Source organism: Elephantulus edwardii, unplaced genomic scaffold (assembly GCF_000299155.1).
Source record: "Elephantulus edwardii isolate Elephantulus edwardi_28Jun2011 unplaced genomic scaffold, EleEdw1.0 scaffold00095, whole genome shotgun sequence".
Classification (NCBI taxonomy): domain Eukaryota; kingdom Metazoa; phylum Chordata; class Mammalia; order Macroscelidea; family Macroscelididae; genus Elephantulus; species Elephantulus edwardii.
Genome location: NW_006399845.1, coordinates 8,323,056 through 8,391,694, shown reverse-complemented (window position 1 = coordinate 8,391,694; position 68,639 = coordinate 8,323,056). Strand labels below are relative to the sequence as shown.

The following is a 68,639-nucleotide window of genomic DNA, read 5'->3' as shown; positions in this document are numbered from 1 at the left end:
AACAACAACAATTATTTTTAAGTTACTAATTGCTGCCAGTGTGCTCTTCGGAGGCAAGGATGGTGAAATTTCATTTTGCATACTTTAAGAATGTTGTCAGGAAAGAACAGTCTTTGGAGAAGGACATTATGCTTGGCAAAGTGGAGGGTTAGCGCGGGACAGGAAGACTTGTGATGAGATGGACTGACACAGTGTAGCAGTGAGGTCAAGTATGTTGGTGATGGTGAGGTTGGCTCAGGATGTTGTTGTTGTTATGTGCCGTCAAATCACTTGCGACACATAGTGACCCTAAGTTCAGCATCTCTGAACCCTGCTCTATCCTGAACCAACCTCATGGTCTCTGACACACCTACCCCCATCACCCTGGTCACTGAGTTAATCCATCTCATCTAGGGTCTTCCTCTCTTGGACTCCACTTCCACCCTCTCCAAAGACTAGAGCCTCCTTGCAACCTGCCCAAAGTATGCCAGACAGAGCTTTAGAATAGAGAATAGAGTTTCTATGAGTCAGAGATGACTCAATGGTACATAATGTCAAACAACTTTTAGCAGAATGTCATTCTCTCTGAGAAAATATATTACAGACATATTTACTAGGCATTTCTAATTGCCAGAGCAGTCTTATGGGTAAGGGTAGCTGGAATGGAGAACTTAAGTGTAATACAGACCTTTACTTTAAGACTTCAGTAACCTTATCATCAGGAACCTGAAATACATTTCAGGTGCTTTGTAACACTTGAGAATAAAAGATAAATTTAGGGGCTTCAACAAAATTAGGAACACACATATATGTCCTGGCAGACAGACAATGCATATCTCTGGGATATGTAATTTGTTTACTGTAGAGAAGCAAGTGAAGTGGTAGAATACCCAAAACTGTGGATAGTCCTTAGTCATCCTTTGAACGTAGAATAAAGCTCATCCTGTATATACCTCAACTCTCAGCCAAACAGTCAACCAGCCTCCAAGGTGGGCAGCACTGCCAGTGAGGCTCACATTCCTTAAAATAGCCAACTATGTAAGTTCAAAAGAGCAGTAGATGCCCAGAAGTAAAGCTCAGAGGGCAAGAAGGGGTAGGATAGAAGGATTAATGGAAATGAGAATTACAGGGTGGAAATGGGGAAAGTGTGATTACATTGTGGGTATTGAAATTAATGTTATGTTATAGAACAAAATGTGTACGAATGAGTGAGTGAAGTATCAATCTGTTTTGCAAACTTTTACTCAAATCTATTAGCATTAGAGGCATCTAGTTTGTTACATTCCAGGTCACAGGAGCTAGAGTCACAAAGAACAAAACAGCCAATGAGGAAACTAGAACAAGAACAAAAGGCAGATGGATCACACAGTTCATGAGTTCTCCTTCCTTTATCTTAAGAATCTGTTGGTGGGAAAAAAGAAACTGTTGGATTAGTTAGGCAAAATACACCACTTTTCCTTAGTGGAAAACCTTTAAGAATATTGGAATAGAAGAGAAAGTCCTCAGAATGATTCAGGGTATATATGAAAAGACAACAATTAAACTTAATGGATAAAAATTGAGAACTTTCATCTTGAAATTGAGAACAAGACAAAGGTGCTTGCTCTCCCCACTTTTACTCAATATTATTTTAGAAATCTTAGGAAGTAGAAATAGTATGATTACCTGTGAATATTGTAATTAATAATATAAAACAAAATTTGTATGAGTGAGTGAATGGAAACCAATTAGCTTTGTAGGTTTTCATTCAAATCACAATAAATAAATGAGACACTAATAAGCTAAGGTGCACCTAATCCAGGCCATGGTCTTTGCAGTTACTTGCTATGCATCAGCGTGCTGGACAATGACTAAGGAAGACAGAAGAAGAATTGATGTCTTTTGTGGTGCTGGAGAAGAGTTTTGAACATACCATGGACCACCAAGAAAGCAAATTGATCTGTCTTGGAGAGGGTGAAACCAAGTTTCTCCTTGGAGGCTAGGATTTTGAAGCTCTGTCTCACATGCATAACTTGGGAGCATAACCAGGAGGGACCAATCCTTGGAGAAGGCCATCATGCTCAGAAACTGGGGGGACAGCATAGGAGAGGAAGACCCTGGGTGAGATGGATTGCTGTAGTAACTGTAATGGAGGTAGGTGTGTTGGAGTCAGTGAGACTGGCTTAGGATAGGGCAGGCTTCAGAGCTGTTGTACGTACATAGGATCAGTATTAGTCACAGGCAACTCAACAGCACATTACAACAAAAACAATAAACTTATTATTTTGAGAATATTAGAGCAATAACCTTTTGTTATTAACATATCTAGGAATTAAAAAATGCTTTGATAATTCTTTAGATAAAAAGGACAGGATAAAAGGGTCTATGTCTGCACTATCTAGTAGAAGTGATGGAGCTGTGGAAATTAACACAGAGAAAGAATTCTGAGGTGAAGGAAAAGAATGTGGCCAGGATTCTGCTCCAAATCATACATGTCCACTGAGTAAAAAGAAAAGACCCTAAATAACGTGAGAAAAGGAAACTAATGAAATGAAAATAAGTTTGAGAGAAGGTTTTGAAACTAATTAGAAAGAGTGTTGAAAAGGTGCTAGAATTGTGAAAATGTCTAATTTATAAGTAAAGGCTTTGAGAATGGTTGCCTGTTCATTTGAACTAAGTAACTGCACAATAAAAGTCAAGTTGTACAACATCAAGGGGAAATACTGACAAGAGGAACCTCTTTGCAGAGACTGCAAAGCATAGCGCAAAATGAGACTGAGGGTGGTACATTTTATTCATATAAAAAATTGAACTTTTCTCTCTCACCCATCCGTCCAAGATGCTGAAGGGAAAGAAGGCCAAGGGGAAGAAGGTGGCCCTGGTGCCCACCATGGTCAAGAAGCAGGAGGCTAAGAAGGTGGTGAATCCTTTGTTCGAGAAGAGACCCAAAAACTTTGGCATTGGGCAGGACATCCAACCCAGAAGGGACCTTACCTGCTTCATCAAATGGCCCAGCTACATCCAGCTGCAGCGGTAGAGGGCAATCCTCTACAAACAACTCAAGGTGCCACCAGCCATTAACCAGTTAACCTAGGCCTTGGACTGCCAGACGGCTATTCAGCTGCTGAAGCTGGCCCACAAGTACCGACCAGAGACCAAGAAGGAGATGAAGCAGAGGCTGCTGGCCTGGGCTGAGAGGAAGGCTGCTGGCAAAGGAGACACCCCCACCAAGAGACCCCCTGTCCTCGGTGCAGGGGTGAATATGATCACCACCCTGGTAGAGAACAAGAAGGCCCAGCTGGTGGTGATCGCACACTATGTGGGTCCCATATAGCTGGTGGTCTTCCTGCTGGCCTTGTGTTGGAAGATGGGCATTCCCTACTGCATCATCAAGGGCAAGGCCAGGCTGGGCTGCCTTGTCCACCAGAAGATCTGCACCACTGTTGTCTTCACACAGGTGAACCCGGAATATAAAGGCACTCTTGCGAAGCTGGTAGAAGCTATCAGAACCAATTACAATGACAGACATGATGAGATTCGCCGTCACTGGGGAGGCAACGTCCTGGGGCCCAAGTCAGTGGCCCGTACCACCAAGCTGGAGAAGGCCAAAGGCCAAAGAACTCGCCACCAAACAGGGCTGATACACACACTGATTCTTCTGTACATAAGAATAAACTTATTCCACTGTGAAAATAAATGAATGAACTTTTGCCTTAAGCCTCAGACACTTTATATATTGGCCAGGCTTTGCTCATTACCAAATGGTAAATGAAGCTGACCTATTAGAAAATCAGTCATCATATCTATTTCAACATATATCTCTTTTTAGATCAGTCAGTCTTTAACTATATACAATTAATTATGCAGGGAGCTCTGTTGGCCTTGTTGATAAGGAGTTGAGCCAACCCAAAAGTAGGCAATTTGAATCTCCCAGCTGCTCCAAGAGAGAAAGGGGAATATTCTCCCATGTGAAAATTAGCCAGAAGGTCAGCTATGGGTCAGTTTCTGATAATGAAAAAGTGAAAAATTAATTGTGCAAGTAATAACATTATTAAATCAGAATCAAAAGGAGAAATCTAAAATTCTACTAACTTTAGCAAATCCATCTTTTTTTGGTTGGAACACTCCCATTCTTTGTCATTTGTGCATGTATAATTTTTACGTTTAGTTGTAACAAAAGTGTAAGTTTTTTCTAGATCCACAATGAGCAGTTTAATTGTGTTGTAGCCATCCTAATTGTAAGTTTCTAATAGTTTCTAATAGCTGAATATTATGTCATTAGTAGCTCTTCCACACATAATTATTCCTTGGGACATTCAATTTGTTTGCCATTGTTACATATGTCTCGTGCCTTTACTTGGGATTATTTTTTTCTGATAAGTCTCAGGAATTGCTGTTATTGCATAGTCAAAGGTTATGGCTATTTTTAATGGTTTTTATTCATCCTTAAAAAATTTTATAAAAGTTAATTTTCCATTTTGCTTTCTAGAGAAGTTTATAGCCTTACGAAATGAGTACCTGCAAGCAGATGAGGCCAATAAAAGACTTCTGGAACAAAGGTTTGGTAAGAGGGTGATTCAGAAGATGCTGGAGGAGATGGAAAGTAAGGATTGGCTAGAAAAGAACTCCAAGAGCTGTCCGTGTTGTGGGACTCCCATAGAGGCAAGTATTTCAGCGTACACCAGAGAACACACACCAGCAGGCTTGTTAGGATTGCCTCAAGAAGTCAGTTACTCAGTTTTATTATTTAGGAAGAATAAGACACCCTTTGGTATCTATTAGCCCTTCTTACTTAAAAAATGCAGATCTCTTACTCTATATGATTATTGATCGTAAATATCTCTAAACTTCCTTTTCAAAATGCTTTTAAATGGAGGGTAGTTCTCACATCATTAAAAGATAAGTAAATGAAAAACAGCCAAAGTCACTGCTGTGAGGCCAGTTCTGACTTGTGGTGATGCTGAGCCTGGAATAGAACTGCTCATTGAGTTTTCAGTGTCTGGGTTGCAGACAGGCCTTCTGAGGTGCCCTGATGGATGCAAACCGCCTCCCTTCCATTTAGCGGCTAAATGCATCACTATCTGCCCTACTCGCGCAATTCTTCTTCCTTGTTATCTTCACATGAAAATAGAATGAGTTTTTTAGGAGGTCATAACAGAGCTACAGTCAGTTTTTAAGTTTTTTTTTGGGGGGGGAAAGGACCTATCCTGAATTTTCCTTTTCTTAGAACTATTTATAGTGAGATGTAGGACAGCGTTTAGCAATTACTTGCTCAGGAAATGAAGACATTTTCCCCATTAATCTGAGCCAAAATGATTAAGTAAATCTTAATATATTTTAAAATTAAATGTATTTTGCCTTTGACTCTACTTTTCTTTCTTTTTTTTTATTTTATTTTACTTTTCTAATCAACTATGCCTGAACTGAACCTAATGGTGATTCCCCACTCAGTTTATGGAGGAAATTGGCATTATGCTGTACTGCTTCTGGCAAAAAAAAAAAAAAAATTACACATTTAAAATCCAAGCATTTCAATATTAGTTACTACATATTCCACATATAATATACACATAGACACATGGCTTGTATCTACTGTTTATCAGGACATTTTGCTAAATGTCTAGTTGTAGGAACACCTGCTAAATATTTTCCTTGTTTTTTCCATGACAGTACAACTAGTTTGAAGAGTTAACCGGTATATCTCAAAACTGCAAGGAGACTTAAAATGTACTGAATCTTACTGGCAGTTGTGTTTCCTTATTTTTACAATCTTGACATTTCTTTTTCTATCCTTTTCACCAGAAATTAGATGGGTGTAACAAGATGACTTGTACTGGCTGTATGCAGTATTTCTGCTGGATTTGCATGGGTTCCCTTTCTAGAGCAAACCCTTACAAGCATTTCACCGATCCTGCTTCTCCCTGTTTTAATCGGTATGTATACACAGAATTCACCAGATATGACAGCAGTTTTGCAAATCCAGTGTTTTACTTATGTATTTGAATTTTCTGGTATGGCTTCTCATATATATGAATCTCTTTTATTTTCTCAAAAATGAGTTTTGTAAAGGGAATATATACTGTTTGGAGAGGTTGAAAGGATAGTGTTGTGAATAGGAAGGAGGACCTCTTCTACCTGAATTACCGATGACAGCTTGCTGTATTTGTTTGTGTTTAACTTTTATGTCAGACTGTTCAAAGCGAAGTTGGAGATGTGCTGACATTTTAAATACTTCTTAAATACTTCTAACATGTATGTCCTAAGATAAGAAGATTGAGACTGGAGGACACTGTGGGAAACTGGGCTGGGAGGATGACTTCTGTCTAAAGTGTAGAGCTTGAGACCTTTCACCGAAAATCTTCAGGACAAGATTTTGTAATTTGCTTTTCTTCTCTGTAAAATGGAGCTGATCATCTTGTAACACAGTATATAACCATGTTGAAATTTTTGGCCTGGGCTGCCCTCCACTTTGGAGTCAGCCCAGCCGACCCTCGTCAGTTAACTTTCTTAGCCTGAAAAAGAAAAAAGAAAAAAAAGAAAATTTTTACATAGCATAATACTTGGGAAAAATGGAATAATAATGTCATATTATCATCTAATAAACAGTAGCTGTGTAAAACATCTCACTTATTCAAAAAATGTCTTTTTAGTGAACTAGGATTTTTGTTTGTGTGTTCCTCTTTTTATAATGGATTTCTTTTTAGGCATGTTGTTGTTATGTGCCGTCGAGTCGCCTGCGACTCATAGCGACCCTATGTACAACAGCCCTAAACTCCGCTCTGTCCTGTGCCAATCGCACTGTCTCTGACACTCCCATCCCAATTATCCCAGTCACTGAATCAATCCACCTCATAGAGGGCCTTCCTCTCCTGCGCCGTCCCTCCACCCTCCCAAGCATGATGTCCCTCTCCAAGGACCGGTCTCTTCTCACTACATGTCCGAAGTAAGTTAGACGGAGCCTCAGAATCCTTGCCTCCAAGGAGCCACCCGGTTTAACCCTCTCTAGGACAAATCTATTTGTTTTCCTAGCAGTCCATGGTATTCTCAGTACTCTTCTCCAGCACCACAGCTCAAAGGCATCAGTTCTCCTTCTATCCTCCTTGGTCATTGTCCAACTCTCTGATGCATAACAGGTGATTGCGAAGACCATGGCCTGTATCAGATGCACCTTAGTCTCCAGAGAGACACCACTGCTCTTCAGCACTTTGGAGAGGTCCCTAACAGCAGACTTTCCCATGGCAATGCGCCTTTTAATTTCCTGGCTGCTGGTGCCAGGACTGTTGACTATGGAGCCAAGCAAACTAAAGCTGTGTACAATCTCAATCTCTTCACCATCCATCCTGGTGCTGCCAATTGGTCCAGTGGTGAGAATCTTTGTCTTCTTGACATTGAGCCTCAATCCATATTGCAGGCTGCAGTCCTTGACACTCTGCAGCAGGTGCTTCAGGTCCTCCTCAGTTTCAGCAAGCAGGGTTGTGTCATCCGCATAACGCAGATTGTTGATAAATCGTCCACCAATCCTGACCCCACATTTCTCCTCATAGAGCCCAGCCTCCCAGATAATCTGTTCTGCATATAGGTTGAAGAGGTATGGAGATAGGATGCATCCCTGGCGTACGCCCTTCCCAATTTTGAACCATGCAGTGTTCCCTTGCTCTGTTCTGACGACTGCCTCCTGGTCCAAGTATAAGTTTCGCATTAGAACGATCAAGTGTTCAGGGATTCCCATTCTTCTCAGAGTCAGCCATAGCTAACTTAAATATTAAACTTGAACATACTATGCAATTCCTTAACTTCCTTGGGAAATGTATTTTAAGAATGTATGACATGACACCAATCAAGTGTCTGGGATTCCCATTCTTCTCAGAGTCAGCCACAGTTTGTTGTCATCCACACAGTTAAATGCCTTTGTATAGTCAATAAAACACATAGACATTCCTCTGGTACTCTCTGCTTTCAGCCAAGATCCATCTGACATTAGCTATAATATCTCTAGTGCTACGGCCTCTTCTAAACCCAGCCTGGACTTCAGGCAGTTCTCTTTTGATGTGCTGTTCCAGTCATTTTTGGATAATCTTCAGCAGAATCTGGTTTGCATGTGAGATCAATGATACTGTTGGATTATTTCCACATTCTGTCAGATCACCTTTCTTTGGAATGGGAACAAATACAGATCTCTTCCAGTCAGTCCTCCAGATTTCTTGGCACAACTTGGTGAGCACATCCAGAGCAGTGTCTGTTGAAATATGTCAATCAGTATGCCATCAACTCCCGAGGCCTTGTTTTTTGCCAATTCTTTCAGAGCAGCTTGAACTTCTTCCTTCATCATCACAGGCTCTTGTTCAGACGTTGTTTCATGAAATTCTGTGTCCACCAATTCCTTTTGGTACAGTGACTCTGTATACTCTTCCCATCTTCTTTTAATGCTTCCTGGATCATTTAATACTCTGCCCAACGCATCTTTAAGTATAGCAACTCGAGGTTTGAATTTGTTCTTCAGTTCTTTCAGCTTAAGGAATGCTAAGCGAGTTCAGCCCTTTTCATTTTCTGACTCCAGCTCCTTGCACATTTCATTGTAATATTTTACTTGCATAGTAAAAATTTTATTTTATATTGGTTTGCTTACAAAGTTCATATACATGTGTTTCACACTTTCATTCCCATTCATTATGTTTTATAAAATTAGTCACCATTGAACTATGCGCCCATTACCCTGCACCCGCCAGATCTTTCCCATTTCCTTTACCCACCCCTCCTTCTGTCTGTCAAATTGAGCAACCTAATGATTCCCCCCTGCCCATCCTCCCCGTTCTGCTCCCACCTTGGATCCTCATACACATTTTACTAGTGATCATTCTATTTCTACAATAATGATATTATGCAATTAATGTCCTTAGAAGACTGAGTTCATTCATTCAGTATCATGCTTTCCAGTCTCTCTCAAGTTATGTAGTATGTTTAGAAATTATTGCTCCTGAGTGCTGTGTGGTATTCCATCATGTGAATGTACTACAGTCTCTCAATCCATTCGGTTGTGATTGGACATTTGGGCTGTTTCCATGTTCTTGTGATGGTGAATAATGCTGCTATGAACATTGGTGTACAAGGATCCATTTGTGCCTCAGTTCTCATTTTCTCAGAGTATATTCCAAGCAGTGGAATAGCTGGGTCATATGGAATTTCTGTGTTCAGCTTTTTGAAGAAATGTCAAACTGCCTTCCAGAGTGGTTGTACCGTTTTACAGTCCCACCAACAATGTGTAAGAATTCCAATCTCTCCATAGCCTCTCTAGCATTTATTTTGACTCACAAAGTTTTAAGACCTAGGTTGCTACTTACCAAAGTAGGATGTAAAACATTGTGGTGAACCAGGATCTAATCAAGGTTCAATCACTATATTTTGTTATATATTATTAGTTGTTTTACACATAGAACAGATTTATTATCCTGTGACTGAATTATGCCTGGTTCAGACTGTGGTCTTTCAATCACTGCTATGCTGTAGAGAGGTGGACAGTGAATAAGTATGACAGAAGAAGAACTGATGCTTTTGTACTGTGGTGTTGGAGAAGAGTGCAGAATATCCCAGGAACTGCCAAAAGAACAAACAAATATGTCATGGAGAAGGTGCAACCAGAGTACTCCTTGGAGGCAAGAATGATGAGGCTTCACCTCACATACTTTGGGCATGTTGCTAGGAGGGGCCATTCTTTGGAGAGGGACATGATGCTTGGAAAGGTGGAGGGTTGGCGAAGGAGAGGAAGACTCTCAACCAGGTGGATTGACATGGTGACTGCTACAGTGGGCTCTTGTGTGTGAGGAACTCGGAGGATGGCACAGGTTAGTACAAGGTTCAGATATTTTTTTCGTAGGGTCATTATGAGTTGTACTCATCTCAATGGCACCTAACAATAACAACAACAGTAGTATGCATCTGATATTTGGACAGTGAATAAAGATGGCAGAGGTATTGATGCCTTTGAGTTGTGGTGTTGGAGAAGAGTACTGAATATCCCATGGACAAAAGAACAAACAAATATGTCTTAAAGAAAGTGCAGTCATAGTGCTCCTTGGAGACAAAGATGATAAAGCTTCGCCTCATATTCTTTGGGCATGTTGCTAGGAGAGGCTGTTCATGGAGAAGGACATTATACTTGGAAAGGTGGAGAGGCAGTGACAGAGAGGAAGACCCTCAACCAGGTGTATTGACACAGAGACTGCTGAAATGGGCTCAAGTATGTCAGGAATGTTGAAGGTGGTACAGGATAGGACAGGGTTCAGATCTGTTGTTTTTAGGGTTACTATAAATTGTACTTAATCTACTTGATGACACCTAAAACCAGCATGACTTAGTTCAAGCATCCTTGCTCTTTATCACTTTAAGGAAATCTTACACAATGAAAAAGAAAGAAAAAATAAAAAATCTTGCACAGCAGATTTGCCCAATGAAATAAGCCATCCATGAGTGTTGATTGTGGAACCATGTAAAACTTCAATCTTTTCTCCATTTAGGATGCTGCCTATTAGTACAGTTGTGAGGATTTTTAAGGTATAATCTATACTGAAAGATAGTCTTTCCTCTTCTGTAGGAAGTGCTCCAAACCCTCTTCACTTTCAGCAAGGAACATTGTATAAAGCAGGCTATTGATCAGTCTTCCTCCAGTCTTGATACCACATTCATCCTAAGACCCTTCCCTTTTCCTTCACTCTCCCCCCATTCTTCTTCATGTAGTCTGAGTTCTCAGATTGATTTGCTCAGTATACCCATTGAACACATGTTGAAAGGATAAAGCCTTAAGACACACTTATTGTTTATTTAAACTATACAATATCCCCTTGTCTATCTAAATGATTACTTCTTGGTTCATGTACAGGTTTCTTCTGAGCACAATTAAGTATACTGGAATTCTCATTCAAGTGGTTTTTTGGTTTTTTTTTTGTTTTTTTTTTTTAATGATTCTCACAGTCTAAACCCTTTACATAGTCAGTAACTCATAAGTAACATCTTTCTGGTATTTTCTAACCCAAGATTCATCTGATGTCAACAGTAATATCCCTACTTCCATAATCTCTTCTGAATCCAGCTTGAGCTTCTGGCTGCTGCCTAACTATGTATTGTTCCTGGTGGTTTTGAATAATATTTAGAAGAATTTTATTTTCAGGTGATCTATTATTGATATTGTTTGATATAGCACATTCTGTTGAATTACTCTCTTAAATTAGGAACAAAATAGAACTCTTCTGGGCATTTTCCCAAGTCTTCCAAATTTTTTGGCTTAGATAAGTGAAACATATACAGGGCTGCATCTGTTGGCTGAAACATCTCAGTTGGTTTTCTGTCAATTCCTGGGGCCTGTCTTTTTGTCAGTGAGTTCAGTGCAGCTTAGACTACTTCATTACCATTGACTCTTGGATATATGGTACTTCTTAAAATGGCATGGTGTCAAACAACTCTTTTTGGTACAGTAATTCTGTGTATTCCTTCCATCTTTTGATATTTTCGTGTCATTCTAGATTTAACATGGAATTCTTTACTGTTGCAACTTGAGACTGAATTTGTTCATCAGATCTTTCAGCTTACAAAATGCTGAGTTTATTCTTCTCTTTTGCTTTTTTAACTCGAGATTTTGCACATTTCCTTGTAATATTTTGCTTTGTCTTCTTGAGCTGCCTTTTGAAATTTTCTGTTCAGTTCTCGTCGTCATCATTGTCCAACTTTCAAATGCATAGGATGTGATGTAAAAGAGTATGGCTCGAATCAGGTGCACCTTAGTTTTTAAATTGACATAATTGCTCTTTAACACTTTAGAGAAATCCTTTACAGCAGATTTTCCCAATGTAACATGTCTTTTGGCTTTCTTGACTGCCATTACTATGGCTCTTAATTGCCATTAGGGCACACTATATGCCATTAGCAAAGCTAGTTGTTGTGGTGGTTAGAGGCCTTAGAGTTAAGTATGATTTCACAGCAACCCTGTGAACAATAGATGTGAACCCAGCCCTATTCTGTGTCGTCCTCATTGTCTCTGATCCACTTTAACCCATTGCCACAGACACTGTGATAGTCCATCTTGATATCAGTGTGCCTCTCTTTTACTGATCCTCCACCTTTCCAGAAAATATTAAAAGACAAATTGCATTGGGGAAGTCTGCTGTCAGCGACCTCTCCAAAGTACTGAAGAGTAATGATGGCAGTCTGGAGATTCAGGTGCGCCTGATACATTTCATGATCTTTGCAATCGCTTGCTATGCATCAGAGAGCTAGACAATGACTAAGGGTGATAGAAGGAGAATTGATGCCTTTGAGCTGTGGTGCTGGAGAAGAGTATTGAATATACCATGGACTGCTAAGGGAATAAACAGGTTTGACTTGGAGAGGGTTAAACCAGGCTGCTCCTTTGGAGGCAAGGATTCTGAAGCTTCGTCTGGCATACTTTGGTCATGTTGCAAGGAGGGACCAATCCTTGGAGAGGGACGTCATGATTGGGAGGGTGGAGGGATGGCACAGGAGAGGAAGATGCTTGATGAGATGGATTGATTCAGTGACTGGGTTAATAGGGGTAGGTGTATCAGAGACAAAAGAGTGGCACAGGATAGAGCAGGGTTTAAGGGCTGTTGTACATAGGGTTGCTATGAGTCACAGGCTACTCAACAGCACTTAACAACAACCATCTTTTCAAGCATGATGTCTGTCTTTTAGCAACATGCCCAAAATATGTGAAATGAAGTTTCATAATCTCTTCCTCTAAGGAGCATTCTGTTTTCACTTTATCCAGGACATGTCTGTTTGTTCTTTTGGCAGTCCATGATCTCCAGACTGCCCATACCAAAGATGTGGATTTTGAATCCAAGTAAGATGATATCCCTGACATTTCAATATTTTCTCCATCTGTCATGATGTTGCCTGTGCCCTGTGGTGACTATTTTTTTTTTTCTCGATGTTAAGGTGTAATCCATACTGAAGGTTGCAGTCCTTGATCTACTTCAGCAGGTACCTCTCAAGTCCTCCTTGCTTTTATCAAGCAGTTTTAACATCAGTATAATTCAGATTGTTAATGAATCTTCGGCCAATCCTCATGCCACATTCTTCTTCATAAAATCTAGCTTCTCTAATTGTTTGCCTAGCATACAGGATGAATAGATAAGGAAAAAGGATACAACTCAGACATATACCTTTCTTAAATTTAAACCATGCTGTGTTCCCTTGCCCTGTTTGGACAGTAGCGTCTTGGTCTAGCTACAGATTTCGTATAAGCAAAATTAAGTGCTCCGAAATTCCTATTCTCAATATTAGCTGTACTTTGTTATGATCCACATAGTCAAATGTCTTACATAGTCAGTAAAACACAGACATTCTGGTATTCTCTGCTTTGAGCCAGGATCAGTCCGACATTAGCAGAGAGAGCCATGGTGCCATGATCTTTTCTGAACCCACTTGAACTTCCGACAATTCTCTGTCAATACAGTGTTCTAACCATTTTTGGATCATTTTCACCAATATTTTGTTTGCATGTGATATTAATGATATTGTTTGATAATTTCTACATTATGTTGAATCACCTTTCTTGGGAATGGGAACAAATATGGATCTCTTCCAGTCAGTTGGCCAGCTAGCTGTTTTCCAAATCGTAGCACAGCTTGGTGAACACATCTAGAGCTGCATATGTTAGTTGAAACATGTCAGGTGGTATCCCACCAATTCCTGTAGCCTTCCTCCCCCCACCCCCAATGCTTTTAGTGCAGCTTATACTTCTTCCCTCATCACTAGTGGCTCTTTATCATATACTACTTACTGAAATATTTCTTTGTCAACCAATTCTTTGGTACAGTGACTCTTTGTATTCCCTTCATCATCTTTTGGTGCTTCCCAGATCATTCAAGATTTTTCCCATAGCATTTCTCAGTATTATAATTTCACACTTGAATTTATTTTCCAGTTCCTTCAAATTGAGAGATTACAAGCTGAGAAATTCAGTTCTTTCAACTTGAGAAATTTAAAAAGTTCTTTCCTTTTTGTTTTCCAACTCTAGCATTTTTGCATATTACTTTATAATACTTTGCTGTCCTTGAGAGAGTGAAACTAGGCTGCCTTTTGGAGGCAAGGATTTTGAAACTTTGTCTGACGTACTTTGGACATGTTGCAAGGAGGGACCAGTCCTTGGAGAAGGAAGTCATGCTTAGGAGGATTGAGGGACAGTGCAGGAGAGGAAGACTCAGTGATATGAGGTAATGGGGGTAGGTGTGTCAGAGACAATAAGATTGGCACAGGCTAGAACAGGGTTTAGAGCTATTATACACAGGCTCACTATGAGTCACAGGTGACTGAATGGCACATAACAACAACAGCATGTCTTCTTAGGGAGAGGCAAATCAAAACCAAAATAAGATAACATCTCACCCCTGTAGTGGCAGCTCATTAGGTTCAACAAGTCAGCAAATAAAAAATGCTCTTGAGAGAGTGGGGAGTTTAAAATTCTCATACACTCTTGGAATGGAGTGTAAAATCAGTATGGAAATCAGTTTGTTGCTTCCTTAGAAAGTGGCAAATACATCCAGTAATCTCACTAGTAGGTATATATCCACAAACAGTAAGAGCTACCACACAGACAGATATTTGCATGTCCATATTCAATACATTAGGTACACAGTTGGAATCTACCAGCTGCTCTGTGGGAGAAAGGTGGGCAATCTCCTCCCATGCACCTTACTGCCTCTGAAAACCCACTGGAGGATCAGCTTTGTGTCAGTTCCAACTCTACAGTACACAACAACAAATGCCAATATTCATTACAGCATAATTTATAATAGCAAAGAGATGGAAATAATCTGAGTATCCTTCATTGGCTAAAGAAACTAATATATTCATACAGTAGAGCACTATGCAACACTCAGAAATAATATAGAATTACAGAAACACTGTACAATATGGGTGAATCGGGAGGAAAATACCAGTCAGTCACAAAAGGACAATTGTAGTATATTACCAGAGGGAGAGAGTACAAATTCATTGTTGCATTAAGGGAATGGCAATATACAATAACAGGTTAATAATCATTGTCATTAATTTATTACATTAATCAATTGTAATGTTGAAATATGAATGGATAATTGAATGAAAAACCAAATGATTTGTGAACTTTCAACCATATAAAAGATTTATTTTAAAAATACACCCTTTTTTTCCCTGCTTCCAGATTGTTCTATGCTATGGAGGTTGATGGAGACATGTGGGAAGATGAAGACTAGTTAACTCCTCCTGCACAAGATACGGAAATAGAGTGGTTTCCCTAATCTTTTTGACTTCACAAAGTTACTTTGCAGGACACTTAGGATACTATTCATTTACTCTGTGTAGCATACATGGAAGAACCAGGTTTATATTTTCATTTGACACTACTGATTAAGGCACATCCATGTATTTCTCAGTGTAACATAAATGGAGAAAAGTATAAGCCAAAGGTTTAGAAAATGAAAACTAGAGAATATTAAGTATTATAATATATCCCAAGACTGCAGAGTTAAAAATTAAATATTTATTTTCCTCTCCCAGCTTTAGGTAAGGAGAGGGGCCACGAGTATACCCTACATACCCTTTTATTGCTGAAGGATCCGTCTCAGGCACTCCTGTTGGAGCCCCCTCTTCACTATTTCTTACATCTAGGATAGGGAGGAGCCTTATTAAAATGATGCTGAAAGTTGTTGTAACCTCTTACAGGCCTACCTTGTTTCCTCCATATTACTCATCTCACATTCCTTCCAACCTAAATTGCTCTGATTGTGTTCTCCTTGGAGGGTTATAGCTGATTGGCTGACCCAGTGTCATTTTGATCTGCTTTACAGGATAGAAAAGTATGTAGATAGGTTAAAAAAATATGTTTTAAAAACACAACAATGTGAGTCACCTAATATTAATCAGTGCTGGATAGTCCACTGGTTTTGAGGCAAATCTTTTCAACTTTCCTGCACAACCGGGCCTGGATTCAGAACGACTTGTCTTTGTTTACATTCTGTCTTTTCCCTCCACCCACCATCAGTTGGTAAGGCCAATTTTAATATTATCCTCAACATCTCGTGTTTTTGTTTTCCTCTGCTGGAATAGAGGACAGTCTACTATAGTCCCAGGTGAAGGAGCTCAAGTTCCCTGTCCACACCACTGGAGTCCAGGATTCTCTTTTTAAAGGTGTTCTTTACTGAGCTTTGGGGATTTAGCATCCTAGCCTTGACCCCTCTACTTCCCCAAATGCAGTGTTTTGAGTGGCATCATTTTTGGCTGATATCAAGACTTTTGTTGCCTTTTAGAAATACTATCTTTCCTGTGGCTTGGTAGCAAATAAAATTCTTTTTTGAAAAGAGGACAAGAAGTCAGCTGCAGTTTGTAAACATGTTCCCCCCCCCACACACACACACACACACACACCTTGCCATTGACAATTGAAGAAATATTCTTAACTATTTTGGGGGTATGCTCTAGTCCAAAGAATTAACAGGGGACATATTTGTGGATTTCAGTGATGGTGCTTAATCTTAAAAAAACTCTAGGGACCCCATAGAAGGACTGTTCTGTAGGGTTTCCAGTGTTGTGATCTTTATGTAAGCAGACTGTTCCACAGTTCTTTCACAGAGAAACTAGTGGTTATGGACCACCAACCTTTAGTTAACCACTGAATGCTTAACCACTGGACTACTAGAGTTCTTCAATCTTGGGATAATTAAAGGAAACTTTTATTTATACCAGAATGATGCTAGCTAGTTCTGTTGTCATAGCAACTGATAACATTTAGAAACTCCATGTGGTGTATAGCAGATATTCTTAAGGTGAGAATACAAAAGTCTGGGAACAGACCCCTTCTCATCCTGGGCTTATGGCTGAACTTGATTTTAAGCCCTGTGTTTTATATATACCAGATTTTCATAGACTTCTATTTAGCATATTTTTATATTAGAACTAAAGTTGCTTTAAGAATAACTTGAAGATAATAAATGGAAAAGATTAATTATCCAGTAAAAAAAACCTGAGAACATTTCAGGCTGTGATTGAACAGGAATCCCAGTTCTGACTTTTCAGTATTCATCCTGAGAAGCTCTAGTTCATTGATTGCTTAATACTCACTAGAGTTAATTTTATTTTACTTGAAGCTTTTTGCATATCTTGTTGTAAAAGATAAGAAGCTTTCACAATGCATTTTTTAACATAACTCAGTTTTATTTTTCCACAATGCATTTTTATGAGAGAAATGGGAAGATCCCCCAGCCCCCATTTTTCACTCAATAGTCGTAGGTGATTAGTCTCAAGGCCTTGTCTGTATGAGGGTTTCTTCCTTCAGTACGACATTTTCACTGGCTCATTGTAACAAAGTAAGGCATGTAAGGTTTTCCTTTTATGACATGAATTATTAGTTAATTTTAGGATGATTTTTTTTTCTTTAATAATAGAATTTTTTCTGAATAAAAGATGGAGGTGACCTTCTGAATGCCTTATTAAGTAAATGGGTCTGTGCAAGGCTGCTATGTTAGGACATTATATGAAAGGATAGAGAGTTTTGTTCTTAGATTAGATTCATGAAGGCCATTTCCACAGCTGGCCTGACCTGCTGTTTGCCCTAAGTTGACCTCATGCGTCCTTTTGCTGAGAATAGTGAAGAACATCCCTTTGCAGATTGGTAATTTATCTTGCTCGGAACAGTTATTTGAAGGGCCCATGTGTCTTGATCCTACTATTAAAAGTGTGGGTCTAGAGCCAATACTTGGAAATAATATCCTAAATAATATTTTTAAGTCAGAATAGAGGTTTTATGACTTCTAAAATTTGTGATTGAACAAACTCTTTAGGGCCTGACTTTATTAGTTGAGCTACATCTTGTCTCTTACATTTTCCAAAATAAACTTTATTTTAGACTCCTTTTAGATTTATAGGAAAATTTGAAGATAGTACAGAGAATTTCTATATACTCCACACTGTTTCTTCCATTGTTAAGGTTTTATATTAGTATTGTTTTGTCACAATAATAAGACACATTAACCAGGAAGCTCTGGTGGCCTAGTAGTAAGGAGCTGCACTGCTAACCTGTAGGCGTGCAGTTTGAATCTAGCAGGTGCTCTGTGGGAGAAAGATGGGCAATCTCCTCCATGTGATTTATTGCCTCTGAAAACCTGCTCAGGGGTCAGCTCTGAGTCAGTTCTGACTCTGTGGTACATAACAGCAAACAGCAGCAGCATTAACTAGAATCCCTTAGCTGTAGAGCTGGAAGACTTGCCTGTTCCAGAAGGAGCCCATCCAGGATGCTGTACAGCATTTAGATGTTGTGTCTCCTTGGGCTCCTCGTGGCTTTGACAGCTGTTCCATGCATTTTCATTGTTGATTGTTATATAAACATCATTATATCCTGATGCACCTGGATTGGCCAGGAGCTAATAACTTAATCTTAGGATCAACAAATTGATGATGCTTGTTTTGATTGGGGTCTTTTTGTAGCTGTAAGCCGTTTCTTTCTCAGGATATTTGACTGGCTATGTGCATGCTGTCCTAGACTGTGTACCTGTTGTGGTCATTTTTTTCTGCAAAGCTGTGTGAGGAAGTCACTAAGTAATTGACAAGCTGATCTGTCTGTTCTGTGTCAGCTGGATCCGTGAGATTCTGCGCTGGTGCGGGAGCCCTAACCTCCTATCTCTGCTAAACACTGAACTGTGAGCAAGGCAGCATCAGGTGCATGACTCCTTCCTTTCAAAGAGGTGAAGGGAAAGTGGACTTTAAAGAAAAGGCTCAGCAGCCATGTTTCCAAGCCTGTGCCATTGTCAGCAAGATCGTTTTTCTATAGTAGGTCTAGTTTACATCTGAAGTCTTTTAATATGCTTACTATTCATTTTTCTGTCAAGAAATGGAGAGTTGAAAGAGAAAAGTACTTTTACAGATTGTATGAAAAGTACTTTTACAGATTGTATGAGAGAAACTAAAGAACTCTGTTAGCAAAATGGATCCATGGACTTTAGAAAAAAGACATTGGAAAAACTTGTAAAATAGAAATCTGCAATTTAGTTAAAACAGTTAATAAAATAATTGTAAAACTACTTGTTTTTTAAAAGAATTTAAAAAATTTTAATACAGTTTTCCCTCTGTCATTGCTGATGAATTGGTACCAACCTGGGTCTCTGAGGCTATAAATCATGCTAAGTTAGTGGGTGGAGGATGCAGGGAGGTGGACATGCCCATCTTTCTCCTAAGTCACAAGGATTCTAACCTCCTTTGAGTTGAACTTTGTTATAAGTATCACCAGCAGGTGGCAGCAATGATGAGCTAGAAAAACATAACTGATTAAGGCAGCGTGCGTGCGCTGGTGGTGCTGTGGTTAAAGCATTTGACTGCTAACCAGAAAGTCAGCAGTTCAAACCTACCAGCTGTATAGTGTTGGAGAAAGAGAAGTCAGTCTGCATCTGTTGCGATCTATAGCCTTGTAAACCCTGTGGAGCTATTACCAAAATCAATTCAATGGGAATGGTTTTCATTGTGGTTGGTTAAGACATGATAAGGATTTTGTAGAGGCAAATTTAGTTTCAAAGATTTTCCCTTACTGTGTTTTTATAGTATTCTGTTATATACCTTGGGAAGCAATGGATCTAATGATTCTAGCAATGCAGGACCTGAAGTATTGCCAAATAATTTAAGACCACTTAAAATAAACTGTAGTTGACATATTATCTAATTGTTACTAAGAAAGTGTCCCTCCTGATAGTGTAGCCACTGATGTAAATAACTTAAACTGTCCAGTTAAAGTCCCTAAGTTGAACTGAGAGATTGTGACAGTCATGACCTGTGGTAACTGGTGAGGGTAGCCAAATAGTCACTCCTTGACTACTAGCTTAATTTCTTTTTTAAATCAGGATTTTATTCAGGATGAAATCTCTCTCAGGGAGGAGTGATAGGGAATGGCAAAGGACACATTGACAAAGGGGATTAATCAGAACTGGTTTTGACAAGCACTGTGGCAATGGGACAATTAAAACAAACTTTCAAGGAATATTAAACCTGAATCCTTCTGATCATACGGAGATTTTTGAAAGTATTTCTTTGAGTTTATTATGCTTAATTTGTTTTATTTGTTTGCGTATAAAGGATGCTCATCTACATGATAACATAATTATGATAAAAACAAAACGGGGGAAATATGGGAAGCCAATACTAAATATTTGTAATAAACACAACACTATTTAAATTAAAAAATAATACAAATTAAAGCCTGAAATAAAATATCTAATTGCATTAAAAAATTAATAAAAATTAAAAAATTTTTAAAAAGCCACAAAAAACTAAAACTAACCAGCAGACACAACAGAGTTTTGTGGTAGAAAGCTGGATTGTAGGAGCTTTGGGAATGTTCTTAAGTAATTTCTGTTTATAACAACTATTAACTTTCAGTATTTACAATGTAATCATTGCATAATTACAGCCCTTTCTACACCAGTTGTCTGAGATTGGTCACACTAAGGATTCCCTTCTTTCTTCGCATTCACGAATCATTGGAGAAGACAGTGCACATTGAAAATGTACTGAAATTCTGATACTGAAGTTGCTAATTGTAAACTCAGCATACTGAATTATTCCCTTGCTTGGAACCCTCCCTCTCCATTTCATTGAAAAGCTAAATCATGCAACATAAATGCATATAAAATTTAAAAAGTCATCGTGTGTCTTATTCTCAATCCTCTTCCACTTCTAGAAAACTATTATGTTCTCTAGAATTTGTTTACTCATCGAACAAATATTTACTGAACACCTTTATTACTTTTCTAGGTACTGAGAACAAAACAGCAGGGAACAAACCTAATCCCCTTGTCCTTGTGGAACTCAAGTTCTAGCAAATGGAAAGGGACAATAAACTATGTGATTCATCAGACGATAAGTGCTGTGAGGAAGAGCGGGGAGAAGGTAAAGGGGCTTGGGGGAGGCAGAGTGATGTTCGAGTTTTAGAGTGGAGACGACTTCACTGAGGTTAACGCTTGAACCAAATCTTGACCACATGGATGTTGCCCTGTGGACACTTGTGGGGAGAGAATTCCAGGACCTTCTGGGAAGAGTCCCTGGGCTCTGTTGCTTGAACCAGCGTACTAGTGGCTAGTGGTTGGACTCTTGAGAAGTGACCAAATTTGGTAAATATTTTGAAAGGTTAAGGTAATGTTGTTGATTGCCTTCAAGTTGAGCATGACTCATAGAGACTTTATGAACAAAAAGCCTGAAGCCCCTCTACAACCATTGACATTTACCAGAGTTCTTCATAAGAGTTTCCAGAGGCATGTTATTTAGGAAGTAGATGCCACTCCTGCTTCCAAACCGTTCATAGTATGTTATTGTTGTTACGTGCCATTGAGTCGCCTGTATAGCGACCCTGTGTACAGCAGCTCCCAACCCTTCCCTGTCTTGAGCCAGTCTCACTAACTCCAACAAACCAGTTGATCCAGTTACTGTTTCAATCCATCTCATCTGGGGTTTTCCTCTCCTGTGCTGTTAATCCACCCTTCCAAACATGATGTCCCTCTCTAAGGACTGAACTCTCCTGGCCACGTACCCAAGTAAGTGAGGCGGAGCTTCAAAATCCTAACCTCCAAGAAAAGATTTGGCTTCACCCTCTCCAAGACAGACCTTTTGGTTTTCTTGGAAGTCCATGATAAGTTGAAGACTCTTCTCTAGGACCAAAGCTTGAAGGCATTTCTTCGTCTTCTGTCATCTTTAGTCATTGTCCAACTCTCTAAAGCATAACAAGTAATTGAGAAGACCATGGCCTGGATTAGGCACACCTTTGTATCTAGACTGACATTGTTGCTCATTAGCACTCTGGAGAGGTCCCTGACAGCAGATTTTCCCAGTGCAATGAGTCTTTTTATTTCCTGACTGCTGGTGTTAAGAGTGTTGATTGTGGATCCGAGCAAGCTGTAATTGCTAACCTCAATCTCTTCTTCATCTGTTATGGTGCTGCCAGTTGGCCCAGTGGTGAGAATCTTTGTCTTCTTGATGTTGAGCTTCAGTCAGATGCTAATAAACTGGATACATAATGTGAGAATAAAGCATCAGGATTGATTTCAGGTGTTTTAGGCAGTTAAAATGAAAGAAACTCATGAATAACACAGCTTTTCAAGAAAAGATTAGTTCAGAGCAAAGTCATAAACTTTGTTAAGTCTGAGACATGTAGTAGTTTATGCCAGTGGACATGTTAGTGTTGACTGTTCTAGGCTGGAGCTGTCAATGTGTGATGTTAATACATCACCACCACTCACAGCTGTAAGTTGATTCTGGTCTGCAGTGATCCCGTAGCACAGCAGAAGTGCCTGTAGGGTTTTCTAGGCTGTAAATGTTACAGAAGCCAACTGTCTTATCTTTTTCTAATGGAGAGGCCAGTGAGTTTGAACTGCTGCCCTTGTCGTTAGCAGCTGGGTGCTTACCCACAACACCACCAGAACTCCTGAGTTAGGTGCTTTATGGGATAAAGCCCCGAGAGTGTTTGGGATCACCAAAGGTGAGAGTGGTATATAGCAGAGAGGTTCAAGGAAGGCATATTGGGAAACCCAGATGTTGAGGGATCAGGGAGAAGGAGAGGAACTTGCAGGCTGAGGGACCAGCGCTCTAGGAAAACCAGAATATGAAGTCCTGGAAGCCAAGGTTGAAGGAAGGGTTGACTGTCCATTGCTGTAAAGAGGTAATACGAGACACTGGAATTGACCAAAGGACTTAGCAATCGTGCAGAGATCACAAATACGAGAGGAGGTGAACGTCTCGAGTCTCTGAATGGAGTACTTGAGAGAGGAATAGAGTATAAGTAACAAAGTTTAAAGTGGATTAGAGAAAGGAGATTTTTGCATCTCAAGTGGGGATATGGGGTTGAGACTTTCATTTTTAAAAATGTTTTATAAAAGCTTGTGCTGATGGAGGTGACTCACAAAAGGAGGACACTTTGATTCTGCAGATGAAAGAAAGGAACATGGGTATGAAGCAACATACTAAAGGAGATAAGAATAGGTGGGATGTCATGCAGGAGGAGCAGAGCAGGAGCAGGTGACGGGGAAGACAGAACAGGTGACAGGGAAAAGACAAAGCAGGTGACATAGAAAAGACAGAGCAGGCGACAGAAAGAAGTGGGGCTGGCAGCCGGGTATACCTGATAGTGGGAATCTGAAGAAGTTCTTTTCTGATGGCTTCTGTTTTCAAAATCATCAACTGGGAAAAAGAGGGAGGGGTTAAAGGCTTGAAAGTTTGTGAATTCTATCCTAGTAGAATTAGTAGCTATTGGGCTCTATGTCTAATACTATAACTACCTACAGTTCTCTGTTCATAGAGTTTCGAAGACACATTCTTTTGTAAATGGATGGCCAGTCCTTCTTCCTAGTCTGTCTAATCGAGGAGCTCTGTTGCAGCCTCTTCACAGCACATGCTAAGCATGTTATTATTTATATACTGTTAATACTATGTTGTTGTTGGTATGTGCTGTTGAGTCACCTGCAACTTATAGTGACACTATGTACAACAGTCCTAGAACCTGATCTATCCTGTGCCAATCTCACTGTCTCTGACACACCTACCCCATTACCCCAGTCACTGAATCAGTCCACCTCGTAGAAGATCTTCCTCTCCTGTGCGGTCCTTCCACCCTCCCAAGCATGACATTCCTCTCCAAGGACTGGTCCCTCCTTGCAACATGTCCAGAGTATGTCAGACGAAGCTTCAGAATCCTTACCTCCAAGGAACAGCTTGGTTTAACCCTCTCTAGTATGAACCTGTTTGTTTTCTTTGCAGCCTATGGTATTTTCAATACTCTTCTCCAGCACCACAGCTCAAAGGCATCACTTCTCCTTCTATCCTCCCTAGTCATTGTCTAGCTCTCTGATGCATAGCAAGTGATTGCAAAGACCCTGGCCTCTGTCAGGTGCACCTTGGAGAGGTCCCTAACAGCAGACTTTCTCATTGCAATATGTCTTTTAATTTCCTGGCTGCTGGTGCCGAGAGTGTGGACTGTGGAGCCAGGCAAACTAAAGCTGTGAACAAAATCTCCTCACCATCCATCCTGATGCTGTCAATTGGCCCTCTGGTGAGATATTTTTAAAAAATTAATTTTAATGAACATTTACAGAGATTTTAGATTTCCAAACATTCATTGGTGCATTTTTCTCCCTGACACCCCTCCCCCCAGTTCGCTCTACTCTTTGAAAAGTAAAAAAAAAAATATTTCATTGGTATCAAATCCCCCCTCCCTTGCCCCACGTACATTCCACTGTGCAACCTTTATCCTGGACTCTTGTCATAACCATAATACCCAACCATATATCACTTTCAAACAGTTCTCTCCCTCATCTGTTTCAAAGTGGTGTATATAATTTATCCATTTTTTCTCAGTCTCACTACAACCCTGATGTCAGTCCCATTCCAAAATAGAGGCACCATACAGCTCCTGTCCTTGTGTGACTGAGATATTTCAGTCAGCCATCATATCCTCCAAGGTCACCTATTTTTAATAATACTGCCTGAGTTCCTTGTTTTTCAATACAGCATAATCCATTGTGTGAATATACTAGAGCTTCTCTATCCATTCGTTTGTTGATGGGCACTTAGGTTGTTTCCAACTCTTTGCTATTGTGAACAAAGCCGCAATAAACATGGGTGACAGTTATGATTTCTTTAGAGTATATTCCCAGTAGTGGAATTGCTGGGTCAAATGGTATCTGCAACTTTTTGAGAGAGTGCCATATAGCCTTCCATAGCAGTTGCACCATTTTACACTCCCACCAACAGTGAATAAAGGTTCCAGTTTCTCCACAACCTCACCAGCATTTGCTGCTCTGTTAAATTTTGCTATTCTTACTGGGGTGAGATGATATCTCATAGTTGTTTGAATTGCATCTCTCATAGAGCTAGGAAGTTTGAACGTTTCTTCATGTATTTGTTGGCCATTTGAAATGCCTTCTTAGGTGAAATGTCTCTTCATGTCCTGTGCCCATTTTTCAATTGGGATATTTACCTTTATCTTGTTGAGGTGCTTGGATATTTTATAAATTCTAGATATAAATTACTTATCTGACGTGTTATTACCAAATATTTTTTCCCAATCTGTGGCTTTCCTTTTTACTGTTAGAGAAGTTTTTAGATGTGCATAGGGATTTGATTCTTAGAAGGTCCCATTCATCTCTTTTATCCTCTCCTGCTTATAGATGGTGAGAATCTTTGTTTTCTTGATATTGAGCCTCAATCTATATTGAAGGCTGCAGTCCTTGACCTTCTGCAGCAAGTGCTTCAAGTTCTCTTCAGTTTTAGCAAGCAGGGTTGTGTTTATGAGTCCTTGAAAATGAAAATTAAAAAAAATAAGTAAGGATAAAGTAGCTATGGAAAAGTTCAGGACAGTTTATGGGAGAGACAGAAATTTAAAATGATATATCAGTTTAGGTTTAGTTCTGAGAAAACACTACCATGTAATTTTATTCCCATAAAATTGTTGGCTGAAAATGGGATTTTTTTTTCTTTTTTGAGTGAGTGATTTGGGAGGAATGGGAGAAGTTTAATTTTGTGAATTCCCTTTCAACAGATTTTCTGTATTTTGCATTTTCTCTTTTTATTACAAGACTATGATAATAATGGGAATAGAGACACCCACTGTCCCCACACTTCTTACTAGTTTCTTAAAGGTTTAATAAGGGGTAGCTCAGGACACAGAATATGTTATCTGTGAGGGCACTGAGTGACAAACTGCTTCATTTATTCAGTGAACAATATTTATTACATCCTATCATGTATAATGTTCTTCTAGATGGTATACTATTGGTCTGTCAATTTGCTGTACAGAGGTAACTCATGGTTGGTATGATGCTGAACACTGTGACATTGATGTGCCAAATGTGATAAATGGTTACCCATGGTGGACAGTGTTTGATGGAGCTCCCAGATTAAAACAGGCTTGGAAGCAGGAGTGGCATCCACTTCCAAAGTAGCTTGCCTCTGGAAACCCTATGAACTTAGAGAAACGTTGAAAGTTATACAAGTGTTCAGGTCTTCCATTTATAGGGTCACTATGAGTCGTCTATGACTCAGTGGCACTTAACAGCAACATCCTAGTAGACGAAATGAACTAGGAGAGTAGTGTGATCCCCAGCTGGTGATTCCTTGAAGTCTCAATTTGTATATTTCAGTTTATATAATTCTGCATCCTGTCACAGTTTCTCATTGAAAACCTAGGCTTTTGTTACCGCCATGTGAGCACAGTCATAAAGATTTTGGTTCCTAGAAAAGAGGCATTAAATCTACAAAGTTAGATCTTCTTGTAGGTGTCTTTTTTTTTTCTTTCCATACCAACATGTATGAGACCAAGTGTCCCGGGACTGCTACAAAAGCACAGCAGACAGGGACAGATAAGAAACAACTTTATTTTGAGCAGGGGGAATGACAACACAGCATATTGTAGGCTAAATCCTGCTTTCCTTGGTAGGTGTCTTGACGCACAGACGAGTAACTTGAAATTCACCCTACAGTGCTAAATGACTGAAAATGGAGGCTGACAACTCCATGATGGGAAAACAGGAGTTTTATTGAGTGGTTATTTACTGAAGTGATGTCCTGGGCAGCAGCAAGAGTCAAGTCTCTGCACCTGCAGGGGACAGGAGCTTTTATATCTCTGATGAACAAAGGTGGCATGCTGTCAGAGGCCTGAACCTGCATGCTCATCCCAGGAAGTATTACTTAACATAGCAAGCAGAAGTGAGCATGCAGCAAGCAGGAGCATAGCCATATTCAGCCTCACATGAGTCAGTTCCCCTACAATAGGCCAGTTAATCAATTACCCTAAAATATGCATTATTTTTACCTGATTATTATGATCTTTACTCTTGGTGGGAATTGTGAGGCTTATGTTGTATGTACCACTGAGTTAGAACTGACTCATAGCAGACCGTCCAGTGGGTTTTCAGAGGCAGTAAATCACACAGGAGGAGACTTCCCATCCTTCTTCTATGGAACAGCTGGCAGATTTGAACTTTGTTCCTATGAGTTGCTAGTGCAACTCCTTACCACTAAGACACCACAGCTGCCTCCTCACTATAAGTGAAGCTTATAGTTCAACAAGTAGTAGGTGGTTCTAGATAACACTGTTACAGGAATATTAAAAAGTCTGCTCTCATGCCCTCATGGAACTTACACATAGTGGGAAACAAAACGTTAAGTGACATGATTCTAATAGAGCAGAGAAGGGAAAGGAATTTGGGGCTATCCTATTTTATAGTGGAGGATCAGGGAACAGTGCCTTTGAAAAATGACATTGGAGCAGAGGTCTGGAGAGAGGGAGTGAGCTGTGAGTCGTTCTGAGGGAAAGACTGTGACAGGCTCTTGCTGTATCCATTTTCCCCAGTAGACATCTGACATTTTCATAAGTGTTGAAGAAAAAGCGGTGAACAGACATACTAATAGAAAAACAAAAATGGCAGCCATTGAGATCAGCACTGCAACTTTTCTGAATGAAATAAGACTTGAAACTATGGCTTCAAACTTGTTCAGTAATAGTTCACACAGCAAAGTTAGAACAGAACCACATTCATAAAATGTGGGTATACTGGAACAATAAATAACCTGAAAAGAAAAAAAAATACAGGTTGAAGTCTTTGTATAGAAGACTCTTTCGAAGTGTAATGAGCTCTTTCAGGAGCCTGATCCAGGAGAAATTAGCAGTTGTTTATTGGTGGTTCTAAGGCTGTACCCTCTTTGCTCAATTGTTCACCCTTTAATCTCTGGTACTGTTACTGTTGTTATATGCTGTCAAGTCAGAACCAATTCATGGTTGCCCTCCAGCAGGTTTTTGGAGGCTTTAAATTGCATGGGACAATCCTGGAGAAGAGTACTGAATATACGGTGGACTGCTAAGAGAACAAACAGGCTCACCCTGGAGATGGTGAAGCCAGACTGCTCCTTGGAGGCAAGGATTCTGAAGCTCTGTCTGACATACTTTGGGCATGTTGCAAGGAGGGACCAGTTGTTAGAGACAGACATCATGCTTGGAAGGCTTGAGGGTCAGCGTAAGAGAGGAAGACCGCAAATGAGGTAGATTGATATGGTAACTGGGGTAATGGGGGTAGGTGTGCGGTAGACAATGAAATTGGCTCGTGATAGAGCAGGGTTCAGTGCTGTTGTACATAGAGTCACTATGAGTCTCAAGTGACTTGTGATGGCACATAACAACAACAAGCCACCATACTACTCAGCAAGAAAAAAACAACTACTACATGATAAATTAATGAACCTCAAAAACATGCTTAGTGAAAGAGGCCAGTTTGTTTATGATAATTTGTGTGGAATGTCAAGAAATGGTAAATCTGTAGACAAGCAGGAGTAGGATGCTTTTTAGGATAATGGAAATGTAGAATTACCTAATTATCTAAGCTTAAGAAAAATTCTAAAAACATTAATAACGAATGTATTTTATGGATGGGTGTGTGTGATGTAATGAATTTGTTGAACGGCTTCTCTAGGCCACTGCCTTTGACTTCACCACATGGCCAGGCAGGAACATGCATATAGGGTGTAGAGTTTATCCATGAGGAGACTGTTTAGTTTCACCACCATGCCACATTTAAACTGAGTAGGTTCAGTGACAGATTTTGGACTGTCATTAGCATCAGAGAATGCAGCACATGTCCTTCGGGGCCAGAGATTGCAGTGCCAGTCAGACTGGGACCTACATGAAAGCCTCCACAGTGGAGAACTAGATATCAACGTGAGAGAGAGCAGACGTGGGACTGCTGCCCCACAGAGGCAGAGGCGGGGCCTTCGCCCAAGCTTGCTGGAGGACTGGGGTCAATTGCCAGGACTAAGAGAGCTTTGCTGTCATTGGGCCTGACAGCTGAAAGCAGAAGGACCCTTGAGAAGCTGCCCTATGGAATTGTATCCTATTGCCAATCTGAGTTGTCAGCTGTTAACATCCTCTAATTAACCCCACAAATGTGAGTGTGGTTCTGTGTGAGTTGTGTGGCCTTTACAACAAATTTCAGACCCAGCAGTAGAGTGATGAGAGCTCTGGATTGGTTAAAATTAGAAGCAGTAGGTTAGGTGTGGGAGTGTGGGGCCATGTCTGACCTCATGGGGTTAGGTTTTGTGGATATTGTTGATGGGGACAGTTTCTCCTTTTGGAGTCAGTAGAGGTCAGATATGCTGTCCCCCAATAGTTTCCACTCTTTACAGTATGTTAATTCCACCTAAAATTGCTTTAAAAGTAATTAGACCCTTCTTTTAATTTCTCCTTGCAGCTTCTTAATAGGTTATATTAACCCAAGCTGTTCTAGTGAGTTTTTTAAAACTAAAATGGGATGTTGTTGCTATGTAATAACATTGAGTCAACTCCAACTCATTGTGACTCTATGTACAAAAGATTGAAATATGACCTATTTCTGCACCATTCTAACAATCCCTGCTATGCTGCGACCCACTGGTATAGCTACTGTGTTAATCCACCTAGTTGAGGGGTTTCTTCTTTTTTGTTGACCCTTACTTTACTTAGCATGGTGTCCAAAGTGTGTGAGATAAAGTCTTACCATCTTTTTTTAAAGAAAAATTAATTTTAATTGTGATTTTGAGGAATGTTAGAGAAAATTTGGATTTTCATTCATTCATTGTTATACATTTTCCTCCTCCCCTCCTCCAGTTCACTTTCTTTTTTTTTTTTTTTTAGCGGTCTATGAGGTATTGTTCTTCACCAATGCCACAATCCAAATACATCAATTCTTCTTTGGTTTTATTTGTTGTCCAACTTTCACTTGGATATGTTGTTGCAATTGTTAGATGCCATCAAGTGTGATTCATAGCAACGGGCTCAAGTATGTCAGATGATGAGAATGACACAAGAGAGGATAGTTGGGAGCTCTGGTGACCTAGTGGCAAGAAGCTGCACTGCAATCCCAGAGGTATGCGGTTCTAATCCACCAGATGCTCTGCTGGAGAAGGAGGGACAGTCTCCTCCTGCACCAGTCAGATCCAATTTGACAGTACACACACACAAAATAATAATAATAATTTTTTTTTTAAAAAGAGAGGCTAGTCACTGTGTCAGTCCATCTTTTACTGATTCTTTACTTTTCCAAGCATGATGTCCCTCTCCAAGGAAAACCTTCTCCTATCAACATGCCCAAAGTATGTGAGATAAAGCTTTGTTATCTCTGCCTCTAAGTTGCACTTTAACTGCACTTTCTCCAAGTCCTATCTGTTCTTTTTGCAGTTCTTGGGGTATTCAGTACTCTCCTTCAACATGAGAGCTCAAAGGCATCAATTCTTCTGTCATCCTTATTTATATAATCTAGTCCTCAGATGCACAGCAAGTGACTGAAAAGACCATGGTCTGAATCAGGCACACCTTAGTCTCCAAACTAACATCATTGCTCCTCAGTAAATTGGAGAGGACCCTGAAAGCAGATTTTTCCAATGTCTTCTGATCTCCAGACTGCTGGTACCACAGATTAGTTGTGGATCCAAGTAAGATGAAGTTATTGACAATTTATATCTTCTCCCTTAGTGCTCAAAGTAACATGTTTGATTTTCATTTCTTTAAAGAGATCAATTACAGTAGATTGGCCCAATACAACACATTGATATCTTGAGTGCTGCTTCCATTTACTGGTGGACATAGGTGGAATGAATCCTCAACAATAATCTTTTCTGCATTTACTATGATCATTCTGTTTTCAGGTGATTCCTATGCATCTCAAAGTTGGACAAATTCATTGTTGAAGGATGACAGAACCCTTTAAATTGTGGTATTAGAGAAAAGTGCTGAATATCCCATGGACTGCCAAAGAAACTTAGTCTTGGAGAAAGTGCACCTACAGTGCTTCTTAGAGGTGTATGCATATGTATCAGTAAACACATCAGCATGCAGATATGTTGTCTGCACATTGCAGGTTAATGATTCTTCCTCCAATCCCAGTGCTTAATTCTTTATATAGTTCATCTTCTTGGATTATTTGCTCAGCATACAGATCAAATTAGGTTGGTGAGGATATATACAGCACACCTTTGCTGATTTTAAGCCATACGGTATCTTCTTGTTCTGTTTGAACAACTCCTTCCTGATCTATGTACAGGTTTCACGTGAGCCTCTACCTTTCTCAGCAGGCTATCTTTTAATTCCTTTGTTCTGGAATTCCTATTCTTAATGTAATACATAATTTGTTATAATCCATATAAAATAATTTGTGTACTTGAACACAGGAAAATACTGTTCTGCATGCCCTATTTACAGCCAAGATCCATCTCATGTCAGCATATAGCCTTTCTTTCCCATCTTCTTTTGGATCTGGCTTGAATTTCTCTAAATTTCCCGTTGATGTACTGTTGTAACCGGTTTTAAATTCTCCTCAGTAAAATTTTACTTAAATGAGAGAGCAAACTGACATTTTCCCTATCCAGCTATTTTTATATCCCTCATCACATCTATAGCTGGATCTTTTGTTTACATCACAAGTACAGCTCAAATGTGACAATTTACTACTTCTCAGCCGATTATACAGTTTGTTCACACAAGTGCTGTCTTCAGAAAATATTTTATTCTTTTTCACCATAGTAATTAAAGAACAGATCAAAAGACAGGTGGTATGATGTGACATTCCTACAGAGTTATTATGAGGTTTATGTGTGAAGCTCTGTCATATCCAAAATATTTTAGTATCAACCCAGATAAACTTTTTGGTCCTTTGAGAGTTTTTGTTGCTGTTAAGTGCTGTTGTCAAGTTGAGTATGACTCAACAACCTTATGAACAAATCTGAACCCTGTTCTATCCTGTGCCATTCTCATCATCGTTGACATGGGTGAGCCCACTGCTGCAGTCAGTGTGTTAATCCATCTCATTGAGGCTCTTCCTCTTCCACTGAATTCTGCCTTTCCAAGGGAATAGCTTCTCTTAACAACATGCTCAAAGTATATGAGATGAAGTGTCACCATCCTTGCCTCCAAGAAGCATTCTGGTGTACTTTCTCCAACATGTTTATTCTTTTTGAAGTCCATAGAATATTCAGTTCTCCCCTCTAACACACTCAAAGGCATTGATGATTCTTCTGTCATCCTTATTCACTGTCCAGTTCTCAGATGCATAGCAAACGACTGAAAAGACCATGGCCTGGATCAGGCACACTTTAGTCTTCAAACTGACACCATTCCTCCTTAGTATTTTGAATGGGGTCCTTGATAGCAGACTTTGCCGATGCAACATGTCTTTTGATTTCTTGACTGCTGGTACCAACGGTGTTGATTGTGCTTGTTCTTGTCGTGTGCTGTTGAGTTGGAACAGAGCCACAGCTGACCTTCCAGTGGTTTTTCAGAGGCAGTAAATTACATGGCAGGAGACTGCCTATCCTTCTCTTGCAGAGTAGCTGGTGGATTTGAACCAAATGCTTTTAAGATTGTAGTACAGCTTCTTACCACTAGGCCACCAGAGCTCCCTCCTGATTGTGATAGAAGTCCACATATGACATATTTAATTTGAAAATAGCAGATTTAATAGAAAACATCACATTGTAAACAAGTCCATTAATTCATTAGATTAAGAGAGAATGGCCACACAATCACACATACAGAAGCTAAGGATGAAATACTGGTATTAAATGCAGCACTCAAAAGAGGTCTGAACCAGCCTCAAAGGTCTTTCTAAAAACAGAGAGAGCAGCAACTTCAAACAGGCAAATGGTAGCATCCACTCCACAAAGGCTTAGGAGACTAAAGGGAGGGTGGAGCAATAGACTCATCTTGAATAAGGGCTCAAGGATAAAGGACAAAAGGGCTCTATTTCCTGATGTTCTGGGACCACTGGACCACACACCACAGGAACTGGGAGGACCAAAAGGGCAGGGTCTCTGAAGTGGAGGAAAAGCTATCAGGTGGCACGCACTTGCCTCGCCTGGGAGCAGAACAGCATGGCATGTGTGTCGTGACTAAACTCTTAACAGCTGCTTGCCTTGACCCCTGTCACCTTACTGAACAAGAACACTGAACTAGAGAGTGTCTGCCCTCCTGAGGGCCTCCTACCTTTTTACTGAGTACACAGTAAAAGAGGGGGGGGCTGTGAGAACTATCAACAAAAGTATAAGGCTCTGGCAGGAAAAGGCTTTCTGCCTTCCTCTTGCTGGTGCTGGAAGAGCCCCAAGAGAAAGGGGGCTGATGTGGCTGGGCCCACTGGGGATCTGGGTTCATCAGAAAACACTTTCTCTACTCAACCCCTTCCCCAGGGAGGCCTGTAAGTTCATAGAAAGGTCAGCTGTGGGAGCAGAAAAACAAGCGTGTTTGGGAGAGGAAGTGAGAGTTTTCTTTCCATGACACTTGTTACTGATAACCCACTACTTCTTGAGACACTGAGAAAGTTTATGTCTTAAGGGGCAGGTCTGCTCTGGAGAGACTAGCAAGACTCTCAGGAGAGGCTGTGTCCAATAAGTGCTAGTGCCCCCTCGTGGAGAGTCCGTGCACGTCCTGATGGGAGTGTGGAAAACTTCTAATCTGGATGTGGTGGGTGGGTATCAAGATGATGTGATACATTTTTCAGAGGGTTTTGTGTTTTGTTAAGTTAGAATCAAGTTATTCAAGCCTCACATCCAAGAATAACATGTTTACCCACTTATCTGGAGTTAACCATACAAAATAAAAGAGACAGTTTTGTTTTCCTAAAGACAATTTCCAGAAAGACCCGCTTGTCCCGATGAGGTACTTGATGCCAGGTTCCAGCACAGGCTAATCGCTGTATGATTTCTTAGAAGGCTCGTGTTTTTCTGTTTCTTTCTCTTTGATGCTGTACAAGGGGTCTACCAACTTGCTATGAACAAGCATTAAACCTACAAAAAAATTGAAGAAATGTTGAGCACAGGCAGCAGTCTCATGTTTACCAGTTCAGCTCCCTGCATAACAAGGAGGTTCTCAAATAGTGCTGGGGCTGATGCTCATCATCTTTTGTCTGTGATCTGCAATAGTAAACCCTTACAAGTAGAAAAGGGCCTGCTGATCCCAGTGAGTGCTCCAGTTCACAGCACTTGAGTAAATAAAGTCTGTCCCCGGGGAGATGGCTAACGGTCAACATTTTCAGAAAAGAACCAATTCCCACTATACTTGTTTAGTAAACAAGAATTTCAAAGAAAAAGGCAGGCATCTTCATGTCTAGTTTTAGTTCTTTGTCTATGGGGAGAAAAAGCCGCATAGATCTGCAAAGGATAAAACTTGGAGGCTCACTGTCTCTTAAAAGTTCCTCAGTTTAGAACCTCTGATCCAATTTTCTGTAAGAAATGGGGCGGGGGAAGCGAGGAGGAAAGAGACTGGAATGAAATTATGCACATTTCGAAAGAAGAAAAAACAAATTTTCAGCAGAAGCCTTCTAAGAAAAGGCTCCAGGGGGGAAAAAACCAACCAAACAAAATGCCTGCAAAGATACTACTACACAGCCCCGGGCCCACAGCTCTCATTTCCTACCCTCCTACTCCAGAAAGGGAAGCTTGCCAACATGAGCAGAAAGAACGCCTGAGCATCAGGAGACTGCGGCATCAGATTGTTATTAAAGTCAGGGGCGTGTTAAGATGTTCGCAGCCTGAACGCATCACTCCTCCCTCACCTTTGAAATACTTGACAGTCTTCACTTTCAGCTCCAGGGTGGCGTCTTCGTCGCACACAAACACGGTGCGGGGATGCTGCTGGAAGGCGGACACGGTCCACATGTGGCTCACGCCCTCCTCGATGGCCTTGTACAGTGCGAACGCTTTGTGAGCCCCTGTGATGAGGATCATCACCTGGGGGAAAACAAGGCAGTGACAGAGGACAATGAGTATCCAGCCAAGGGTTCCAGACCCCTGGATTCTAGGCGAGCCCCTCACATATGTGGTGGTGGTGTGGACTGTCGAGTCAGAACCCACCCATAGCTGATCCTCTGGTGAGTTTTCAGAGGCAGTTAATCTCACAGGAGAAGACTGTCCATCCTTCTCCTGTGGACAGCTGGTGACCTCAAACTGCGTGCCTTCAGGATTGCAGTACAGCTTCTTGCCACTAGGCCACCAGAGCTCCCTGACATGGGTATTAGAGCTGCTCTATTTAATACATATGACAAAGAGTTGTAAAACACTCCATGCTCAGAGGCGCTCTTGTTTGATTACACAAACACAATCCTCATGTTGTCTACAGAAATGGGCTCCTGTGAGGGTGATTTGCCTAAAGTCTCAAAGCTAAGAAACAGGTGTTTCTGATGCCAAAGCCTGTGGTCTTGACCACCATGTGAGAATGCTTCCGGGCGAGGATGGGTGTGAAATGTCTCTTGAAGAGACCTGCCATATAAAGGCCACACCCTTCATCCAGAGAGCCCGATGCTGGGATCCTAGGGGCGCCTGGTTGGGGGAGTTTTCAGTGCCATGACCTGCAAACCTAAAAGTGCCTGGAAGCAATGGTGAGCTACCTGTGAGGCTCCGAAGGCTGAATTCCAGAAGGGCTGTCCTTATCTAGCCACCTTCATTCTGTTCAGTGTGTTCAACCTGCTAATGTGACCTAGGGGAGAGCTCTGAGGATGCACTGCTTTTTGTGCGAGTAAAACAAAGGCAGACTCCCCTGAAGAATGTGTGAGGGGGTGACACCAAAGAACTCAGCCCTGAGATCTCCTCTCATGTGTCACTTGTACTATGGACCTCTGAAGAGAATTCACTGATTCTTAAAAGGTGAGAAAGCAGAGGCAGAGGAAGAAATGGCTAATTTTTAAGAAACCCAGAACTGACTTTAGAATCTCCTGATTTCTAGCCCCAGGTCTTGTCACAGATCAAGATATTCTCTTGTCTGTTAAGGACAGCCCTCAGCACTATGGGTAAGCAAGCGGCAGTGCCAGAACCAGTTGTGGCCTGTTATTATTGGGACATGTTACCAAGTCAGATTCTACATAGAACTGACCCTCCAGTGGTTTTCATAAGGGTATAAATTACACAGGGGGAGACTGCCCATCTTTCTTGTGCGGAGCAGTTGGTGGACTCCAATCAGACGCCTTTGGGTTGGCAGTGCAATTCCTTACCACTGAGGCACCAGAGCTCCCTTGTGGTCTACCTAGGTACTGATAAAAGGTGACCCAACAGAAACCTGGAGGCTGGCATTCCTGTCACAGAAGTTTAAGCAGGAAACTTTTTCACTAACTCAGACACTTATTTACAAACCTGGGCAAAGAAACCTGAAGCTAAACTTGCAGCTGCTTCTTATCATTTTATGCCATTAAAATAACTTCTAAAATTCTAATGAAAAACATTAAGGAAAAGACTACAAGAAGATTAATACCTAACTTTTTGGCAGGCAGGGGAGGGGAAACTTCACTTAATTCAGTTCAAGACACAAACTTTCATCATCTTTCCCATGTTTACTAATCCCTGCACACTTGGGTCTAACCACAGGCCATGGGGGCCAGGGGGAGTGCCCTATAGTGGGCACCACTCATTTCAGGGACAAGACAGTCCGTCCTTCCAGACCTGGGCAGGGATGAATTCATATTCCAGTGTTAATGGTGCTGGATTCCTGTTTGCCTGTGAGAAGCATAAAAGGGGCCAGAGTGTCTGTGGTTCCCTGCATAAATTACACACAGAAAGCTTTCACTGCACCCGGGGAACAAAGTTACTTTTAAAGAAGTAACATTAAAAGGAATTGGCTAGCATTTCAGCCTTTATATAATGTCTTAATTTTTAATTAGAATTTTTTCAGTGCTATCTATATAATTAAAATCTGAAATGAAATAAAATAAAGCCCTTCACTCTGGTCCTATGAGGGTCCTGTGCCCTTACCTCTCTAGCATCCATGACAGTGCCCACACCCACTGTCAGGGCCATGGTTGGCACCTTGGAAAGATCGCCATCGAAGAACCTGGCATTTGCCAGGATGGTGTCCATGGCAAGTGTCTTCACACGGGTTCTGGACACCAGACTGGAGCCCGGCTCATTGAAGGCAATATGTCCATCAGGGCCAATGCCTGCCAGGAGAAAACAACAGGGCAACCCTGAATCCCAGGGCTCCAGGATTTCAATACAGATCAGCTTTCTCCTGCTTCAAACAGGACCTGGAAGAATCCTTGCACAACAGGATTCTTATTTTTCTACCTGCACATGTCCACTTTCAGCTTATTACCTCTACTCCACCTCTCTGAGACACACAAAGATTCACTAACTGCTACTACCCTCAAGAAGCTAAGGAAATTTCCCTCTGTTGCAAGACACGAAGGCCTGTGTAAAATGGCTGGCCCAAGAGTGTCTTCCAGCCACTGCTTCCCCAGCATCTGCTCAAGGCTGCAGCCAAACCCAGGCACACTCACACCCTGGATGGTGGCAGAACCACTGCTTGTCAGGTTGGGGGGCTAGAGTTTTAGACCACAATCCTGCCCAGAGCACTAGATCACGCCTCCACCACCTGGAGACCACCCAGCTGCCTGCCGCCCCTGCTGTCCAGCACCAAGAGGACCAATATCACAGGTACTTTGGCTGACACACTGCTGTCTAGCTAAATCTTGTGAGATTTCTTAAGCAGAAGAGACCAGGTGGAGGCTCAGCTTCAGGAGGGCAACAGTCATCCCACTCCTGTTTGACTATTCTTCCCAAGAGGGGAGCACCAATATACAAGTCCTTCACAAAACATTTCCGTGCTCTGGGTCATTATATAGTTACAACAACCTAGCACCTACTAAGAAAAGACTCACACAATGTCAAGAAAGCAGCAGTCTGCCTCAGTCATAAAAAAAACAAACAAAAAAACCTTCTTCTAAAAAGGCAGACCCAATGACTATCCCAGATAGAACCAGAAGAAATATGTTCATGTGGAGTTATTTGAACAGCTACAGAAAAAAAGACACAAATGATAGAAGAAATAATGGAAGTCATTAAAAGAGCAAATACCCCAGAGACAATAATCCAGAAAAAAAAAACACTGATAAGGAACAACTTTAACAGCTATCGAAGAAAATGCAAAAAATGGATGAAAGAATGGATAGTATAGATAAAGAGGTACAAGAACTTAAAACATTATCACAGAGAAGATAGAGCCCACACAGTACTGGAAATAACAGAAAAGCATGAAAATGCAATCCAAAATATTAAGACAGAAGTGGCAGAAGTTGTTGCAGCAGAATACTGCTCCTGTTATGTGCCATCCCTGCAATATTCTGTGCCAACCTCACTGTCTCCAACAAACCTACTCCCATGACCCCAATCACTGAATCGATCCATCTCACTGAGGGTCTTTCTTTCTTATGCTGTCCCTCCACCCTCCCAAACATGATGTCCCTCTCCAAGGACTAGTCACTCCTTGCAACATGCCCAAAGTATGTCAGACGAAACTTCAGAATCCTTGTCTCCAAGGAGCAGCCTGGTTTCACCCTCTCCAAGATGAATCTGTTCTCCTAGCAGTCCATGGTATATTCAACATTTTTCTCCAGCACCACAGCTCAAAGACATCAATTCTCTTTCTATCATCCCTAGTCATTGTCCAGCTCTCTGATGCATAGCAAGAAATTGTGAAGTCTATGGCCCAGATTAGGCACGCCTTAGTCTCTAGCTTGATGTTGTTGATTTTCAGAACTCTGGTGAGGTCCCTGGCAGCTGACTTTCCCAAAGCAATTCATCTCCCGACAAAAAAGTAGAACTGAAGAGACAGAACAGAGAATCATGAGAGGTGGAAGACAAGAGACTCACTGGAAACATACTAGAAGAAAAATTAGAGATGAGATGTAAACAAAAGGCAGAAAACATTAGAATCATGTGGGATAACATCAAAAGGAACAATATAAGTATGACTGTAATTCCAGAACATGTGAATGACAGGGAAGTCATGAAGAAAATTGTGGAAGAAGTACTAGAAGAAAAATTCCCTGGTATTTTGAAGAACAAGGAAATCCACATTCAAAAAGCACAACAAACACCAAATAGATTATACTCAAAAAGAAAAATATAAGGACATATCATAGTCAAATTCTCCAAATTAAAAGATAAGACTAGAATACTAAAAGCAGCATGAGAAAAGCCAATAATCATCTACAAAGGGGAAACATTTAGATTAAGTTCTGATTTCTCAGCAGAAACCATGTGAGCTAGAGGACCTTGGAATGGCATATATAGAAAGTATGAAAGAAAATAGCTGCCAGCCAAATATCCTATACCCAGCAAAGCTCTCCATCAGATATGAAGGAGAAATTAAATCCTTTGCAAAAAAAGAAGGATCTTAAGGAATTTGTGAAAAGACCAAAATTACAAGAAATTTTAAATGCATTGATACACACAGAGACTCCAAAGGAAAGCTGATGGGGCATAGTAACCATAACAACAGAAAAAGAAACATGGCAAAATGACAGAAGTAAAGCATGGCCTGACAATAATCCCACTTAATGTGAATGGACTAAATGCACCAATCAAGAAAAAAAATAGTGTAGAATGGATAAAAAAACAAAGTCCATCAATATGTTACCTACAAGACACATCTAAATAATGGAGAGAAGGCAAACTCAAAATTAAAGGCTGGGAAAAAATATACCAAGCAAATGCAACCACAAAAAGCAGGAGTGGCAATATTAATCTCTGAAAAAATAGACTTCAGAATGAAAACCACCATAAAAGATAAGGAAGGGCATTACATACAGTTTAAAGGCATAATAGATCAAGGCGACATAATCTTGGTCAACATGACAGACCTGTAAAATACATAAAACAATGGTTAAAAGAATAAAAGAAACAGCACCACAATAGTGGTAGGAGACTTCAACACACCACTATCACCAAAGGACAGGTCAACTCAAAAGAAACTTAACAAAGATGCAGAAGATCTAAACTATACAATCAGCCAACTCGACCTTGTGGATATATTCAGGGTACTGCACCCAATTAAAACTCAATTCACTTTCTTTTCAATGCACATGGTACATTCTCCAAAATCAATCATATATTAGGACACAAAGCAAGCCTCAACAAATTAAAAAAACACAGAGATAATACAAAGTATCTTCTCAGATCACAAAGCTATAAAACTAGAAATTAACCACAGGAGGGTAAAGCTTATTAATACCACCCCTATGGAAACTGAGTAACTCTACAGGATTGGGTTATCAAGGAAAGTTTACAGAATCTTGCAAGGCCTCTACAAGAAAAAGACTGATAACAAAATTACAAAATGGGCAAAAGACATGGAAAGAATTTTCAGAGAGGAAGGTATTTGGATGGCCAACAGACACCTGAAGAAATGCACCAAATGACTGGCACTAAGAAAGATGCAAATCAGAACTATAATGAGACACCATCTTACTCCTGTAGCAGTGGCCAAGTTTAAAAGGAAAGCAAATAATAAATGTTGGAAAGAAGGTGGTGAGATAGGAACTCTTTCTTAAACACTGTTTATGGGATTGTAAAATGGCACAACCATCCAGTTCCTAAACAATATGCCTCTGGAAACTCTATGAACTTTGATAAATGTCGATAGTTGCAGAGGGGCTTCAGACCTTTTGTTCATAGGGTCTCTATGAGTCATGCTCAACTTGAAGACAAACATCAACAACAACTCTGGGAGACAGTTTGGCATTTCTTCAGAAGCTTAACAGAGAAATTCTATATGACCCAGCTATTCCGCTGATAGGAATATAGTCTAAGAAAATAAGAACTGACACACAGAGACTTGTACACCATGTTCATAGCCGTGTTATTTACCATAGCAAGTTATTTACATAGCAAGAATTTGGAAACAGCCCAAATGTCCAACCACAATGGAATGGACTGAGAAATTATGGTATAATCACATGATAAAATACTACACAGTATGTAGGAGCAAAGATTTTGTAAATCTCTACCTACCTTGGGAGGGACTGAAGAGTATTTTGTTAACTGAACTAACTCAGTCCCGTAAGGACAAATACTGTATAAGATTATTATTGTAGAATATGTGAGGATCCAAGGGGAGCAGGATGGGAGCACAGTGGTGAGGATGCACGAGGGTTGGGGGTGGGTGGGGGGTGGTTAAAGGATATGGGAAAGATTTGGTGTGAAAAACAATGTATATGAACTTTGAAAGAAAACCTGTACCAAAAAAAAGAAGCAGCAGCTAAGGAAAGCACCACTCCAATAGTTTTGGCCACTTGAGTGATCAGAAAAGTGTAATTCCTCTGCCCCTCCCACCTGTGATTAGAGGCCCCTGCTTCTGGGCAGAGATGCAATGAGTAATACAAGTCTGAACAGGCAACACAAAGTTTATAAAATCTCAGAACAGAAAAGCTCATCTCCTTGACCTTGAAATATACAACAAAAATAACCCTCAAACCCATTCTGGAATAGATTCCCATTCATAGCAATCTTATTGAGCAAATGAAACCACTCCAGAGTTTCCAAGGCCTTAAAGGAAGAAGCTTAATGTACCCTTACTGGAAGAAGCCCTGGTGGCACAGGGTGTACTGATTGGTCTGGAATTACCAAAAGGTGTGCAGTTCTAACCTGCCAGCCATCCTGTAGGAGAAAGAGGAACGGTCTTGGAGACACAGTGGAGGGTGTCTATGAGAACTGAGGCACAGAGACTTGTACACCATAGTCTTAACTGCAGTGGCTTGGTTTTGGTTATCTTAATGGCTCTTCTCCTGGGTGATGAGTTTAAACCACCAACCTTTTGGCAGCTGAATACTATATAGTCATGGTAACACCAGAGCTCCATTATCATGAAGTACAGAAGAACTAAAAACTATAAAAGGAAATCCACCTTTACTCCCCTGGGGGTGCTGCAGAGGTGACATCATGTGGAGACCTAAGAGGACAGCCCACGGTATAACACAAATCTGAGAGGCAGATGCCTTATGCAAGAGACAGCCTGGGGCTGGTCATACAACTTGCCTAAGGCTCAACTGGCCATTGGTAGCATACAGGGAGTGAAGGCAGAACCTTCTCAAAGCTGTGACTGGAAATATTTGATTAAGTTGCATGACTGATCCACACAGCCTTATGCCTGGGGAATAGACAGACTCTGAGTTCAAATCCAAACCTCTCAAATCCCAGACAAGGCATCCAAGTGCAGAGAAGAAGCTGTTCAAGATCACCCACTACTGCATGACAGAGCAGGGCAGGGATCTAAGGCACCCACTCTCGGCACCTTTTCTGCCTCTATAAGAGTTTAAGGGTCCTCACTGTCACTGGCACAGACTGAGGAAGCTGCTTGGAAACTGACATGGAATCTCGTCCTCCTCTGTCCACCCAGGGCCTGGGCTGGCAGCCATGCTGCAGACTGCCAGGCTCACCTCCAACCACCCAGGGCCTGGGCTAGGTCCCGTGCGGTGGAATGCCAGGCTCACCTCCAACAAACAGCTCAATCCCACCCGCAGCCGTGATCTTCTCTTCAAAGGCGTCACACTCAGCCTGCAGGTCGGTGGCATTCCCGTCCAGAATGTGGGTGTTTGCTGGGTCGATGTCAATGTGTTTGAAGAAGTTGTTCCACATGAAGGAGTGGTAACTCTCAGGGTGGTCTCGAGGGAGGCCTGTAGAGCCAGAGCCACACTCAGTCACTCAAGCTGGGCCAGGCTTTGCTAACCACAGAAGCGCCAGGAAGCACTCAGACCCACAGAGGAGTTCCTGGGAGGGACTGTCAGCCTGAGGGCCTAACGTATCTTCTGCTTCCCACCTGAAGCAATGTCCATAAAGGACAGCCTACTGCCAATAGCCTTGACCAAGAAACGGGCCAGAGTAGCTACACACCAGGGAATCATGAACCCACTAATTTATGATCACACAGGCTCGAGGCAGGGGTCGATCAAGGCTTCAAGAAGTGGTCGAGACAGATTGGAGGTAGGCTAGGGAAGCAGGACACCCCTCACCCTGTGCTTCCACCATTCACCTGTTATGCCCTTGTGGCCACCTCAGCCCAAATCCCAACATGAACATCATGTGGCTGGAAGGAATTATCTCAGAGCTTCCTCAAAAGGAAGACGTGCAGGAATATTTAAAATGAAGCTATCACCAAATGATGAGGATCGGGGTAGACATAGAAGACCAACAAGCAGCTTTGGAGCCGCAATCAAAGGACACACCTCACTCTCAGCTCCCCTCCCAGAATACCAGGCAGTCAGGGGAGCTGGAGGGAGAATGCCAGAACAAACTCTATTTACAGTCACTTGTTCTAAGAAGAAACAACATGCAGCTAAGAGGTGGCAGGAGAGGAGAGGATACTGTGATTGTTATTAGGTGCTTACTATATGCAAGCAATTTCCACCTCTACTATGATGCCATTTAATGCTTACAGCCTGTGAGGTCAGCTTGATTAGCCCCCAGCCCTTTATTTCTTTTTAGCAGAATAAATCACCCCTGGAAGAGTCAGAAATTGATAGCTGCGCCTATCACCGGACGTCATGGGCACCTGAGACATGCCCCCTCCTCTCTAGGACCAAGTACGTGAGAAGTGTGAGAAAGACACTCCTGGAATCAGGTAAGGACTTAACTCACCCACATATTCATCCATGTTGAAAGTCTTGACGTATTTGAAGGAGAGGTCCCCATTGTTGTAGTATTCAATAAGTTTCTTGTAGCAGCCAAGTGGGGTGCTCCCTGAAAGCAAAAAAATGTCCCTTCAGCCTCCAGCTCCTGAGCACCCTCTGAGCACCCAAGAACGCATCAGGTTGTCCCCACAAAGCGACTGTCAGACTTGAGGGACACAAGGTAGAGCCGCAGTCCTGCCCAGAGTTCAGTGTCACCGGTCATCTTTTAATTGCATGGCTAGTGCCTAATCCCCGCTGGACAATATACTCCACGAGGGCAGACTGTGTCTCTTTAATTCACTGAATCCCAGTGCCCAGCACACTGGCCGCTAGAATGGCTGTGGGCGGCACCTGTGTGAATGCCAGCCTTAATCACTGACTACTTCACGTGAGTCGCTTCACTGCCTGCAAGTGAAGCATAAAGGAGCCCTGGTGGCTTATGTGTAACTATTGAGCTGCTAACTTAAACGTTGGCAGTTTAAACCACCAGCTGATCCATGGTAGAAAGATGGGTAATTTCCTTCAGGAGAGATCGAGAGTCTCAAAACCCTGACAGAGGTTCATGATGATGTCATGGGAAACAACCTAACAAAACAAAACCAAAAACAACAAACAAACAAAAAACCAGAAAGGAGAAAAAAGACCCACAGTGTCTGCCCTAGAAGAGCTTCCTGTGCATGAGGGCCAGTCGTGCCACGACAGTCATGTCAGCTAAGGGCGAGCTCACCATGAGGGTCAAGGACAGCTTCCCGGAGGACCAGCAAACCTCAAGCAGAGGAGGCTCATTAAAAAGCCAATGTCATAAAACACACACATTAAAAGAAGGGAGGAGGGCAGCAGGGCCACAATACACCAAAAGGCTAAAATCCCGACTGCATACTGAATTACTTGACAATTTGAATGTAATATTTACATTCTATGGTACTGTGGAATGATTTTTAAGTTTAAGTGTAGCAATGGTCGCATTATGGTTCTAGAGGAGAATGTCCTTCTTCTTAGGAGATAGGTACTGACGGATTTAGAGGTTAAATGGCAGGACATCTGCAAAGTACTGTTAAGTGGTTCAGAAAAAAACCTCCCAGAACTCTATCAATGTTTGTAAGTGGTGGAGCAGGAAGGAAGGAAGGGAGAGAACATAAGATATCAGATTAAACAAATGGGACAAAATGTTAACAGCTGGTGAATCTAGATGAAAGGCATCTGAGTGGGCACTGCACTCTTCTGTTAACTTCTTTGAATATTAGGAATATAAATGAAGGGATAAAAGTCATACCCCAATCAGATCCTATCACTCCTCTTCTCATTTCATGGAGTAATAACAGGTCCTTACGAAAGTCCTACAGAAGGGGGCTCCTGGGCATCTCTCTCCTTTTTTCACCTCAAGACCTTTGCACCTGCTGTTCTGCCAGAAATGCCCCTCCTTCAGGTGCCTGCATGGCCAACTCCCTCATCTCAAAATTACTAAAATGTCACTGTCAGAAAGCCTCAGTGCCATCACACCTATCACTGCAACTGTTGACATACCTTGTCTTCCTAGCTTCTGAGGAGACACTCCGATTTTCCTTCCTGGCCTCATTTTCCTCCTTATCTCTTATCACCTACCACACTATATATTTTACTAAATAACTTGTTTATTGTCTATCTGTCTCATAGTTTAAGCTTGAGGAAAACAAGAAATTGTGTTATTGCTGTTAGGTGCCATCGAGTTGACTCATAGCAACCTGATGAACAAACAGATCAGAACCCTGTCCTGTGCCATCCTCAGTCTCTGACACACTTAACTCATTGCTGCAGTCACTGTGTCAATAACCTGGTTGAGGGTCTTCCTCTCTTAGCCATCCCTCCATCTTTCCAGGCATGATGAAATGTATCTTTCCCTTTCCAAGGAATAGCCTCTCCCAAATACATGTCCAAAGTATGTATGATGAGTTTGTAATCTTTGCCTACAAGGAGCCCTCTGGCTACACCATATTTGTTCCTCGGGCAGTTCATGGGATAGATGTGCAGTACTCTTCTCCAACACTACAGTTCTAAGGCATCAATTCTTCGTCTGTCATTTTTAGTCACTGTCCAGCTCTTAGATGCATAGCAAGTGACTGAAAAGACCATGGCCAATTATCAAGGAAACCTTAGTCCTCAATCTGACATCATCTCTCTTTAATAATTTGGAGAAGTCCCTTATGGAAGACGTGCCCTGCACAATTCCCCAAGAAATGGTGTAACTGTGTCCTTTTTGTTCGTTATATTCTCTGCACCTAAAACCATCTGGCATTTATTAAACATGCTGATCAGATGATGGAGCAGCGTTCCCTAAAGTGCCCAAGCCAGCCAGCTTGTGCTGTTACAAGGATTTATCTATGGCTAAGCCGCACAGATTCTTTTGGTGTGCCATTTTCCAAACCTCTAACTTCCCATAAATTCTCCCCAGTATTTAGCCAATAAGTGCCTCTTCTGCTTAAGTTAGCTGGAGTTAAGCTTCTGTGGTTTCCACCCAGCAATTGGACTGGTGCTCCCTCTAACAGAAGAATGTGCCAAGGAACCTTTAGAAATGTTGCATTGGTTCAAGTGTGGCAGGCTGGGCAGAGGGTTTCCACAAGCTACCAGGAGACACAGCTGTGGGTGGAACAGGCCTGGGCTCTAAGCTCAGGTCTAGCTGTTGTTATAATGTACCACCAAGTCAGAATCGACTCAAAGCAGACCCTCCTGTGTTTTTAGAGGCTGTAAATCTCATGGGAGGAAACGGCTCACCTTTCTCCTGTATAGTAGCTGGTAGATAAGAACTGCCTGTCTTTGGGTTGGCAGCACGCAGCTCCTTAGCACTGAACCACCTGGTCTTGCTGCTAAGTGCTGCTGAGTCAAGTGTGATTGACAGTAATCCTATGAACAACAGATCTGAACCCTACCCTATCTTGTGCCATTCTTATCATCTCTGACACACAAAAGCTCACTGCTCAAGTCAATGTGTCAATCCGTAATGTTGGGGATCTTCTCCTTTGCTGACCCACCATCTTCCCAAGAATGATGTCCTTGTCACTGGAGCCACAAATGCCACCCTAAGGAGCCTGCATCCAATTCTGGGAAACTGGAAAGAAGCCCAGACTCTGACTGGATAGAGACAAAGTCACCCCACAGTAAGCAAACCGGTGTTACACACCTCCTGCATGGCCTGATATTCGGGTAGTTTCAAAGGTCTAGGTAGATACCATTCTTCCAACATCAAGTGCAGGGGTCAGAAAACATTGGCTGATAGGCCAAATCTGGCCCATTGCCCATTTTTTATAGTCTATAAGGTAAGAATAACTTTTATATTATTTTAAACAGCTGGAGGGAAAAATCAAAAGGATTATTTTATGATGTAAAAAATAAGTAAATGCATACTTTAGCACCCATAAAGTTTAACTGGCATGCAGCCATGCTCATTCATTTACATACAGTCTGTGGCGGAGCTGAAGAGCTGAGCCTGAGACTGTGTGGTAAGCAAACCTAAAATATTCAGTATGTGACCATTTACACAAGTTTGAAGAACTCTCCAAATAGATGGGTCACGTGGGGCCACATGAGAGCCTTGGGGCAGATCCACTATCTCTGAAGCAGTAGCGTAGACATTTGCCTTGAAATGCTAAAGTAAAAAACAATCTTCCTGTAAAGACAACATTCTGGTTTTTCCACCAAAAAAAGTAGGATTGCTTTCATTTAGGCCGTAAGTGTAACTAACTCTTACAGAAAGTGAGTTAACTAACTTTCTTCTCAATTCTCCAAAAGATGGAACTTAGGACCACTCTAGATTAGAACGAGAAAGAAGAAACAGAAGAGAAATTAATTTACGACATAAAATGAATACCTTAGGGCATTAGTCCTAATTCTGCTAACTCTGGTTGAGAAGGACCAATTCAGCCTGAAAGTCAAGTTCTTTCTGCCTAACCAACATCCTTTTGCTCTAGGACATTTCAGGTATACATGGTAGTAATTAAACAGAGGAAACCAGGTTCTTTTTTTGGCAGGTCTGGGGAACGCAGGAGGTGCTCTCTTAAAATGCAAGTATCCAAATCCTCCTTGAAGTCTTTGGTTGAATCACCCACATATCTTGGCCCCCAAAGGCCCCTAATGAATACATTAAGGCATTTGCCCCCACTTTCTCCTCCCCATCCCTAGTACGCTCTTCATCAAAGGAGAACCACAGCACACCTGTGGGAAGTCCCAGGGTGAAGTACTTTTCTGGCCCTGGGTTAAACTGGATGATGCGATTCCTGATGTACTTGGCCGCCCACTCACTGGCCTGAGAATAGTGGTCCAGGATGATGAGCTTCATTGTGTCCTGTAAGAAGGTGACAAAGCAAGTCAGTGGTAAGAGACACAGGTGGGAAGTGATGGAGATAGCTGTGGAAGAAGAAGCCCCTCTAACCAAGCAACAACTTGCTTCTCAAGTTGTCAGAGTCAGAGAAGAAAACTTTGCCTTTCATTTCACAGGTGAATTTACAGGCTGGGCAAAGTAACATAACTCCACCAGCTACCAGGAGGCATGGTTGTGTGACAGTCTGGGTTCTAACCTTGTTGTTGTTGTGTGCTGTCAAGTTGCCTGCGACTCAGCGACTCTATGTACAACAGCCCTAAACTCTGCCTATCCTGTGCCAATCTCACCATCTCCGACACACCTGTGCCCCTTACCCCAGTCACTGAATCAATCCATCTCATTGAGGGTCTTCCTCTCCTGCGCTGTCCCTCCACCCTCCCAAGCATGACATCCCTCTCCAAGGACTAGTCCCTCCTTGCAACATGTCCAAAGTATGTCTGACGAGGCTTCAGAATCCTTGCCTCCAAAGAGTAGCCCGGCTTCACCCTTTCCAGGACAAACCTGTTTGTCCTCCTAGCAATCCATGGTATATTCAACACTCTTCTCTAGCACCACAGCTCAAAGGCATCAATTCTCCTTCTATCATCCCTAGTCATGGTCCAGCTCTCCGATGCAAAGACCATGGCATGTAGCAGGTGCACCTTTGTCTTCACACTGACATCTTTGCACTTCAGCACTTTAGAGAGATCTCTAACCGGACTTTCCCATGGCAATACATCTTTTAATTTCCTGGCTGCTGGCGCCAAGAGTGTTGACTGAGGAGCCAAGCAAACCAAAACTGTGAACAATCTCAATCTCTTCACCATCCATTATGACACTGCCAATTGGCCCAATGAGAATCTTTGTTTTCTTGATATTGAGTCTTAATCCATACTGAAGACTGCAGTCCCTGACCTTCCACAGCAAGTGCTTCAGGTTCTCTTCAGTTTCAGCAAGCAAGGTTGTGTCATCTGCATAACACAGACTGTTGATGACTCTTCCTCCAATCCTGATGCCACATTTCTCCTTATAGAGCCCAGCCTCCCTGATAACCTGTTCTGCATAAAGATTGAAAAGGTGGATGTCAGAAGAGACTCTGAATATTGCACTGGAGTGCTGAGAAGCCAAAGCAGAATGAAGAAAGCAAGACATTAAGTAGCTGAACAGGAGATTTCAAAAGGCTGCACAACAAGACTAAGTAAAGTATTATAATGAAATGTGCAAAAAGAGCTGGAGTCAGAAAATCAAAGAGGCTGAACTCGCTCAGCATTTCTTAAGCTCAGGGAACTGAAGAGCAAAGTCAAGCCTCGAGTTGCAATACTTAAGGATGCTTTGGGCAGAATATTGAATGATCCTGAAGTATTAAAAGAAGATGGAAAGAGTATACAGAGTCATTATACCAAAAAGAATAGGCACCACAGAAGAATTTAATGAAACCATATACGAGCAAGAGCCTATGGTGATGAGGGAAGAAGTTCAGACTGCTTTGAAAGAATTAGCTAAGAATAACGTCCCAGGAATTGATGGTATACCAATAGACATATTTCAACTAACAGATGCTGCCCTTGATGTGCTCACCAAGTTGTGCCAAGAAATCTGGAGAACAACCACTTGGCCAATTGACTGGAAGAGATCTATATTTGCTCCTATCCCAAAGAAAGGTGATCCCACAGAGTGTGAAAATTATTGAACAATATCCTTAATATCACATGCAAGCAAGATTTTGCTGGAGATTATCCAAAAACGACTGAAATAGCACATCAACAGAGAACTGCCAGAGGTGAAGGCTAGATTTAGACGGGGCCATGATACTAGAGATATTGTAGCTAATGTTAGATGGATCTTGACTGAAAGCAAGGAGTACCAGAATAATGTCTATCTTTGTTTCATTGATTATGCAAAGGCATTTGACTGTGTGGATGGCAACAAACTGTGGCTGACTCTGAGAAGAATGGGAATCCCAGAACACTTGATTGTGCTAATGCAAAATCAATACTTGGACCAGGAGGCAGTCGTCAGAACAGAGCAAGGAAACACTGCAGGGTTCAAAATTGGGAAGGGTGTACACCAGGAGTGTATCCTGTCTCCATACCTTTTCAATCTTTATGCAGAACAGGTTCTAACCTTAGCGTCTCCATTTATTAACAGTGGGACCTCCCTGTGGGCACAGCTGTCAAGTGCTCAGCTGTGCATTTTGAGCCCACCAATCACTTTGTGGCACTCTGTAAAGATTACAGCCTTGAAAACCCTGTGGAACTGTTTTATCCATAGGGGTACTATTAATATCACATGCAATAAAAATTTTGCTGGAGATAGTACATAAACAAGGAACTGGCAGAACTACAAGCCGGATTAAAAAGAGGATATGGAAGAAAGGAAAGCATTGCTGATATCAGAGAGATCTTTGCTGAATGCCAAGGATACAAGAAAGATGTTTACTTGTGTTTTATTAACTATGCAAAGCCACTTGACTGTGTGGATCATAACAAATTATCAGTGGCAAAGAATGGAAAATGAGAAGAATGGAAATCTCAGAACAGTTAATTGTGTTCATATAGAACTTATACACAGACCAAGAAGCAGTTGTTTAAGTAGAAGACGAAAATATTGCATGGTTTAAAATCAGGAAAGCTAACCTTCAGGGTTCTTTTTTTTTTTTTTGCTTTTTCATTCTTATGCAATTGGTATGCTGAACAAATAATCCTAGAACTAGGCTATACGAAGAAGAATGCAGCATCAGGCTTGAAGGAAGGCTTATTAGTAACCTACAATACACAAATTACATTAACTTTGCTGAAGACCTGACGCATTTATGGATGACGCTCAATGACGGTGGCTTTCACAGTGAACTGTACTTCAATATAAAGAAAACAAAAATCCTCACAACTAGACCAATATGCAACAACATGACACATAAACACTGAAGGTGTCAAGCATTTCATTTTGCTTCTATCCACAACCGATACTCTTGGAGCAACAGTCAAGAAATCAAACAACATATTACACTGGGCAAATTTGTTCTTTAAAGAACTCTTTAAAGTGCTAAAGAAAGAGCAAGGATGTCATTTGGAGTATTAAGGTGCACCTAACCCAAGCCAGGGTATTTTCAATAGCTTCAAAGGCATATCGAAAGTTAGCAAATTGAATAAGGAAGACTGAAGAGCAATTGATGCCTTTCAATTGTAGCGTTGATGAAGAACACCAAATATACCAGGAACTGTCAGAAGAATAAACAAATCTGACCTTGAAAAGTAGAGGTTCAGTGGAAAACCCTCAAAGAGATGGAATGGCATAGTAGCAGGAACTATTTAAATACAGCAGAAACTCTGAGGACCACGGAGGGCTGGGTAGTTACACAAGGTAGCTATGAATCAGAACCCACTGGCCAGCACTTGACAGTAAAGAGATTCACAATGAATGGAAATGATCTAAGGCAATGGGTCTGGATTTTGGTTTGGAAGACGTTGGTCAAATGACCCAAGTTTTCAGACTCGGTCCGTTTCCTCCTAACACCTAATTGAAAGGATAGATATTTCACCGATCTCACAATGTTGAATATTAACTGAAATAATGCACGTCAAGCATTAAGGATTAATATTAGCTATTAGTATTACCTTGTAGCCACAGTTGTCTTCAGGCCTGTATCTCAGGTCTGATAACTCTCTCCAAGGACTCTCTCTCAAAAAGTAGAGAGGTCGTTGGGGCCACCAGAGCTGGTGAAGAGAAGAGCTTTGCCTGGGAGGTGTGTTCTCTTTCAGTACTGGGGAAGAAGTGTTACTAGCGTCCTTGTTAGCTTTGTGAACCTCCATTTCCCCAAATCAAATGGGTAATGGTTATTGCTCTGGAAGAAGGGAATTTTATTTCCAGGCACTGCGGTCTGTCTTAAGTGGAGCACAGAGGCGGACAGTGCACCCTTTAGAGCTCACCTCACTCAGGTAACAATCCCATCTCCCCTGTGGCCTTGCAGAGGCAAAGGAACAGTGCAACTCGCCAATGTGCCAGCCCCGGGGTGCCAGAGAACGGAGTCGCCCACTTCCCTCCAAGCCCCGGCTCGCCAATGAGGAGGGTCCTCAAGAAGGGTCCGGGGCAGCCAGGACAGAGACTTACGAGCACGGTTCCCGCGGCGGCTGCAGCAAAGGCTCCGGAGGTCCCCCCCCCCCCCCCCCCGCGCGCATCATGTGACCGCGGGTCACGCGGCGGCGCTCGCTCCGCCCACACGGCTGACTCAGCGAGGGCGCGTCCTCGGCTCCGCCGGACTCTGCTCTGTCGCTGCTTCGACCCCGTGAAGGGTGGCGGGACCTCAGCGGCATGCAGGCCTGTATCGAAACTGAAAAACACACTACCTTGTCGAAGGCCAAAGTTGGGAAAGGGTTTTTGTGGCGGTGGAGACAGACGCGCGCACGAGGTCTCTGCCTGGAATGCGGCCCCTTGTTCCTGGGGCTGAAGCTGGCGGTTTTCAGTCCCTGGAGATGGGGGTGGGGACTGAAAGTGCTGAATCAAACTCCAGAGTTAGTGGACCAGGCTCTGTCTTCAGTTTTATTTAAATGTTATTTATCTACCTACTTATTTCAACTTTTTGTTCTATCATAAAAGCGAAAGCAGTTTAAAAAAAAAGTCTTCCCCAAACATGCAACATTAACTGTTGCTCTCAATTTTGTTGCTGTTGTTAGGTGCCACTGAGTCAACTCATAGCGACTCTATGAACAACAGACCTGACCCCTGTCCTATCCATACAGTCTCAAACACACTAGAGCCCGTTGCTGCAGTTACTGTGCCAATCCATCTGTCATCGAGGGTCTCCTCTCTTTCACTGACCGTTCCAAGGAACAACCCCGTCCTAGCAACATGTCAAAAGTATGAGAGACAGAGCTTTGCCATCTTTGCTCCAAGGAATACTCTGGCTGCACCCTCTCCACACTTATCTGTTTGTTCTTTTGGTTGTCCGTGGGATACTTAGTATTCCTTTCAATCAGCACAACTAAAAAGACAGTTCTCTCCAAGCATGGCTCCTGGGCCTAGTGATCACTCTCAACCTCTTCTGCACACAGCAGAATGGGCCCAATGTCTGCTTCTCCACCGGTGTCTTTGACACCATGGCCAACAACAGTGAGCACACCTTCATCACCATCAAGCCTGATAGCGTGCTGCACAGCCTGGTGGGAAACATCATCAAATGCTTTGAGCAGAAAGGATTCACCTTGTGGCCATGAAGCTCCTTCAGACCCCAGAGGAACACCTGAAGCATCACCACATTGACCTGAAAGACCACCCATTCTTCCTGGGGCTGGTGAAGTACATGAACTCCAGACCAATAGTCATGGTTTGGGAGTGGCCGAATTAAAGATTAGAGGAATGATACTTAGAGAGACCAACTAAGCAGAGTCTAAGCCAGGCACCATTCGTGAGGACTTCTGTATTCAGATGGGAACATCATCTATGACAGCGATTCAGTAAAAAGTGCCAAGAAAGAAATCTATGGTTTAAGCCAGAGGAATTAGTTGACTACAAGCCTTGTGGCCATGACTGGATCTATGAGTATGGTGAACAACAGCAGCATCCTCCCAGTTTGAGACTGCTCCATGTGCTCCCCTACGCAGCTCTTCATTCCAGGTTTGGAAACAGGAGAATTGAGGATCTTTTTCTAAACCACATTTACTAATAAAGTCTTTGGAAACTGGACTTTGGGTAGGAGGGAAGACATTAATTCTTCTAGAATACATTCTAAATTGTTTTTCTGTAAAGATACTTTATGAAAATGAGCACACGGTATACACATGGTTTAATGGGGTTAGGTACTCATCAAGAAAATGTGATGGCCTAGTGCATAAGGTGTCCGTCCCGCTGCTGACCAACATGTAAAGAGTTTAAATTTACCAGCAGCTCTGTGGGAGAAAGATGGACCGTTTTTTGTAAAGATTTAGAGCCTCAAAAACTTAGCGGAGGGTTGCTTTCAGTTGGAACCAACTCCAAGGCAGGGGTTTAGTTTTCAGATTCTTGATAGGTGCTGTCGAGTCAGCTCAGCGTGATCCTGTCCACTCAGCAAGCAGCGGAATGAAACTGCGCTAATCTTTGCCATCCTCACAATCATGGCTGCTCTGGTGCCCAATGATGGAGCATTGTATCAGTCCATCTCATTGAAGAGCTTCCTTTTCACAGATTCTTTACCCAGCATGGTATCTTTCTCCACAAACTGGCCCTCCTGCTAACATATCCAAAGTATGTGAGATGAAGTGTAGCCATCTTCACTTCTAAGGAGCATTCTGACATCTTCCAAGATGTGTTTGTTCTTTCTGCAGTCCATGTTAGATTCAATATTCTTCTACAACATCTGTTGTATGCTATTTAGTTATATCCAACTCACAGTGGCAGAGTTGGATTGCTATGTAGAATTTCTTAGGCTGTAGTCTTTACAGGAACGGATCACCATGCCCTTTTTCCGTGGTGCCACTGTATGGGTTCAAACTGCTCAAGTCAAGCACAAATCAGGCATCTCTTTCTGAAGCTAGTTAGAAGATATTCTAGAAAGTCACTGTAGTGGTTATTGGTTGCTGTAAGTAGTTAACTGCTGGACGCCAGTGGGTTTGGTTTTGGTTATTGCTGTGTAATAGATTGCTCCAAAATGTAAGGACTTAAAACAGGAACACCTATTATTTTTACAATAGTGCAGGGCCAGAAGTTCAGACCAGGCACAGTGAAGAAGTTGTCTGGGGCTTAGAATGGAAAACTGCAAGGCTGAGGCTGGAGTCATGTGAAGGCTGAAGTCCTTACTTACATGCAGGCAATCAATCCATGCTGCCTGTCAGCTGAGAGCCGAGTTGTGAGCGGTTGACAGGAATGCCCATATGTGGCCTCTTCTGGACTGAGTTTCCTCATAATACAACTTGCTATCTGGGTTGTAAAGGTTAAGTATAAAACTCAGAGGTGATTGAAGCATTATTCCTTAATGACCTAAGAAAAAAAAAGTGCTATAGCATCATTCCTGCTGAACTCTGGTTTACAGCACTCACAAGCTCCAACCCAAATTTAGAAGAGAACATCTTCTGTGGAAGGAGTATCCATAACTCTCATGGATTGAATTGTATAAATCCCCCAAAATACATACATATAGTGATTTAATGTGGAGGTTTTTTTGATGATCATTCATACTTTTATTAACCAGTTATAAAATGGGCAAGTTGAGACATAAGACCCTTAAGCCCATTATGGCCCTCATTCAACGTAAGAGACATTTTACTGGGGTATATCCTGGTGCAATACCATTTATTTCACGAGATAAAAGAGATGTAAATTCTATGAAACATATGGAGAAGTGCTGTCACCAATTCTACCTAAAGTATTTCAGAAAATAGAAAAAGATGGAATACTCCTAAACTCATTTTATGAAGCAAACATATCCCTAATCCCAAAGCCAGGTAAAGACAGCACCAAGATAGAAAACTATAGACCAATAGCTCTCATGAATATAGCAAAAATTCTCAGTAAAATCCTGACCAAAATAATCCAACAGTACATAAAAAATCATCATGATCAAGTGGGATTCATAATAGGTATGCAAGGATGTTTCAACATAAGACGGAGAATCAGTGTAATTAATCACATTAACAAAATAAAGAACAAGAACCACCTGATTCTTTCAATTGATGCAGAAAAGGTCTTTGATAAAATCTGACACCCCTTCCTGATTAAAATATCAACAAAATAGGAGTTTTCTCAACATAGTGAAAAATAGATGCAAAAAACCAAGAGCCAACATTGTTCTCAATGGAGAGAGATTAAAAGTATCCTCGAGAACAGGAACCAAGCAAACTTGTCCACTATCACCTCTGTTATTCAATATAGTACTGGAAGTATTAGCAAGAGCAATAAGGCAAGACAAGGCTATAATAGGTATACAAATCGACAAAGACGAGGTAAAACTATCTCTGTATGCAGATGATATGACAATATACTGAGAAAACCCTAAAGATTCAGTGAGAAAATTATTGGCCATAGTCGACCAGTTCAGTAAAGGAGCAGAGTACAATATCAACATACAAAAAATTACTTGGATTTCCGTACAGTGACAAAGAGAATTCTACCAAAGGTACAAAAAAACCCCCTACACGTCTACAAATTCAATGCAATCCCAAGACAAATACCAGTTCCATTCTTCAACGAGATAAAAAAGGCAATTCCCAATTTTATCTGGAATGGAAAGAGACCTTGAATAAGCAAAGTGCTACTGAAAAAGAGAAACGAAGTAGGAGTCATCACATCCCCTGATCTGTAATTCTACTACACAGCCCTGGTGGTCAAGACAGTATGGTACTGGTATAATGACAGACATAGGTCAATGGAGGTGGGGGGTGGGGTGGGGGGAGTGAGGCCCCAGAGATCAGCTCATCTACCTATACCAACTGGTCTTTGTCAAGGAGAATAAAATCAGTTAAGTGGGGAAATGACAATCTCTTTAATAAATGGTGTTGTCAAAATTGGAAAACCATTCTCAGAAAACTTACACAAGACCTCACACTATACACAAAACCTAACTCAAGGTGGGTCAGAGACCTTGAAGCAAAACAAAAGGCAATCAAATCAATTAGAGAAAAGCTAGAAAGAACTTTAGAGGCCCTAATCCACAGCATGAACAGTCAGTCTTCCAAGAATAATGAAAAACCTACAACTAGAAGAGAATAAAATAGATGAATGGGACCTTCTAAGACTCAATTCCCCATTAACGAAGAAAAACAAAACAAACTAGAGGTAGGACGTCTAGAGTGGAAGATATTAAAAAATGAAAAGAAAGGGAACTCTGGTGGCCTGGTGGCAAGAAGCTGCACTGTAATCCTAGAGGTATGCAGTTCAAATCCACCAGATGCTCTGCTGGAGACGGAGGAGCAATCTCCTGTACCAGTCAGATATGATTTGATGGTACATGCACAAAAAAATAAAAAAATTTTTTAAAAAGTGAAGAGAAAGAGCTGTAAACATCCATTAATACTTGGGCCATGAAATGTACTCAGCATCAATAAATTAAAATTGGGATTTGAAAAAATATAGAATGACAAAGATTGACATTCTAGGCATTAGTGAGCTAAGATGGACTGGCATTGAGCACTTTGAATCAGACAATCATATGATCTGTTGTTGTTTGTTGTCATGGGCCATTGAGTCACCTGTGACTCTTAGCGACCCTGTGTACAACAGGTCTGAAGTCTGCTCTGTCCTGAGCCTGTCTCACAGACTCTGACACACCTAACCCCATTACGCCTGTTACTATGTCAACCCATTTCATCCAGAGTCTTCCTCTCATGTGCTGTCCCTCCACCTTTCTGAGCACGATGTTCTTCTCCAAGGGCCAGTCCCTCCTGTCCATGTGCCCAAAGTATGTGAGATGGAGCTTCAAAATCCTAGCCTCCAAGGAGAAACGTGGTTTCACCCTCTCCAAGACAGATCTGTTTATTCTCTTAGCAGTCCTTGATATGTTCATTGTTCTCCAGCACCACAACTTGAAGGCATCAATTCCTCTTCTGTCACCCTTAGTCATTGTCCAGGTTTCTGATGCATAGCAAGTAATTGTGAAGAGCATGGCCTGGATCAGGTGCACCTTATTCTCTAGACTGACATCATTGCTATTCAGCACTCTTGAGAGGTCTGACCGCAGATTTTCCCCATTGTAATTCGTCTTTTGATTTCCTGATTGCTGGTGCCAAGAGTGTTGATTGTGGAGCCAAGCAAGTTGAAATTGTTATCAACCTCAATCTCTTCTTCATCTGTCATGGTGCTGCCAATTGGCGCAGTGGTGTGAATCTTTTGTCTTCTTGATGTTGAGATGTTATTCATCTGAAGGCAGGACAATGAATATATAAGAATGACAAGAGAAGATTCAATGCATTTGAGTTGTGATGTTGGAGAAGAGTGCTGAATATCCCATGCTAAAAGAATAAACACACAGGTCATGGAGAAAGGGCAACCAGAATGTTTCTTGGACGCAAACATTATCTCACATATTTTGGGTGTAATGTTAGGAGAGGGTACTCTGTGGAAGAGGATGTTATGCTTGGAAAGGTGAAAGGTCAGTGAAAGAGGAAGATCCTTAAAAAGAAGAACTGAAACAGTGTCTGCAACAATAGACTCAAATGTATCAAGGATGATAAGGATGATGCAGGATAGGACAGAATTCAAATTTGTTGTTCATGAGCTTCTGAGTCATACTTGACTTGAAGGCATTTAACAACAACATTCAATTTGAATGTTGAGCAAATCATTCGAAAAGCTGGACTCAATGAAGAGGAAAGTGGCATCAGGATGGGAGGAAGACTCATCAACAACTTGTATTATGAACATGACACAACCTTATTTGTAGAAAGAAAAAGTGACTTGAAACACTCAATACAAAAGATCAAGGACTACAGCCTTCAAAGCAGATTGCATCTCACTATCAAGAAAACACCACTGGACCAATAAACAACATCATGAGAGATAGAGAAAATACTGAAGTTGTCAAGATTTCATCTTACTTGGCTCTACAATCAACAACTACATTAGCAACAGTTGAGAAAACATCACAAGAATATGGAAACAGCCTAAATGTCCAACCAGAATCGAATGGATTGAGAAATTGTGGTAAATTCATATGATGGAATACTACACAGCACTCAGGAGCAAGAATTTCAAATAATACTCTATAACTTGGAAGAGATTGGAGAGCATTATGCTGAGTGAATGAATTCAATATCATAAGGACAAATACTGTATAAGACCATTATTGTAAAAATGGAAGGATAAATAGTAAAACGTGTATGAGGGCCCAAGGAGGGAAGGGGTAGTAGCAGAAAGATGAGAGTGGGCAGGGGGTAAATTATAGAGTCACATAATTTGATGGGTAGAGGAAGGGGTAAAGGAAATGGGAAAGATCCAGTGGAAATCCAGAAAGACAGGGTAATGGTGGGTATAATTCAATGGGGATTAAGTTTATAAAATACAATGTGAGTGAAGGGAAGTGTGAAATACAATCTATACAAAATTGTATGCAAACAATATAAAATAACATTTTTAAAGGAAAAAGATATGTAGCATTGGAAAAGTTTGCTGTTAAGTATGTCTCTGAGGAGCAAGGATGTCAGATTAAAGACTAAGGTGTGCCTGAATAAATGCATTTGAAAGTTGGACAGCGAATTAAGACAACTGAAGAAGACTTCATGCCTCTGAATTATGAGATTGTTGGTAAAGAGATTTTATCACTTCTTGGACTACCAAAAGAACAGACAAATCTGTCTTGAAGGAAATGCAGTTAGTGTGTCCTTTAGACCCAGAATGGTGAAACTTCTTCTCACACATTTTGGGCATGTTTTAAGGAAGGCCAATCTTTATAAGAAATTATACTAGCCAAAGTAGAAAGTCAATGAAAGAGAAGAATATCTTTAACAAGATGGATTGACGCAATGACTGCAATAATAAACTTTAGCGTGGTGGAAATCATGAGGGTGGCACGACTTTTTATTTGTTGTTTATAGCATTGCTAGAAAGCAATTCAATCACATGGAGTAAAACCAACAACAGATAACTAAGAAAGTAGTGACATAAGAAAAATCATTGTAGCCTGTGGTAGGAGATAGGTGTGATCATTTTGAGAGAACACGATTTGCCACAGACACATTAACCCAAGAACTATATGCACTGCCTTTTAGTCCATACCAGCTCTTGGTGACCTGCTACTTACTGGGTTTCCATGGCTGTAAATCTTAATCTGACACAGAGCAGTTTGTGAGCTGAATTGTCAACTTTTTGGTTAGCAACCAAATGCTAAACACTAGCGTAACATGCCACAGACACATATCCAGGAAGAGTTAAAGTTGTTAATCTATTTTGACTCAATGACAATGAAAAAGACTGAGTATCTGATGTCCATATCTGCTGCTCCCCCTTCTCCCATGTTTAGGGAATCGCCTCTGATGAGTATCTCTGTCTTCATTTCTACTACTTACTATTTTCTTACATGTGATATCAATGATATTGTTCCATAATTTCCACATTCAGCTGGATCACCTTTCTTGGATATGGGAACAAATATGGACCTCTTCCAATCCGTTGGCCAGACAGCCATCCTCCAAATTTCCTGGCATAAACTGGTGAGTACATCCAAGGCTATAGCTCTTAATTGAAACAAGTCAGTTGGTTTTTCATTGATTCCTGGGGCCTTATTTTTTGTCAATGCCTTCAATGCAGCTTCCACTTCCTCCTTCATTACCATTGGCTCCTTTTCATTTGGTACTTCTTGAAATTTTTCAGTGTCATTCAATTCTTTCTAGTACAGGGACTCTGCATTCCTTCCATCTTCTTTTGATGCTTTCTTGGTCACTGAAGATCATAAAAAAAAAAAAATGGCTGGAATAGTACATGGATAAGAAACTTCCAGAAGTTCAAACAGGATTTAGAAGACACCGTGGCAACAGGGATTTCATTACTGATGTCAGATGGATCCTGGCTGAAAGTAAGGAATAACAGAAGATTGTCTATTTGTGCTTTATTGACTATAGAAAGGTCTTTGTGTGGATCATGAAGAGTTGTGGCTGACATTGAGAAGAATGGGGATCCCAGAGCACATGATTGTGCTCGCACAAAATTTATACTTGGAGCAGGAAAGCTGTTGTGCAAATGGAGCAGGGGAGCACTGCATTGTTGGAACAAGGAAGGGAGTGTGCCAGAATTGTATTCTTTCTCCATACCTATTGAATCTATATTCTGAGCAAATTATCTGAGAAGCTGGACTTTATGAGGAGGAGTGTGACATCAGTACTGGAGGGAGACTCATCAATAACCTGTGTTATGCAGATGGCACAACCTTGCTTTCTGAAAAGTGAGGAGAGTTTGAAGCACTCGTTGCGTAAGATCAAGGAATGCAACCTTTGGTATGGATTGTATGGATTGCCTCTCAATGTCAGGAAAACAAAGATTCTTACCACTGGACTGATAGGCAGCATCATGATAGATGAAGAAGAGATTGAAATTGTCAACAGCTTGCTTCATCTTGCTTGGATCCGCAATTAACACCCTTGGTACCAGCAGTCAAGAAATGAGATGCATTGCACTGGAAAAATGTGCAGTTAGGGGCCTTTCCAAATTATTGAGGAGTAGTGATGTCCATTTGAAGACTAAGGTGCATCTGATTCAGGCCACAGTCTTTCTGATTACTAGCTATGCTTCTGGAAGTTGGACAATGAATAAGGATGACAGAAAAAGAATTGATATCTTTGAGCTGTGGTATTGAAGGGGAGCACTGAACATCTCATGGACAGTCAAGAGAATGAACAGATATGTCTTAGGGTGCAGCCAGAGTGCTCTTTGGAGGCAAGGATGATGAGGCTTCACCTCTTATACTTTGGACATGTTGTTCGGAGGTGCTATTCTTTGGAGAAGGACATGATGTTGGGAAGGGTGGAGGGTTGGTGAAGGCGAGGAAGACCCTCAACCAGATGGGTTGATACAGTAACTGCTGCAGTGGGCTCCTGTGTTTCAGAAAGTGTAAGGATGGCATAGGATAGAACAGGGTTCAGATCTTTTGTTCATAGGGTCGCTATGAGTCATGTGGCACCTAACAACAATAACAACAACAACTGTTTTCTACCCTCTGATTATCTGAAACTATATCTTTGCTTCCTTAAAGATAACTATGTCATATTAATCTGTGTTTCCCGTATCTAGCTCACAGCTGCACTCATGAAAGCCAGAGACTCAGGTGACTCAGATCATCAGCCCCAGAGCCTAACTCCCTGAATCAGATCCTGAATCAGCCACTCAAAAGATCTTCTTACATTTGTAAGAAAAGAGTCAATGAGCTTTTGAATGAGAGAGAAATGAAGAACTCAGAGAACCATAAAAAACTTGTAAATAATTTCAGTTGGAACAACATAGAAGTTGAAGTGAATTCACAACAATTACTTCGGTGCCATAGAAGGGACAACCACCAGATGCCAGTTATCTATCTCGCAGCATTATGTGGAATGTGGCGAGGACCACCAACACCCTCCACAAAGTCATTCACACTTTGATTCAACTGGAATAAACATTGTTTATATTTTTATGCCAGTATCTACCAAAATTTGTATCTGTTGTTATCACCAACTAAAGCAGTAACATTGTCTTATTAACTCATAATGCAAAAGAGTTTATAAAAACAAACAAACTTGTTTTTTCTAAAGTCTCATCTGGAAGAAATTTTTACTCACAATAGTTTTAAAAAGAAACTTTTTTCAGAGGAACGATATTGTTGTTAAGTGCCATCAAGCCCTAGACGACTCATAGCGACCCTATGAATGAAAGACCTGAGCACTGTTCATAGAGTTTCTGGAGGCAAGCCATTTCAGAAGTGGATGCCACTCCTGCTTCCAAGCAGAAACAATATTACACAAAAGAAAATTATTTCTTCAGTGTGATTACCCACTTCTGTGCTATGCTGTGAAAACATGAGACATTGAGGTCTTTGATGATCTCTATAATAATTAATGGAGCTATTACTCTTTTGATTATTGTTATTATGGTAGTCAATCTCCTTCTACTGTTTGAAATTGTGCTTGCAATTTCAGAACCAGAAAATACTATAGAAAAATTTCAGAACCGGAAAGACGAGCATTCAGTCCTTTGACCTAAAACACTGATGCAGAACTTCTTTAATGGAAAAAAAATTTGTTGGTTTATCACTTATAAATGTTGCTGCATTTAGCTACTAGTACATATTGATTTATATCAAACTTCCTACAATTTTTTAACAACTGCACACTATACAAAGGCCTTCAAAAGAACTTTTCCATTGTTTAGTGAATGTCCACTGCTCAGAATGGGTATCAGAAGATTTATACGTGTGTTTTGGCATTTCAAGGTTCAAGTACACATACATGAAAAACAGAAAATAAAAATCAGTCAAAGATTCAAAGAGGTGAGATCTGATAATCTCATTATCAATCACATCAGTGATGAGTGTGAACTGTAAACACATGTCTGTTAGCATTAGGAATGCTAATTTCCCACTTGAACTCAGGATTTGATACCATAAAAAAAAAAGGTGAACTTCCTGTTTGCCTGCAAAACAGAATTGTACTTGTAAAGCCGATCTCCAAACAAAGCTGGAGCTGATCTTGATAATCATAAGTCTCATGGTCGGAGGTTGGTGAACTCTCAGAAACAGAGGTAGTTCCAGAATGCTAAACCTTCCAGTGTATTAGTGTGGTCATGGAATAAATCTGCCTTTGCTGACTTTCAGAACTAGAATGAAGCATTTGCTGATTGACTGTTGTCTAGGAGCAGAGAGCTGCCACTAGTTGGCTGTTTTCAGAGGCTTTTAACTGTCATTGATTTGTTTACTTTCTGAAGCTTAATTACTGCAGGGAGGCTGTGGCCAAATTCCTCATTGTCTTGCAATTACTGGTCTCTTCCTACCAAGGACCTCTGATGGTGTAGTATGTAGGGAGTTGTGCTGTTAACCCCAAAGCAGAACGTCTCTGGTTGTTCAAATACACCATTAATTCTGTAGGAGAAAGATAAGCAATCTCCTCTCCTGGGGTTTAAAGCCTCACAGAACCACTGGAGGGTCAAGTATCAGAGGGTTTTGACTCTATGCCAATGAAGGTTGTTTTTTGTTTTTTAAAAAGATGTATTCCCAACAGGAGCAAAAAATAGTGAAGAAAGGAAAAGACTCAAGGAAACAATTTTAATAATAGTAGTAGTAGTTGCTGTTATGTGTCATTGAGTTACTTTGTGACCCATAGCGACCCTATGTACAATAATAGCTCTGAATCCTGCCCCATCCTGAGTCAGTCTCACTAATTCCAACACACCAACCCCCACTGCCCTAGTTACCATGTCAATCCATCTCATCTGGGGTCTTCTCCTGCACTGTCCTCCACCCTTCCAATCATGATATCTTTTTCCAAGTATCAGTCCCTCTTAGCCACATTATAAAATTATGTGAGATGGAGCTTCAGAATACTAGCTTCCAAGGAGAAGCTTGGTTTGTTTTCTTTCTGGTCCACTATATATTCAAGACTCTTCTCCAGCACCACAACTTCTTCTGTCATCCTTACTCATTGTCCAGCTCTCTGATGCATAGCAAGTAATTGCTAAGACCATGGCCTGGATCAGGCACACCTCAGTCTCCAGACTGACATCACTGCTTCTCAGTACTCTGGAGAATTCCCAGACAGCAGATATTTCCAAAGCAATTAATCTTTTGATTTCCTGACAGCTGATGCCAAGAGTGTTGATTGTGGATCCAAGCAAGCTGAAATTGTTAAGCAACTGCAATCTCTTCTCCATCTATCATGGTGCTTCCAATTGGCCCAGTGGTCAGAATCTTTATCTTCTTGATGCTGAGCTTCAGTCCATATTGAAACTACAGCCCTTGACCTTTGGAAGCAAGCACTTCAGGTCTTCTTCACTTTCTGCAAGCAAAGTGTGTCATCTGCATCATATAGGCTGTTGATGAATCTTCCATCAATCCTGATGCCACATTCTTCCTCATAAAGCCAAGATTCCCAAATTATCTGTTCTGCAGATAGATCAAAAAGGTATGGAGACAGGATGCATCCCTGACACACTGCTTTCCTGATTTTGAACCATGTAGTGTTTCCCTGCTCTGATGGCTGCTTCCTCGTCCGAGTAGGTTTTGCATGAGCTCAGTCAAGTGTTCTGGAATTCCCATTTTCCTCAAGGTTAGCCACAATTTGTTGTGATCCACACAGTCAAATGCCTGCATAGTTAGTGAAACAAGATAGACATTCCTCTGGTACTCTTTGCTTTCTGTCAAGATCCATCTGACATTGGTGATAATGACTCTAGTGCCACACCTCTTCTAAACCCAGCTTGTATTTCTGGCAGTTCTCTGTTGATGTACTGTTGCAGTAATTTTTGGATCATCTTCAGCAGGATTTTTCTTGCATGTGATATTAGTGATATCATTTGATAATTTCCACACTCTATCGGGTCACCTTTTTTTTTGGAATGGGAAGAAATATGAATCTCTTTCACTTAAATGGCCAGGTAGTTGTCCTCCAGATTTCTTGGCATAAGCTGGTGAGTACGTCCAGCACAGCATCTGTTTATTGAAATATGTCAGTTGGTATTTCATCAATACTTATTAGTAGATGGGTAAAAACAACTGATAACTTATTGTTGTTGAATCAGTTCTGTCTCATAGCTGACCCTCTGTTCTGAGCCTGTAAATTACAGGGGAGTAGACTCCCCATCTTTCTCCTGCAGAACCACTAGTGCCTTAGAATCAACGGGGAAGCTTTGTTTGAATCCACCCACTATTCTGCGGGAGAAAGATGCAGTTTAGTGCTTCTGAAAATCTGCTAGAGTGTCAATTATGGCTTGACAATACTCCACAAAAACAATATAAATATAAGAATAGATTTATTGGTTTCATTGAATACTAATGACTGATAACCAGGTGACCAACAACAAAAATAGATGTCACAAGAGACTCTGAGACTTGCACCAGAACATCAAGAGGCCAAAACAAGGGTAAGAAGTGCTGAAGTAGATGAACGAAGATGTCAAATGGCATTTTGAGGAGACAAAGCAAAGTAGTATAAAGAAGTGTGCAAAGAACTGGAGTTAGAAAACCAAAAAAGGAAGAACACACTTAGCATTTCTCAAGCTTGAAGAACTAATTCAAGTCTGAAGTTGCAATACTGATGAATTCTGTGGGCAGAATCTTCAATGATACATGAAATATCAAAAAACAGAAGGAATACACAAAGTCATCAAATTAAATTTAAAAGAGTTGGCCAACACTGAGCCATTCTGGGAAACAGCATATGCTCAAGAACCAAAGGTGATGAAGGGTCCTCTGACCTCAGCTCCAGAGCGTCCTCCCTGCAGAGCATCCTCCCGCCTCGCCATGGTCCCCCTCCTGTTGCTTCTGCTCCTGGAAGTGGCTCTGTTGGTGACTTCAGAAGTCTGTGCCCAGCTTGCAGTTTTGCCTGCACAGACCCCATGCAGCATGGTCTATGCCAGATGAAGGAGTTTGGAAATAACCTGCAAGGAAAGTTAGCCATTGGCAAAATCAAGTACTTTGCTACTGGGAGCTGGTAAACAGAAAGAAGCAACCCACATCTACTGAAATGAAGGAACAGCCTGTTTTTAAAGCGAAGGAGCACCCCACATTAAAAGAAAAGACCCGTTCTACACTTAATCGAGAAATGAAACCTCTCACATTGAAAGAAAGTACAGAGCACCCCACCTTTGCAGAAGAAATGGAGCACCTCATATTTAAAGGCAAAAGAGGATGTCTCCCATTTAGAGTGAGAATCAGATGCCCCACACTTGGAGAATAAAAGGACAAAATGGGCACCCCCCCCATTTAGAGTGGGACTGAAATACCTCACACCTTATATTTTAAGATCAAAAGGGGAACTCCACACTTAGATCATGAAGCACCCCACACTTGAAGAAGCAGCGAAACACCACAAGGATCTGGGACAGCACAGTGGCCATTCACTTCCCCTTTAAAGCCTCCTTCCAAGGCCACCAGGGTATGTCTGATCCATGAGCCCAGATCTCTGCTATGATGCCCCTTAGCTCCTGTACTTGAAATAAAAGGTTTATAAGTGTCTTAAAAAAAAGTTAGTGAAGGAAGACATTTATTTAAGCTGTATTGATGGCCTACTAACTGAGATGTTTCAACAAACAAGTGCAGCCCTGGTTATAAACAATAGTTTATGCTAGGAAATTTGGAAGACCTGGCCAACTAACTGGAAGAAACTCATGTTTCTTTTCACTTCCAAAAAATGATGATCCAAAAGAATATAAAGAATATCGTTATTATCATACAAAAGTAAATGTTACTGATGATTATTCAAAAACAGCTAGAACAGTATATACACAGAAAACTTCCAGAAATCCAGGCTGCATTCAGAAGAGGTCATTACATGAGGGATATCATTGCTGATGTCAGATGGATCTTAGCTGAAAGTAAAGACTACCAGAATGATGTATGTTGTGTTTCATTGACTATGCAAAGGCATTTTACTGTGTGTATCACAACAAATTATAGCTAACATTTAGAAGAATGAAAACTTCCAACACGTCATGGTGATCATACAGAACCTATATATGAGCCAAGAAGCTCTTGTTTGAACAGAACAGGGAAAGCTCCATGATTTAAAATCAGGAAAGGTGTGTGTCAGGGTTATACCCTTTCTCCATGCTTATTCAATCTGTATGCTGAGCAAATCGATTCAGAAGCTGGACTTTATGAAGAAGAATGTAGCACAAGGATTGGAGGAAGATCAACAACCTATGTTATGCAGATGGCATCATTTTGCTTACTGAAAGGAAGAGGACTTGAAATACTACAGAAGACCAAAGACTGGCCCTGAATAAGCAAAGCACTCCTTAAAAAGAAAAACAAGATAGGAGGCATCTCACTCCCTGATTTCAAATCCTACTATACTGCTGTGATGGTCAAGACAGCATGGTACTGGTACAACAACAGACACATAGATCAATGGAATAGAATTGAGAACCCAGAAATCAGCCCATCTACCCATGGTTCAACGGATTTTTGACAAGGAGATGAAATCAGTTAAGTGGGAAAATAACAGCCTTTTTAACAAATGGTTCTGGCAAAATTGGAAAACTATCTGCAGAAAACTCAAGCAAGACCCACCCACACCTCACACCATACACAAAAACCAATTCAAAGTGGATCATGGACCTAGGATTAAAACCAAGGACTATAAACATCATTAAAGAAAAGCTTGGAAGAACTCTAGAAGTCCTAATCCACAACATAAACAGTCTCACAAGCATCATGAAAAATCCACAAGTAGGAGAGGATAAAATAGATGAATGGGACCTTCTAAGAATCAAATCCCTATGCACATCCAAAAACTTTTCCAACAGGGTATAAAGGGGAGCCACAGACTGAGAAAAATATTTGGTAATGACATGTCAGATAAGGGACTTATATCTAGAATTTATAAAATACTTGAGCACCACAACAAGTAAACAACCCAGTTGCAAAATGAGCACAGGCTATGAACAGACACTTCACCAAAGAGGACATTCAGATGGCTAACAAATGCGTGAAGAAATGTTCAAAATCCCTAGCTCTAAGAGAGATGCAAATCAAGACAACTAAGAGGTATCATCTCACCCCGGTAAGACTAGCAAAATTTAACAAAACAGCAAGCAACAAATGCTGGTGAGTTGTGGAGAAACTGGAACCCTTATTAGCTGTTGGTGGGAGTGTAAAATGGTGCAACCACTATGGAAGGCTGAATAGTGCTTTCTCAAAAAGTTGCAAATAGAAATAGAATTTGATCCAGCAATTCCACTACTGGGAATATACCCTAAAGAAACCAGAACTGCCACCCAAGCAGATATATGCACACCCATGTTTATGGCGGCAACCCAAGTGACCATTGACAAATGAATGGATAGAGAAGCTGTGTTATAGTCACACAATGGAATACTATGCGGCATTGAAAAACAAGTAACTCATGAAATATTCAAAATGGGTAACCCTGGAGAACATTATACTGAGTGAAATATCATGGTCAAAAAAGGAGAAATACTGCATAATGCCACTATTATAAAAGAGGATTGTCATAGGGTTGGGAAGAGACTGAGAAAGAGGGGATAAATAATGTACACTGCATTGAAACAGATAAGGGAGAGAACTGTTTAAAAGGGATATATGATTGTTGTTGTTGTTATGTGCCATCGAGTCGCTTGCGACGAATAGCGACCCTATGTACAAGAGCTCTAAATGCTGTTCTATCCTGTGGCAACCTCGCCATCTCAAACGCACTTATTCCCACCTCTCCAGTCACAGAATCGATCCATCTCACCAAAGGTCTTCCTCTCCTTCGCCTCCCCTCCACTCTGCCAAACATGATGTCCCTCTC

The 68,639-nt window shown here is 41.2% G+C and overlaps 2 protein-coding genes and 1 pseudogene across 3 annotated transcripts in view; 2 read left to right on the top strand and 1 right to left on the bottom strand.

Annotated features, from left to right (window-relative positions):
- The window catches only part of RNF14 (ring finger protein 14), a 24,290-nt gene extending 8,834 nt beyond the window's left edge, over positions 1–15,456 (top strand). Inside the window, exons 5-7 of the mRNA XM_006891124.1 lie at positions 4,448–4,620; positions 5,761–5,891; positions 15,152–15,456. Coding sequence (XP_006891186.1) covers positions 4,448–4,620; positions 5,761–5,891; positions 15,152–15,203 — 356 coding nt within the window. The 3' untranslated portion in view covers positions 15,204–15,456. The remainder of the gene's footprint in view (positions 1–4,447; positions 4,621–5,760; positions 5,892–15,151) is intronic.
- Positions 15,457–33,523: 18,067 nt separating this feature from the next.
- GNPDA1 (glucosamine-6-phosphate deaminase 1) lies at positions 33,524–47,727 on the bottom strand. Of its 2 annotated transcripts, XM_006891122.1 has the most exons (6): positions 47,604–47,727; positions 43,387–43,488; positions 42,243–42,425; positions 36,727–36,911; positions 34,542–34,716; positions 33,524–33,774 (listed from the first exon to the last, which is right to left on the bottom strand). In XM_006891122.1, exons 1-6 carry the CDS (start codon positions 47,725–47,727, stop codon positions 33,674–33,676), a joined length of 870 nt encoding a protein of 289 aa, XP_006891184.1. In that variant the 3' UTR covers positions 33,524–33,673. The 2 variants fall into 2 exon arrangements, with proteins under 2 accessions (XP_006891184.1, XP_006891185.1); XM_006891123.1 differs by lacking the exon at positions 43,387–43,488 and having other exon boundaries at positions 33,674–33,774.
- Positions 47,728–52,841: 5,114 nt separating this feature from the next.
- On the top strand, positions 52,842–53,407 carry LOC102852246 (annotated as a pseudogene).
- The last annotated feature ends 15,232 nt before the right edge of the window (positions 53,408–68,639 follow it).

Coding starts and splice junctions, on each gene's coding strand:
- GNPDA1 (XM_006891122.1), bottom strand. CDS start 47,727: ATGAAGCTCATCATCCTGGACCACTATTCTCAGGCCAGTGAGTGGGCG. Junction 34,717..36,726: donor CTGTCATGGATGCTAGAGAG/GTAAGGGCACAG, acceptor GTTTTCCCCCAG/GTGATGATCCTCATCACAGG. Junction 33,775..34,541: donor GACTGTCAAGTATTTCAAAG/GTGAGGGAGGAG, acceptor ATTTTTTTGTAG/GTTTAATGCTTGTTCATAGC.